Source organism: Panicum virgatum, chromosome 6N (assembly GCF_016808335.1).
Source record: "Panicum virgatum strain AP13 chromosome 6N, P.virgatum_v5, whole genome shotgun sequence".
Classification (NCBI taxonomy): Eukaryota; Viridiplantae; Streptophyta; class Magnoliopsida; order Poales; family Poaceae; genus Panicum; species Panicum virgatum.
The window spans coordinates 42,495,392-42,564,571 of record NC_053150.1 but is presented as its reverse complement, the minus strand read 5'-3'; the positions used below and the strand labels follow the sequence as shown (position 1 = coordinate 42,564,571).

Genomic DNA, 69,180 nt, shown 5'->3' with positions numbered 1-69,180 from the left:
GATCCACAAGATGATTCAACTTTGACAATGCCTCCAGGGAGGAAATCGGCATCTGCGGATGTCGACACTACCATTGATTGAGACACCAAACAAAGCTTTCGCCGCTGTCTCTTGCACCCCATCCTTCACGCTACTAGGCATCTACCTTGTGCAGATCCGAAACACAACCACCAGATGACGGCGGGTATACCACAGCAAAGAAGCAGATAAAGCAGGCACTGAAGAAAAGGAAGGCACTTGCCTCACCACGGCGACACCGACGACGATGAATATGATAGACACTCAGGCCATCTATGACAGAAGCGACTTCGGTCACCATCTCCGGTGGCGGCGGTACCCGACGCCGTACAAGCGCAGAGATGTAGTGCGCCAGATCCAGTGGGTGCATCAGAGGGTAGGGGCGACGACGCCTTGAGGAGTGGCAGACACCCAAAGCCCAGGGCCTCGCGGCGGTGCAGCTTGTGGCGGCCACGGTACCGATGAGGCGCGAGCCCAAGAAGCGGCCGCAACACCGCCCGTAGGCCGCAACAACTGCCGACGTTGCTCCCCACCGGCCCGCCACTGCGGCTGCGGATCCGGACGAAGGGGCAGCGGATCTAGCGACCCGCCGAGCGTCGAGCGGAGCTGCTACCGCCCCACCCCGCGACCGCCTTCCCAAGCGCAGCCACCCTCCGTGGCCTCCTCGGCGGCCTTCTCCCCGACCACTCACAACGTCACCATCTCCGCAAGCTGCCACCGTCGTGCCGTCGGTGCGCCTAGGTTTGAACGAGATTCCCTGCGAGCTGGTAAATGGAGCATAGCTGAAATCATCTAGGCCTCATGTGGTTGTTTTGATAATTAATGACAATGCTTTGTGGACTAACAATTTCATTGGAGTATATAAGAATAGGTTAATCCCGAAGTTGGAGATTAAATGTTGAGATAACCTTGGTGATGAACTTGATGGAATGCTTGGAACAAAAGAAAAATTGATAGGATTTGAAGATATTGATTCAAGGTGTGTTGGAAAGCTCAAGGCAAAGGTATTTGATAGGGTTTTATTTTTGCCGGTCAAAAGGAGCTTAGTAGATGATAATTGAACGGATTAATAGGCTAGATAGCCGTACTATCAAGAGGGTCAATTTTGTTTGCTTAATGAGTCTATAGTACCACCTTGCTCAAACATTTGCTATGCATGCATATAGAATGATCGTGTTTGAAAAAGTAGAAAAGATGGCCTTAAAAATGAGTTTTGAAAGAGCTAACTGCGAGTGCACCACAGACTGTCCGGCCCTGAGTGGCGGACAATTAATTTGTTTTGGACAGAACTTGCGGAGTTTTGTTAGCTGCGCTAATCTGAACGGCGAACTGTCAGGCCGAAGGGCGCAGACTGTCCACCCCTATCTTTGACTTTTTAGACAGAACTTACAAAGTTCTTTGTGTTGAGCGAAAATGAACGACGGACAGTCCGGCCCTTGGTCGCGGACTGTCCGCCACTGACTTCATTTTTTAGCAGAGCCTGTCCTAGCTCTTTGTGCGCCATTGTTCTGAACGGCGGACTATCAGTCCCCTAGGGGTGGACGGTTCGCCGGTCAGTTTTCTGACCGGGACAGGGGATCAACCATTCTGTGTAAATTAGAAGTTGAACGGCGGACAGTCCAACCTTTATGAGGCGGACAGTCGGCGAATTTGAAAATGGTCATCTTTTACACGCATTGATGTGATATATAGCCATTAGGTTTGAATGGCTGACTGTCCGACCCCATAAGGGCGGACTATCCGCGAAAATGCTGTGAGCACGGGTTTTGAATATAATGGTTGGTTTTTGGAGCCCTCTCTGTAAATGGCCAACCCACAGTCGTTAGTCTTGAGGTACGTCCTTGATGAGTATGGTTGAACAGAGGTTTAGGAAGTGTTGTAGATGTGCATTAGCATGCTCGTGTAGAAGTCCACAGAAAGGACTTGCTTGCACCATGTTGATGAGGCTGGTCTTGAGCTCAAATCCCACATTTCCAATATTTTCTTGTGGTCCAAGGATAACATTGTCTGGTGGGAACAGAGTATTCACGAAGAGACTTCTCAGCCATCTGAATGGGTGCTTTGGAGACTGTTTCTTTCCCTTTTGATGGAACGGGAGCTGAAGGAAGTACGGCTTTGAAAGCACGAGTTTTCCTTAAAAGCCTTTCAGGATCTTCGTCGAACTTTTCCGGCAGAGAGAAACCAATCATACACTATCTGTTTCTTTACCAATAATAGGAAAGAAAACACGAGTGACGTTAGCCTATTGCACAGAGTAGTTGACTCACTCCTTGGATAATTGTGTATATGCATCTAGTGACATAGCCCTTTAATCGTGTTCCTCGGCAACAATGCCAGAAATGCTTGTTGACACTTCTTAACATTACTACTAAGTTATTTTCTGGCCCTCAAGACTTAGAAAGCAATACTAAGAAGCAATCATGGTATGATATAACTTGCTAAGATATTATTATATAACAACGCCTAAAATATTTTATCCGCAAGCGCACAGATACACAATTGTAGCATTTCAACCGGGAGTAAACCAGGTTATCGTTATTTATTTTATACCATGGGAACAAGTAAAAGACATGAAACTTTCATCTACATAACAAATTATCCAATTCATAGGTCATAGTCAACGCTCTCTGTGCAATAATAATAATAAGTTATCACGAGATAGTCATGGCTAACAAATATAAGATAATTAATTCAATAAATCGAGACACAGATCCGAATTATCACCTCATAAAAGAATAAACTAAAGCCTAAGATTGTCACTGGAGCAAGTCTAGAATGTCTTTAGAACTTATCAATTTAGTAAAGGTCAAATCAATCATATGGTTAAACTAGAGTTTAAAGCCTACTATAAAGGGAGAATACCCAATCCAACTCCATGGCCCAAGTATTATCAAAAGTCCTACTCCAAAGTCTAGCAGGGAGGATTGCGCAAAACTTATAAATAAGCCGAATGAACAAGTCTGTCACAACTTGTCGTCTACCTCACAGATCTAGTAGATATTGGATATATCTGAAGGAATTCTTGTATCCAGGCACCACACCTGCATACCGAAAAATTGTTCTAATCCCACCGGTGACTCCCACCCTTCTGATGGTCAATCAAAGGACTAGAATCAAGCATAAAGCACTCTAGAGCATTATAATAGCATAGATGGCTAATCTAAGCATAGAGCAGATAGGACTCATGTAAACATAAGATATGAAGAAAGATACTATAAATATAGCACAAACTTCATATAACGTCTCTGAGGAATTGATAAAGATTTGACAAAAAGGATACAAAGCCATTACTCAAGATCAATGATGATCTTGAAGAACAACTTGATCAAGTTGATGAACTAGACATGGCTCCTCTAATTCTAGAGCTAAAGTACAATGAGAGCTAGAGAGGTTTTTCTGGGTGTATCTGTCTCAACTGGAATGAATCAATTATTGGAATAGGGGTGGGGGGGGGGGTACCCACGCTTATGTAGGCCTCCAAGGTCGGTTCGGGGGTTCTAAATATGGTAGCTAGCTTAACCGACCTAAGGAACCGCCATACAACCACCTCAAGAAAACTTGGCGCCTACGGTGCTTCTGGGGGCTGGTAGGTCCGTGGGCCCGGTCGGCCCATGGTCGCCACCTCTCATCCACTGCCTTTGCGTGATGGGCTTGGGTGCAGGCCCATGTACTTCTACATTTATGATCACTTCTGTTGTTCTTGTTTCGCGGGCCTTTCATACACTTTGGGGCATTCCCTGGATGGAATATTCTTTATTCTTTTTCCTTCTCTTTTGCTCAATTATCACTCTGAGCTCCTGAAATCTTACAAAGACGAAATATAAGTGGAACCAAGTCATACTAAACAAATTATGATAGTAAATTAGTATTTTCCTTGAGATGTTGATGAGAATATTTAGCACTTAAGGACAGTCAACAAACTCCCCCAAGCTATCCTTTGCTCATCCCGAAGCAAAGTTAACTTTTCGGGTTGTTGATCAGGAGTTGCTATAATGCTGCACTTCCAACTTATACTCTACGGACAACAAAGTACTCATACCTTTGTCTTCATAAGCCAGAAGTGATATTCTCTTTTACCTTTTTCTATGGGGCTTATAACTTCCCTTGTCCTCGCGGTTGAGAGTCAGAACAGCTTTCAAGCACTTTCACTTCCCTTTGATTCACTCTCAATCCAGAGGGTTTTGCAAGTTTTTAAAGAAAAATCAAGGTTCCTCTTATGATCTCTCGGATAACTCAAATGTGTATAATTCCTCACTACAGACTTTTGCCTAACTCTAATAAGCTGATATATGGAGTTTTGGGTATGTGTATTGGCATACTTATACCTCATATATTGCTAAGTCAAAGATTGGATCCAAAGATAAACACAAGTTGTACTCTTTTGATCAAGTAGTGCATGTGTGTGGGAGAACTCTTTTCTCCTAGACTAACTCCTCTTCTTTCTCTTTTGATATGGGCTATGTTTTTCCTCACACTTATTCTTTTCCTTTTTTATATTCATGCTTGTGCATGTGGCATGCCTTCATTGGGTCGATGCATCTTTTCTCCATGCCTTCTTTGGATCATGGATCTTTTCTCTCATGGCACACCTTTTTGGTGCACATCTTTTATTCTATCTATTTTTGTATAGCCCATATTTCTTGAGATTTTGGAGAGAGTAACTTTCGGATACATAGAGTGGATGGTGGATATGTGTACGTGTACTTGATCATCGAAGCATAATAAGTATCTCACTAAGGGTCACAAAATTTGACAAAACTCAATGAGATAATAAGTAGCATATGTAGAAGGTTATCCTACACATGACTCTACTAGGAATTTGGCAAATCACTTGAGGAACCTCATGATTTGAGTTTTGAAAATAAAATTACTTCGGATATCAAGCATCACGCAGGAGAAGATTATAGTAGCTCTTATACCGAAACTTAACTCCCAACAGCTTAGACTTGGTAATGTTTTCCGCTACCCACTAGTTTCAGGTTGAAGATTGATCAAAACTTAGCGAATTCAAACTAGATAGAGTACTAAGATGTATCTAAGTATATAAAGGATGTTAACAGAGCAACTATTCATCATCTCAACAAAGAAAAGATACCATCCCTACTATGCATAAGAGAAAGCAACTAAATATTTTTGGTCTTTTTGGTTTTTATGACACATACACTAAAAATCAATTAAATATTTGTCTTGTTTTTGGTTTAGTGTTTTTTTTGGATTTTCAACTATGAGAGCGGTATAGATACATGTTACCTGACTAAGGGGGTCCTCCCCCAAGCTAGCTCCTCGAAAAGTGATGCCATCGGAGACCTCATGAAGAGTGTAGATAAATTGGATGGTGAGGGGGTGTGAAACCAACTCATACACTGACACAAATTTATTCCAACCAAGAGTATGCCAAATAGTGTTGAATTCGGAATCCATACCTATTTTCTCCAACAGGTCGGGGTCGATGTGCCATGTGTGTTGGACCACGCGGTTCTTGAGCAAGGCGTAGGCTTGGACTTCCCAATCATCACGGAGGTCGAGGTACGACGCATTTTGTGCATCAATCTCCATGTCTTCGACTTGTGGTTGTGGTGGTTGCTCTTCGTAATCCTTGTCGAAGTCCATTTCAATGGGCGTTGGTGGAGCATTGGGAGAGTGTTCGACAGAGTGGTAAGAGCCAGAGCTACCCCATGAACGGGATGAGCTTGCACCCGTCACCCTCCGGAAAGCTCTTCCTATCCCCTTCATGGCGAACAAAAACACGAGGAACACAAACGGGTTACGTGAGCAAAATGAATGGAAGTTCTTACCCGAAACTTGTTCCTCCAAGTGGTCGCTTTTCTTGCAGCAAACTTTTGGGAATGAGGGACCTATTAACACTGCAAAACATGCACAAATGCAAGGGAAAACCGAGGGTGAAAGGTTGGAGAGGAGAGGGATGAAAATGAGAGTGAGATGGTGCTCTCCTCCCCCCTCTCGGCTTCTATTTATAGGCAATGGTGAGCACTACGGGTGGCAACGGCCGGTGGACCACGACAGCTAGCCGTTGGCGAAAGTGGGTCCAAGGAGCCCGTTACCGAAGCTCCGGTCGGGCTGAGGGGCCCGATTGAGCCCAGGCGGGGCCCGCTAGCAAGCGGCTTTTAGCCGTTGGGCTCCCCAACGGCTAGAAGCCCCTATGTCGTGCGCAGTGGCCGTTGGTGCTGAGATTAGGTGGCCCAAAATATTTTTGTTTTTATTTATTTTATTATTTTTATGGGTTTTTGAATTTACACATTTTTTCTAACATGTGAATGGTGATCTAAATATTGAAATATGAAGTGGAAAAATAGGAAAGATAGGATACATACCGATTTACCTTCGGGAAGGGCTCACCTTTTATGAAATCCGACGAGCAGGACTTCCTTCGTTGAAATTGATCATGTAGACGGAGTTTCTGAGTCAATAGACTCAGCTGTCTTGATCTTCCATACCTGAGGAGCTTTCTTGATACGTCGTGGCTTTTTCTAATACCTTGATGAGTCGTTGTTTAGTGCTTCGTGCTGTACGAACTTTTTCATGAAGGTAATTAGACTATCTTGGTGTAGAGGATCCTTCCTTGGCATGTCAGCTGTGCAAGCCTTGACTATAGAGGGTTGCTCCTTCTTTGGTTGAAATGGGAATTTTTCCTCCTTGCCATTTATATTGAAACGGATTTCTCCTGCTTCAACGTCTACAGTAGCTCCAGTGGTACTTAGGAAAGGGCACCCAAGGATGAGTGGTGTTTCCTTGGTTATTTCCATATCAAGTACCACAAAATCTACAGGGATGAAGTAATCTCGAACTTTCACCGGTACATCCTCTGCAATCCCTTCAGGATAACAAACTGAGGAGTCTGCTAGTTGAAGGTGCATTGGAGTCGGTGTAAGTTGAGTAAAGTTCAACTTGTCAAAGTTGATCTTGGGCATGACACTAACACTTGCACCGAGATCACATATGGCATGGTTGAACTATTGCGTTCCAATCGAGCAGTTGATTGTGGGGCATCCTGGATCTTGCTTCTTTTTAGGAAGACGGTTGAGTATTGTTGCACTGCATTCTTCTGTAAGCTTGACTATTTCCACAATAGGTAGATGTCGCTTCTTGTTGATGATATCCTTGATATACTTGGCATATGATGGAATGTACAACACATCCAACAAAGGGACGTTTACATGCACTTTCTGGATCATCTCAACAAATCGGGCGAACTGCTCATCCGTAGTTATCTTCTGTGTTCGAGGTTGAAAGGGCAGAAAGCCTGGCTCAAAATCTTGAGGAGTTGTTTCCTTCTCAAGTATATTGGAATCCTTTTGAGCCACAGGTTCTTCTTCTTCTTGTACTACTATTGCCTCCCCTACATGGTTAGGATATGGTGGATCACGAGTAGACTTACCTCCCATCGTGATCACTGCATTTACATTTTCAGGTTGGCTAGGTATTTTGCCAGACTCATATGCAGGAATGTCAGTGACAAGTTGAGCTAATTGAGTTTCTATCATTTTATTAATGCTCTGCTGATTTTCCATGAAAGAAGAAAAATCTTCTAACTTAAAATTGATTCTTTCTAAAGTTTTATCATTAGAAACCAATTTCTTAGAAAGAGCATCAATAGCCTTGCCTTGGGTGCACTATTCAGGACTGTTTGGCTTGGGCATTTCAATTTTTGCATATCTGTCGTAAGTTAGGCAAGGAGATTGTTTTATTAAAGCTTGACTTTGAGAAAGATTTTGATAAGGTTGAGATGTTGGTGATATGCCCAAGAGCCCATCATCACAATACGGTTTAAAGGCCCAAGAGGATATTGATCCAAGAGGGATTAGGGTTATTAATGGGCCTATGAGATAGAAGCCCATTAGTACGCCCTATATATACGAGGGAGGGGTTAGGGGGCGACAGACCCCTGTGAGCCGCGCCACCTCCCTAGCCGCCGCCTCCTCCCCCCCTCTCTCTTGGCCGCCGCCCTTGCCGTGCGTGCGGTGCTAGCACACCGACGCCTGGCGTTTCATCCCGTACGTGTGGACTCCGTGGAGGTGCTGCTGCGACTGCTGCGCTGATCGGCTGCTGGGATCAAGTACGAGGAGCTCGGTTCGTGGGACGTGATCGACTACTTCCTCTACATCGACGCGCGACTTCTTCCGCTGCGCTGTGCGTCTAGTGGTAACGATCTATGATCTTCTACTCGCAAGTATCTTGGGTATATTCGTTAGTGATGCTAGCGTAGCCTACCCGTTTCCCTACAGTGGTACCAGAGCCATCTTGCATAGTTTTTGGTCTGGATCATTAGCATATAGGTGATATGTTGTTGTAGTAGATTGGATCTATTACTTTTGCACGGTTTGATTAGATCAATTGGTCATAAGGGGTTAAAACTGGAGCGAGTTGATTGCGCGGCATGTGACAAAAGATTAGTTTGTGTTCTTTCTCTGTTATGCATACGACATGTCCCTACCGGCTGGAATCACCATCAGGGACTAACTGTGTGCATAAGTCAGCAGATTGAACCAACAGATCGAGGTCATGTGTAGATACAGTCTTCTCAAGTGCAAAGTTTGCACGGTCAATGTGATTGACCTAGTGAAAATTGAGGCATTATGAATGTCTCGGATTTGAGGTGATGCGATCACTCTGATGAGATTTCATAGGGATTCCATAGATGCGATCTGTGTAATTGCGGGACTGCCGTTGTTTTCTTGCTATAGCGGCTTCCTAAGCGCTACTTTGGTAGAACACGTCGTACGCCTAACTTGTTTTTGCAGGGTGTGATGTGAATGGTATGGCCTCAATGTCATGTGATGATTTGTGCGGCTTGCGTGTCGCAAGTTAACACAACCGGGTTGAGGTTGCACCATTATTATATAACGACCTGCGTGTCGACTTGTGATGTTTGTATCCTCATGTAATTATTTCACTAGCTATTAGATGTAGTAGCTTAGTATCTTTTCATGGAGGCTTCAATCATGATGGCGATGATGATCACTACAAGACAGGATGGATGGCAATGGAGGTCACCTTGGAGCCATGGCGATGGAGCCCATTGTGATGCAAGAGGCTATACTATTCACAATATAATATGATTATATGCCTGTGATGTTTATTTTCCTGTCGTACTATTCTTTCATGCTTTTACATATGGTGGATGTTTTAATCATGATAGAATAGCTTCCCTCAGAAAAGGTTGAGTTTTTTATACCTTTTACCAATAGCTGCACCTATAAATTTTGATCGTTGGTGGTAGGTTTACCAAAGTAGAGTACCCTCAGCTATCACTTTTGTATAGGGTGGATGTCGGACATTCACAAGCATAGTATTGGTTTACTCAACAAAGCTATCAAAACAGTTTTGGGCTTTAAGGCATAGGGTTGGGGCCGGGGCATTGGATGCCATCCAACAAACAAGAGTCGCATAGAGATGTGATTAGTAATTTGTTGCTTACCTGTATCACTACTTTTCTAGCCGTGATGCTAAAGCTCACTAGGATTTTAGTGATTATGGATCTTGAACCAATATATGTCATTAGAGGGAAGATGACTTTGATATAGTAGGTTGTCTTTTGTTAAATCAGTTAATGAAAGTCTTTACATAAACTTAGTGCTGAAATCTTGCTTTACTTTAATGTTTTAGATCATGTCTGCCAATAACAATTTCGCTTTCAATTTGCGTTCTGTTCTTGAGAAAGAAAAGTTGAATGGAACAAACTTTATTGATTGGTACCGCAACCTGAGAATTGTTCTCAGACAAGAGAAAAATGAGTATGTTCTTGAGCAGCCATATCCTGATGATCTCCTTGACAATGCAACTGCTGCTGATCGTAGAGCTTATGAGAAGCACTGCAATGACTCACTTGATGTCAGCTGTCTGATGCTCGCCACCATGTCCCCTGGTCTGCAGAAGCAGTATGAGCATGCGGATGCTCACACCATGATCGAGGGGCTGCGTGGGATGTTTCAGAACCAAGCCAGAACTGAGAGGTTCAATATCTCAAAGTCCTTGTTTGCATGCAACCTGCCAGAAGGTAGCCCAGTCAGTCCTCATGTGATCAAAATGATTGGTTACATTGAGACTTTGGACAGACTTGGTTCTGAACTTCACCAAGACTTGGCTACTGATGTTATTCTCCAGTCGCTCCCGGCGAGCTATGAGCCTTTTATCATGAACTTTCAGATGAATGGCTTGGATAAAACATTGAGTGAGTTGCATGGGATGCTAAAGATAGCAGAGGAGAACATTAAGAAGAATCCCAATCACGTGATGATGATTCAGAAGGGGAACAAAAAGAGGAAGCGTTGGACGCCTCCTAATCCCAAAGGTAAAGGCAAGGAAAAGAGTTCCAGTGGTGAGTCCTCGGGCTCTAAGCTAAAGCCAGCTACCTAAGGCCAAATCTGGCCCTACTTCTGAGGATGAATGCTTCCACTGTCATGAAAAGGGACATTGGTCTAGGAACTGCAAGAAGTACTTGGAAGAAAAGAAGAAGAAGAAGGGAAGTGAGACTTCCACTTCAGGTATAAATGTTATAGAAATTAATATTGCATTATTTTCCAGTGAATCATGGGTATTTGATACTAGATCGATGATTTACACTTGCAAATCGTTGCAGGGTCTAAGTGAGACTAGAAGATTTACAAGAGGCGAGTTGGACGTTCGTGTCGGCAATGGCGCAAAGGTTGCGGTGTTGGCGGTCGGCACCTACCACTTGTCTCTACCCTCCGGATTAGTTTTGGAATTAAATAATTGTTATTGCATTCCTGCTTTGAGCAAGAACATTATTTCTTCTTCATGTTTGGAAGAAGTTGATGATTTTAAGATTGTAATAGAGAACAAACGTTGTTCTATTTTTTGCAATGGTATTTTTTATGCTCATTGTCCATTGGTGAATGGATTATATGTTCTTGATCTTGAGGATAAATCTGTCTGTAACATTAATACTAAGAGGCTTAGACCAAATGATTTGAATCCCACCTTTATTTGGCATTGTCGCTTTGGTCATATAAATGAGAAGCGCATTGAACAACTCCATAAAGATGGATTGTTAAGCTCATTTGATTTTAAATCATTTGACACATGTGAGTCTTGTTTGCTTGGAAAGATGACCAAAGCGCCTTTCACTGGTCATAGTGAGAGGGTGAGTGACTTATTGGGACTTGTACATACCGATGTATGTGGACCAATGAGCTCAATAGCCAGAGGTGGTTTTCAGTACTTCATTACTTTCACTGATGACTTTAGTAGATATGGCTATATCTACTTAATGAGGCACAAGTCTGAATCGTTTCAAAAGTTCAAAGAATTTCAGAATGAAGTACAAAATCAATTAGGCAAGACAATTCAATTTCTGCGATCTGATCGTGGAGGAGAATATTTGAGCCTTGAATTTGGTGATCATTTGAAGTAATGTGGAATTATTCCGCAGCTAACTCCGCCCGGAACGCCTCAATGGAATGGGGTATCCGAACGGAGGAACCGAACCTTGTTGGACATGGTTAGGTCAATGATGAACCAAGCTGATCTTCCATTGTCATTTTGGGGTTATGCTCTTGAAACTGCTGCGTTCACACTAAATAGGGTTCCAAGTAAGTATGTTGAGAAGACACCATATGAGATATGGACTGGGAAGCGTCCCGGATTATCTTTTCTCAAAGTTTGGAGATGTGAGGCTTATGTCAAACGTTTGATGTCAGATAAGCTCACTCCAAAGTCAAACAAATGCTTCTTTGTGGGGTATCCTAGGGAAACCAAAGGATATTATTTTTACAATAAGGCGGAAGGCAAAGTGTTTGTCGCTCACAATGGTGTTTTCTTAGAAAAGGAGTTTCTCTCAAAAGGATTTAGTGGGAGCAAGGTGCAACTTGAAGAAATTCAGGAAACACCCGAAACTGTTTCAGCACCCACTGAAGATCCACGGGATGTGCAAGATGTTGCACAACCCGTAGTTGAGGCATCCAGCCCCACGAAGGTCTATAAGGGCACGTCGCGCTACTGACAAGCTCAACCTCCTTATTACGGAGGAGCGCCACGTATTATTGATGGAAAATGATGAGCCCTTGACCTACAAAGAAGCAATGATGGGACCCGACTCCGACAAATGGCTTGAAGCCATGGAATCCGAGTTAAAATCCATGCATGATAATCAAGTTTGGAACTTGGTCGATCAAATTGACAGTGTAAGACCTGTTGACTGTAAGTGGATTTTTAAGAAAAAATTAGACATGGATGGAAATGTTCACATCTATAAGGCACGATTGGTGGCGAAAGGTTTCCGACAAATTCAAGGTGTTGACTATGAGGAAACCTTTTCGCCCGTCGCAATGCTAAAGTTTGTTCGGATTCTCCTAGCAATTGCCGCATATTATGACTATGAGATATGGCAAATGGATGTCAAAACCGCTTTCCTTAATGGACATCTAAGTGAGGATGTGTATATGACACAGCCTGAAGGTTTTGTCGATCCTAAAAATGCTGGGAAAATATGTAAGCTTCAGAGGTCCATCTATGGATTGAAGCAAGCATCTCAGAGTTGGAATATTCGTTTTGATGAAGTAGTCAAAGGGTTTGGCTTCATCAAAAATGAAGATGAGCCTTGTGTTTACAAAAATGCTAGTGGGAGCGCACTTGTGTTTCTGGTCCTATATGTGGATGACATATTACTGATCGGAAATAATATTCCAATGCTTGAAGCCGTTAAAACCTCATTGAAAAAGAGTTTTTTGATGAAGGATTTAGGAGAGGCGGCTTACATTCTGGATATTAGGATCTATAGAGATAGATCAAAAAGGCTAATTGGATTAAGCCAAGACACGTACATTGACAAGATATTGAATCGGTTCAATATGCAAGATTCCAAGAAAGTTTTCTTGCCAATGTCACATGGCATTACTCTAAGCAAGAGTCAGTGTGCTACGACACCTGATGAGCAAAAGAAGATGAGTACGATTCCTTATGCTTCAGCCATAGGGTCGATCATGTATGCTATGCTTTGCATGCGCCCAGATGTTTCCTTTGCTCTAAGTGTTACGAGCAGGTATCAGTCAAATTTCGGTGAAGCTCACTGGACAATTGTAAAGAGTATCCTTAAGTACTTTAGAAGAACTAAGGATATGTTCCTACTATTTGGAGGCGAAGATGAGCTCCTTGTAAAGGGTTACACCGATGCTAGTTTTCAAACAGACAAAGATGACTCCAAATCGCAATCCGGTTTTGTTTTCTGCCTCAATGGTGGGGCAGTGAGCTGGAAGAGTTCCAAGCAAGATACGGTGGCTGATTCGACGACAGAGGCCGAGTATATTGCAGCTTCCGAAGCTGCAAAAGAAGCTGTTTGGATCAGAAAGTTTGTTTCTGACTTGGGTGTTGTTCCTAGTGTGTCCAGTCCAGTGGACCTCTATTGTGATAATAGTGGTGTCGTTGCACTAGCAAAGGAGCCTAGAACAACTAAGAAGTCCAGACATATACTGCGGAAGTATCACCTCATCCGTAACTTTGTTGAGAGAGGTGATGTGAAGGTTTGCAAGGTGCACACAGATTCAAACGTTGCTGATCCGTTGACGAAGCCTCTCCCACAACCAAAGCATGAGGCGCACATGAGATCTATGGGTATTAGATACTTACATCAGTAATTCTAGTGTGCATGGGAGATTTTTGTGTCATGAGTATGTTTATGTAATGATGAATAATTATTATTTGTTCCATGGATGATTATTTTACATTGATTATCAAGTACGTGACTTGTTCGTGAAACTCTTTGTTGACAATGATATGATTCTAAATTATCCCTAGTTTATGTCGTTATGTGGGACAACAACGACGTTGAGACTAGCACATGCATTAATTGATGATCATGTTTCATGGATCATGGATATGGAGATATCAGATTAATGATGTGGACACATGTTGGTGAACATGGTGTTGGATTGACCCACTCCAAGACAATGTTGGGATTGTTATTTTGTATGTGCCATCAGTTGTTCTCTTAGTGTTATACCTACTGGATCCTTAGACCTAAGATCGCCATTGTTTTTCACTGTGTGTAGTGGTGCATCTTGGGGCTGCTAAACGCTACTCCATAACTGGGTAGTTACAAAAGTAGCTTACAGGTGTGTCATGAAACATGGAATGGGATGTGAGCGGATTAAGATGGAATTTGCCTCTCCTAGATAACGGGAGAGATATCTCTGGGCCCCTCGAGATAGTTGGATTTGAAAGTGCATGGCCATGCCAAAGTGATTAAAGAGTTAATCATTATGACTAAAGGTTAGTTATTAATAGAATCCACTATTAGATCGAGAGAATGGTCGAGCTATCACAAAGGTGGCACGCATCTCGCCTTGAGCTTGACTGGTATCGTGTGGCAAAGGGATCGGTGTATGAGTATATCTAAGGTTCGGCCGATATGATCTTTATGTGTATTTGTGAGTCACTATGCCCTGCTAGGTGCCGCTATTGACTTGTGATTCGGAAATGATTTCCGATCACGACCACCTACACATGAACCTAACGGGTCACACACTTAAGGGTTTGGAATGTTGGAAAGCTTGCCTGTATGATTGTCTCTAGTGCAAGTGGGAGATTGTTGGTGATATGCCCAAGAGCCCATCATCACAATACGGTTTAAAGGCCCAAGAGGATATTGATCCAAGAGGGATTAGGGTTACTAATGGGCATATGAGATAGAAGCCCATTAGTACGCCCTATATATACGAGGGAGGGGTTAGGGGGCGACAGACCCCTGTGAGCCGCGCCACCTCCCTAGCCGCCGCCCCCTCCCCCCTCTCTCTCGGCCGCCGCCCTTGCCGTGCGTGCGGTGCTAGCACACCGACGCCCGACATTTCATCCCCGTACGTGTGGACTCCGTGGAGGCGCTGCTGCGACTGCTGCGCTGATCGGCTGCTGGGATCAAGTACGAGGAGCTCGGTTCGTGGGACGTGATCGACTACTTCCTCTACATCGATGCGCGACTTCTTCCGCTGCGCTGCGCGTCTAGTGGTAACGATCTATGATCTTCTACTCGCAAGTATCTTGGGTATATGCGGTAGTGATGTTAGCGTAGCCTACCCGTTTCCCTACATGAGCATCATGTCATCATAGAAATGTTGAAAGCTAAAGGTTTCTCTGAAACATGGGTGAAGTGGATTGAGTCTATTCTATGTTCTGGTTCATCTTTAGTAATTCTCAATGGTGTTCCTGGCACTCCATTCAAATGTAAAAGGGGAGTTAGACAAGGAGATCCTCTTTCTCCTCTATTATTTGTCTTAGCTGCTGATTTACTGCAATCCATGATTAATCATGCTTGTAAAAATGGTTCCTTAAGTCATCCTCTAGGTCATGAGTTTGGAGGTGATTTTCCCATTATTCAGTATGCTGATGATACCCTGATAGTAATGCCAGCTGAAGAATCACAGTTGATTGAATTGCAGCATCTTCTTGGGGAATTTGCAGACTCAACTGGTCTTAAAGTTAATTTTAGTAAATCTCTGATGTTACCTATTAATGTGGATGACTCTAAGACTCAGCTTCTGGCAACAACAATTGGTTGTAAAGTTGGTAGTATGCCCTTTACTTATTTGGGACTACCTGTTGGTACTACAAGGCCTGCTGTTCAAGAATTCCTGCCAATGTTAAATAGGATTGAGAGGCAGCTCATGGGAATTAATTCAATGTTGACATATGCTGGTAGATTGATTATTGTCAACTCAGTTTTGAGTGTCCTTCCCACCTTTTACATGTGTACTCTTAAAGTGCCGATTTCAGTCATTGAGCAGGTGGACAAGTATAGAATTCATTTCCTTTGGGACAATGGAGATATTAACAGAAAAGGGGGTTGTTTAGTTGCTTGGGATAAGGCATGTCTACCAAAGAATCAGGGTGGTCTGGGTATTATTGACTTAAGGGCACAAAACACAGCTCTCCTTCTCAAGTATTTGCATAAGTTCTATAATAAAATGGACTTACCTTGGGTCAGCCTTACATGGAGATGTATGTATTCTCGATCAACTGTGGCTCACGTTCGTTCTGGGGTTGGCAGCTTCTGGTGGAGAGATGTTATGACGCTGTCTGATTCTTTTAGGCACCTGTCTTCATGCAAAATTAATGTGGGGGATACAGTGTTATTTTGGAATGACAAATGGGATTTGGGGGTCCTTAGTTTGTGGTTTCCACAACTCTATTCTTTTGTAAGGAATGGGAACATTTTGGTCCAGAAATTTCTAAGTCAAACTGCTCATCAGAACTTCCACACTCCTCTTTCAGAGATCGCCTCTCAGCAGCTTCAAGACCTGGCTGAGCTAGTGATGGCAGTAGCTGTTGATTCACAATCTTTTGATCAGTGGTCATATGTTTGGCCTACTTATGTTGTCAAGAAAGCTTATGATGTGCTCAAGGGTTCAATTCCTACCTCGCCTATTTTCAAATGGATTTGGGAATCTTCTGTATGTGGTAAGCAGAAATTCTTCTTCTGGCTGCTTCTAAGAGATCGTTTAAATATAAGAAATCTTCTTCATCGAAAGAATCGGCACCTTGATGAATACACTTGTGTCCTCTGTCACCAAGATGTTGAAGAAACGTTGCATCACCTGTTCTTTACCTGCACTTTTAGTTCTAGATGTTGGCAGGAGGTCGGTGTGTTTTGGGACACTTCTCTGGCGCTGTCTGAAATGATTATGCAAGCTCGGAATCAATTTGGTCTCTGCATCTTCAGAGAAGTTACTATCATGGCTGCTTGGTGTATTTGGAAGCATCGAAACTCGATCATTTTTGATGGGGCTGCTTTGTCTTTGGATAGATGGAGGCAGTGCTTTAAGGAGGAGGTTAGGATGTTGTTACATCGTGCTAAGCCTACCTCAAAGCTGGTGTTAGAGTCTTGGCCAGAGTAGAACCTTTTAATTTGATGATTAGTTAGGATCTCTTTTGGGCTTTGAGCCTTGTACTTTGTACATAAACTCCTTTTATTAATATAAAAAATACAGTGGGGAACTCCCCTGCTGTTTCGGTCAAAAAATAGCCTTGCCTTGATTAAGGACAAGGTCTCTGTTGACGGTCCTTAAGTACTAAATATGCCCGTCAACATCTCAAGGAAAATACTACTTTACTATCATATTTTGTTTCGTATGACCTGGTTCCACTTGTATTTTGTCTTTGCATGATTTCAGGGACTTATAGTGATAATGAGGAGAAAAGAATAAAGAATATCCCATCCTGGAAAGGCTCAAATTGGTGAAAAGGTTCGCGATACAAGTACAACAGAAGCTATCATCAACATATAAGTACATGGGCCTGCACCAAAGCCCATCACGCAAAGGCAGTGGACGAGAGGCGGTGGCCATGTGCCGATCAGGCCCGTGGGCTGACCGGTCCACTAGAAGCTTCGTAGGCGCCAAGTTTTCTTGAGGTGGTTGTATGTCGGTTCCTTAGGTCGGTTATGCTAGCTACTATATTTAGAACCCTCGAACCGACCTTGGAGGTCGATATAAGCGTGGGTACCCCCCTATTCCATTCATTTCGACGGATTCAGATAGAGTTCCAGTAGAATCAAGTTTAGTTACTGTTGGGATCAACACACCACCACAATTAGAGCCTCTCATAATCTGTCATTGTATCTCTAATTCATAGGATTAGAGGAGCCAATTCTAGTTCTTCATTGTGATCAAGAACAACTCTAGATTGGAGTTCATCTTTGATCTTGGGTATGATTTTGTATCTTATCAGTCAGATCTTTGTCAAGTATTTAGAGTTGTTATATGGAGTTTATGCTATATTTATAGTATCTTTCTTCATATATTGTGCTATTATGAGTAATAGAAGTTGTGTGAATAGATTGATTATCTATGCAAGTATTAAGTTTTGGGGTGCTTTATGCTTGTTTCTAGACTTTTGCTTGTCTATCCGAAGGGTTGGAGTCCTGGGAGGCTAGAACAGTTTTCATGTATGCAAGTATGGTGCTCGGGTATTATGGATTCCCTTGGATATATCCAATATCTACTAGATCTCTGAGGTACGCAACAAGTTGTGACAGACTTGTTCGTCCGACTTATTTATAACTCTTGTGTAATCCTCCCTGCTAGACTTTGGAGTAGGAGTTTATTAGATACTTGGGCCATGGAGTTGGACTGAGTATTCTCCACTTAAATATTGGACTTTATATTAATCTTGACATATAACTGATATGACTTTTGCTAACTTGGTAAATATTAAGGACATTTATTCTAGACTGCTCCAATATTCTTTAAGTCTTAGTTTATCTTCTATGAGATGGCTTAATTGTGTGTGTGTGGGGGGGGGGGGGGGTTTATTTATGGTTAAGTCGTGCATAATTCGTGACATATATATTTATCATGACTTATCCGTGTCTCTTTACTTTCCAATGAGTTGAATTTCATGTAAGAAATGCTATGCTCAGTAGTAATATCTTCTAAGTTGTCCCATGAGAATAATACGATAACCTGAGTACTTCCGGTTGAAATGCTATAATGGTATATATTTGTGCGCTTGTGGATCCTTATCTAAATAGATTTTTTGATGTATACCAATAGGTTGTCAACTTCGTTACTAGGATTTTACTTGTACAAGCGGCGTTGTAAGGGGTAACTAGTAATGATAGTTAAGAACACCTGTGTTTATTAACTTCATTATTAGGCTACCATGGAAGCGCCAGCTATGAGTATCTTAGTAATCATATTAATAAATACCTCATAAACATTTTTGGTATCATTGCCAGGGAAACCTAGTAGTGGTGCTAAGAAACGCCAACAAACATCTCTGGCGCCGTTGCCGGGGACACCATTGTTAGGAAATTACCTGAGCATAAGCATGAACATGACTCAAGGAGTGAGTAAAGACAGGCTAATCTTGCTATGGTTTTCTCTTTTCTCTTTTGATTTGAGGATAACAGGTACTATTGGTTCAGATTCGCCGCATAATTATATTGCAGATCCACTCCGGCATTTGATCCCGTCTTCATCATCAATTGAGATTATGGCTGAAAAGGTGATTTCATCCTCTTCACAAAAAGACTCCATCAATAACAAGGATGTGAAATTCCCAATCAATTCAGGCCTGAAAAAGATGGTGCAGAGCAAGCCTTTTGCACTGAATGATGATGCTGTTCTACACTTGTGGGAATTCAATCTTCTCTGCAACACTACTATCATCAAGGGAGTAAGTCCTGATGCCCTTCGTCTAAAGCTATTTCCATATTCTCTTAAGGGCAAGGCAAGGAATTGGTTCTACTCCCACCACAAGGAATTCACCACATGGGAAGAGTGTGCTACAACATTTACTCACAGATACATTCCAAGGGAGAAAGCAGTCACCATTCAGATAAAAATCATAACTTTTCATCAGTCAGCTTCAGAAACAATTGCAGAAGCATGTGAAAGATATCAGGGACATCTATGGACTTGTCCAAATCATGGGATGAAAGAGGATTTTCTCCTTCATAACTTCTATGATAGTCTGAGGAAGGCCACCAAGAAACAACTCAACATACCTACAAGAGAAGTTTTTCTTTCACTTTCTATTAAAGAAGTTGCAGCCGTGATTGAGAAGATTGTCAACAATGATCTACATGGCATTCAGAAGGATGAGCCACGTAAGGTTGAGCCCCCAATGACTGACGAAGCCAAGAAATCCTTAGATTCCCTCCATACCAAGTTAAGAGATCTCACCGAAGAAACGAAGAGTCAGTCATGGAGATTCGCTCCTAAGCCCAAGTCCATCCTTAGACAATTAAATTTAAAGGTGAGCTCGCTCCTAAGTGTTCCTATTAATAGTTTTGAGAATGGTTTGCTACCTATTGTTTATAATGTGATTAGGAATCAAGAAGAAGACCAAGAAACACATGGAGGAAGGCTTGGAGGCGTGGAGGACCAGAGAGGCTCGGCCAAGCTACGTGGAGGCCCATTACAACTTGACTTCGAGTAAAATGAACGCCCAGGCCACATACGAAGTCCGATTTCGACGATCCACATATGGTTGGAAAGAAAATTTCATAGAGCTTCAAATGGCACCAGTTTGAGTCCCAAATTCATCCTGAGTCGTCAGGAATCATCTGAGAAAGGTGGCATCCAGAATCTGTCCCGGTGCATTAGGGGTGCATCCAGGGGGTCTACCATGACCCTAGACCCTATTTTACAGTAGCTGCCGCCCCACTTTAGGGTTTGGGGTTTTGCTTAGATTAATCTGTCAAGAACAGTTTTGCCGTTCATCGGTTTGTGAGACCCCAACTCGTGAGATTAATCATACATCTGCAATTGTGTTGCATTCTTCCTTGTTCTTGCTTATATTCTTCGATTCGCAGGCAAGGATTAGCCTTCTTGGCGAGGTCGACCATGCATCTGCCGGTCGATAACCTAAGGAGACGTGGTGCTGCGATTGCGGGGTTTTGAACGTGTTTTTCGGAAGCCGGATCGACGTGTGTCGCGACTCCACCAAATCGTCGCTTACCTGAACCTTTCAGAAGATCGGGAACCCTAGCTTCCATCAGTATCTTCCCATGAATTTCTTCTCCGGTGCCTTGGCTTTCCTGCATGGTTAGTTGATGGCATATGCGACGGGTTTCGCCATCTAACAGTAATTGCACTAACATTTTCAGGCTGGCTTGGTATTTTTCCAGATTCATATGCAGGAACAGCAACAACAAGTTGAGCTAATTGAGTTCTATCATTTTATTAAAGCTCTGTTGATTTTTCATGGAAGAAGAAAAACCTTCTAATTTAAGGTTGATGCTTTCCAAAGTTTTATCATTAGAAACCAATTTCTTAGAAAAAGCATCAATGGCCTTACCTTGATTAAGGACAAGATCTCTAGGAGGAGGTTGATTGAAATTAGAATTGAAATTGTTACCTCCCTGATATTGGGGCCATGATTGATTTCAATTGGGTTGCTGAGGACGATACCCGCCAAAGTTGTTGTTGTTCATGAAAGCCACATTTTCGTGAGTTTCTGGGCAATCATTCCCCAAATGCCCATTGTTGCCACAAACTTCACATGCAAAGTGTGAGCCAATAGCGTGGACGGCTTGGAGAATTCTTGCCTTCTCTTGATCATCAATACGCTTCATGAGCGCATCCAGCTTAGCAGCTGACATATCCGTCTCCTTGACGGTGTGCATACCCTTGCTTTGACCTTGAGTTTGAGTGCGTTCATCACTCCATCCTTGATTGGAAACCATCTTCTCGATCAATTGATTAGCGGTTGTGATTGTGAGGTCAAGGAAGGCTCCTCCAACAGCAGCATCGAGATGACCCCTTGAAGATGTCAGGAGTCCATTGTAGAAGCATTGTAGGACAAGCCAGTTGTCCATTCCATTATGAGGACAGGCCGCGATATATTCTTGGAGCCTCTCCCAAGCTTTAGGAATTGTCTCTAATCTTTTTTTGACCGAAGCAGCAGGGGAATCCCCCACTGAAATTTTATAAATTTTGTAAAGGTTATATACAAGTTACAAGGCCCTAGGCCCAAAGAAGATCCTAAGTAAGCATATAAAGATTAAAGTATGTTACAAAACCAAGAATCCAACTCCTACTTTAAGGCTGGTTTAGCTCGATGCAAAATCAAACCAAACTCAGACTTGAAAGCTTGTCTCCATCTATCAAAAGACAGAGAGGCACCATCAAAGATTATAGAGTTCCTATGCGTCCAAATGCACCATGCAGCCACAATCGCTACTTCCCTAAAAATAGACAAGCCAAACTGATTCCTTGCTTGCATAATCATTTCTGTAAGAGCTAAAGAGGGATCCCAAGAAATGCCCAGAGCTTGCCAACACTGAATACTAAACGGACATGAAATGAAGAGGTGCTCCAGAGTTTCTTCCAATCCTTGCTGACAAAGTACACAATTGTAGTCATCCAATATTCTATTCTTCCTCCTCAAAATATTACGTGTATTAAGTCTGTCCTTGAGGAATAACCAAAAAAAGAATTTATGTTTCCCAGCCACACATGAAGCCCACAACCACTTAAAAACAGGTGAAACATGCAAAGATCCTTTGAGACTCACATATGCTTTTTTGACTGAAAAAGTTGGGGCATTCCAAACATATGTCCATTGGTCATACCCAGAGTCAGAGACCTCTAAATTCTAAATCAGATCAGCCAACTCTTGCAGTTGTTCAGATGCTTCTATGGATAGAGGAACCTGAAAATTCTGTTCAGCCGTTTGAGTTAAAAACCTGCCTACAGATATGTTCTCTTTTCACACAAAGGAGAAAAGTTGAGGGAACTGCAACTGCAATACACCAAGATTCCACTTATCCTTCCAAAACAAGACTGTATCACCCATGTTAACAGCACACACTGCTAGACTTCTGAAAGAGTCTGAAAGGGACATTATATCTCTCCACCAAAATGAACCAACCATAGACCTGACATGTGGCACAGTAGATCTTCTATACATACATCTCCAAGTGAGAGATACCCAAGGCAAATCTAACTTGTTGTAGAACTTGTGAAGATATTTCAGGAGTAAAGCTGAATTTTGGGTTCTCAAGTCAATTATACCAAGTCCACCCTGATCCTTAGGCAAGCATGCCTTCTTCCATGCCACCAGACAACCCCCTTTACGATTGTCATCACCATTGTCCCATAAGAAATGCATTCTATATTTGTCAATCTGCTCAATTATCGAAATAGGCACCTTAAAAGAACACATGTAGAACGTTGGCAGAGCACTGAGTACAGAATTGACCATAATCAATCTTCCAGCATAAGTCAGTAAAGAGCTAGTTCCCATAATCCTTTTTTCAATTCTATTTAACATTGGCATGTACTCCTGTACTGAGGGTCTAGTGGTTCCAACTGGCAATCCGAGATAAGTAAAAGGCATGGAGCCAACCTTACAACCTATGGTCTCTGCCAAAAGTGTTGCCTTTTCATCATCAACATTAATGAGTAGAAGTGAAGATTTACTAAAATTAACCTTCAAGCCTGTGGAAGTAGCAAAAGTTTCCAGCAAATTTTGGAGATGCAGCAATTGATCAGCCTCTGCCGGCATGATAATAAGAGTGTCATCCGCATACTGAACAATAGGATAATCACCACCAAATTCAGAACCTAGTGGATGCAGGAGAAGGCCCCTGGTACAATCATCATTGACTATGGTCTGGAGTAAATCTGCGGCAAGTACAAACAAGAGAGGGGAGAGAGGATCCCCTTGTCTAACTCCCCTTTTACACTTAAATGAGGCACCAGGAACACCATTAAGCATAACTGCAGATGAGCTAGTGGTCAAGACAGCCTTAATCCAAGAAACCCATTTATCCGAAAAACCTTTATGGTGAAGCATGTCCAAAATCACAGGATGCTCCACCTTATCAAATGCTTTTTCAAAATCAAGCTTTAGTAGAACAATCTCCCTTCTTGATGTATGACAGATATACAAAAACTGAAAAGCCTAGGCAATACAATCTTGAATGGTACGCCCCTTTATAAAACCATATTGATTTTCGTGCACAATTTGAGGAATGACTGACTGGAGGCAATTGGCTAGCAGTTTTGTGAGGAGCTTCAAAGAATAGTTTAGCAAAGAGATTGGTCTAAAATCATTCACAGTCATTGGATTTTCCTTCTTTGGAACCAGAGTGATGAAGGAGTTGTTGATGCATTCCAAATCCACAGAACCATCACAAAACTGAGAGCACAGCCTATAGAAATCCTCTGATATGATGGGCCAACATTTCTTCATGAACAGGCCATTAAATCCATCAGGGCACGGGGCATGATTAGAGGGCATATCCCTAACAGCAAGGTCTATTTCTTCTTTAGTGAAATTCACATCAAGACCTGGCAAATCAACAGACTGAATAAGGTCTGACAGATCAAATGCCATGTGTGTGTGCTCAGTAACCCCAAGTCTTTCTTTGAAAGCACTCCACAACAGCCCAGCTTTAAGGTTATGATCAGTAACTATGGTGCCATCAGCCAGCTGTAATTGAGAAATATAATTCCTCCTGTGAGCAATTGTTGCCATCAGGTGAAAGAATGCTGAATTTTCATCACCGAATTTTGCCCACCTAATGATTGCACGTTGTTTCCAATATTTCCTTTTAGCCTCAAGGAGCTGCCACAGATGCTCCTTGACAGCACTCCTAAAGGCCTGTTCAGACTAATCTTGTTTGCTGAAAACTAGAAATTTTACCTCTCAAGGCATTAGTCTTACCTAGAGGGAAAAATTTGACGAGGAATGCAGAGGTGCATTTCGGCCATGTGTCGACAGCTTCTCCTACCTTGTAGAACCATTGTTCTGCCTTCCCCAATAGAGAGAAAGGAAACAGACGGAGACGAATTGTATCTTGAGGTACGTCCTTGATGACTATTGTTGAACAGAGGTTGAGGAAGCGGTGTAAATGTTCATTAGCACTCTCATGTTGAGGCAGTCCACAAAAAGGACTTGCTTGCACCATGTTGATGAGGCTGGTCTTGAGCTCAAATCCCACATTTCCAATATTTCCTTGTGGTCCAAGGACAATTGTTGGTGTTTCTAACTCTTACAGAATAATTCGCAAGTGCACGGAAATACCGCTGTAGCACTTCACCCGTGAGTATTCAGGGTATCGTATTTTCCACAGGGAACAGAGGTATAAATGTCTTCTAACTAGAATACCTTGATCAAGGGAAGAGATTTGTATAGGGGTGTGTTTCAATCTAAAGATAAGATCTAAGATAAGTTCACCTTTGTGTGTGTAATTGTTTACATGTGAGACTGGCTCAACCCAAATACTTAGGATTATCAGGCAATTTGAACTCTACTCTTGTTGCTCGAACAGGGGGGTATACGCAACACTACGTCTAAAAGATGTCCCGGACCACAGATTGTCACCTTCCTGCGGCCTACCCCTCTACTGTGTTGAACACAAGGCAAACAATGGTAATCTAAGGCCTCTAAAAGATGTTTCCGGTAAATGTTGACGGTTAAATATGGTAGTTAAGGACCATCAACAAATGCCCTCACACTTATTCCTTTGCTCGTCCCGAGTGAAGGTGAAGGACTAAAGCGGACCAATTCCTCAAATGGTGTTATACCTGCATACAAGTTACTCCAAACCTCACCTTTTACTTATGAACTTTTGAAGTGTCTACCTTGTCATCTTGGGAAGTTGAGGAGTGGAACGGTTAGTGTCAAATCTTCCTTACTCCTCCTGCTCAAACACTTGGGATTTTTTTAAGAAATCTTTGAAAATAAAACATAGACTTGCTCCTCAAATGATTCTCTTAGATCACTCAATGTGTATGGTTCCTCACCAAAGGTTTTTGCCTTCCTACCTCTAAAAGGCTTGTATGTGGAGCTGTAGGTACAGATAAAATCTAAGGCATACTTGTTTCTCATATGTTGCTAAGTCAAAGATCGGATCCAAAGATAAACAAAAGTAATACCCTTTTGATCAAGTAGTGCATATGTGTGTGGGAGAACTCTTTTCTCCTAGACTAACTCTTCTTCTTCTTTCTCTTTTGATATAGGCTATATTTTTCCTCACACTTTTTTTATATTCATTGTTGCGCATGTGGCATGCCTTCATTGGGTCCATGCATCTTTCTGCCATGCCTTCTTTGGGTCATAGATCTTTTCTCTCATGGCACACCTTTTTGGTGTACATCTTTTATTCTATTTGTGTATAGCCCATATTTATTGAGATTTTGGAGAGAGTAGCTTTCGGATACATAGAGTGGATGGTGAATACGTGTACATGTACTTGATCATCGGACTATAACAAGTATCTCATTAAGGGTCAGAAAATTTGACAAAGCTCAAAGAGATAACAAGCAGCATATGTAGAAAGCTGTAAACTATCCTATATATGGCTCTGGTAGGAAATTGACATATCATTGACGAGTAAAGCTATTGATTTTTTTAGTTTTTTTTATATATAGAAAATAAAATTCCCAAGTACTTTCGCAAAAGAGAACAAGGCTTTGTATCATCATACCATATCGCACTCGCCAACTACTTAGAAAACATGGGACCCTATTATTAGATGTTCACAAGTAGCAGTAATATTGGCAAGGAACAACTAGTATGCAAGTCAACCATGAGAAAGGTCAAGATTATCATGAAGCAAGTTGTATCTAATTTTTGTGATTACCATGGGAAACTCAAGAAATATAAAGAGGGGTGTGTTGCTCAAACCATCGTTGAAGAGGAAGTAGGGGAAATCTGAATCGTCCGATGAAATTGCACATGATGAGCTTTTGAGAGATCTCTGTTGACGGCTCTTAAGTATCAAATCTAGGCCGTCAACTCCTGCATAAATGCATAAAATGTGAGCATCAACATAGTGGTAGGGGTTTATTACTGACCATTTCCACGAGTGTTGGTAAATAGTTGTATGTAGGTGAAATAAGGGTGAAAACACACTTCATGAGCAGGGAAACACACTCCACAGACGAAGGCAAAATGAGCAACCAATCAGAGAACACGAGTCAGGCTCAATGGATCAAAACAAGCCCATGCACCCAAGCAAACTAGCTTAGGACAGGTCAAGACCCATGGGGTTAGGACAAGGAGGCCCAGGACAGCCTGCTGGACGAAGCTGGGGGCGGTTGGAGCCTCGGGCAGGCCGACCGACCTACAGGTCAGCCGACCTGGCCCATGGGCCCCACTGCCTCATCCAAGCCACATGTCGCCTCCTCACAGGTCCCCTATGTCGGTTCTTGGAGGATTAGCTGCCGAAACCGACCCTACTGCCCGTGGCTCCCTCCTATATATATGAGGGGAGGGGCTTCATTTCAAGACACACCACCAAGTTGGAGTTCACATCCACTTCAAGCTTTCTCTTTGGTTTAGAGTTGTCTAAGAGTAGGGAGAGGGTAGAGGTACTTAGGAGGGGCGCCGGTCTTCGGCGCTCTTTTCCATTTTTGTACCTCTACGAGAGTGAGGGAGTAGTTCGGGAGAAGTGACGGGGTGTCGGCATTCTACCACAGCTAGTAGTGCTTGTAGTTGAGTGAGATCAGTTCTCTTACTTGCGGGTTCATTGCTCTGTATTCATACAGAGTGCTGTAGTTTGCTACGGGATATCATACGTAGTTAGACTATAGTAGTAATCAGTAGCGTATGCGTGGTGTCTAGGCTAAGGGTTATCCTTCGTTTGCCTTATATCCCACGGTTTAGTAGAGGTAGGCCTTAGGTGGTGACAGCCCTATTGGTCCTTCGTAATCCTCCATGTTCGGATATAGCGTAGAGCTGTTGGCCGGAGTCGACTGGCAGACCAGTTGTAAGCCGTTACCCAAAGCGAGTATTGTGCCCGAGAGATCGACCTTTAACTCAGCAGTAGCACTATCTTAGGAACCCTCTCTACCCTTCTACCTATCTTGGTATGTCCTTGGACCGATTAGAATAGAAGAGAGTGCACACACGTTCCCTGTGGATTCGATAACCTTTGGAATACTCTGAGGTGAAGCTACAACGGTATCCATGTGCTTGCGGATTTATTCGTGACGCTAAAATACCCAACAAGCTCTCTGGCGCCGTTGCTTGGGAACGGTTGTTGTATCTTTCTTCGAACCTAGTCGTCCTCGTATCCTTTGCTTTTCTTTTATTATACCTTGACCCCTGCTACCCATAGAGGAGCTATCCTTTAAAAGCTTCTCTACCCTATGGGATTTATCCCGTATCATCTTTAATTTTCTTCCTGCTACCCTTACCCCCGCTATCATGGAGTAACCTTTTATTCAAGACCTTTCTGCTCCTACGGGCGAGTTCCTTGAGCCACCACCATCTGAATACCCAATTCTTTAATCCGGCTATGAACTCTGTCCCGATCTTATCGCTATGGTTCGGGAATTTTCCTTCTCTGGGTTAGATGGCAAGAACGCGTACCATCATCTGCAAGAGTTTGAGCAAATGTGTTCATGCTACGCCTTCGCGGGCATGACACATGATACCTTTAGGTGGAAGTTGTTCCCCTTTTCTCTTACAGAGGAGGCGAGACAATGGTACACAAAGAGCATGCAGAGTGTGAATGGGAGCTGGAGTAAACTCAGAGGCAAGTTCTGCCTTAGATTTTTCCCCGAGTCCCGTATCGTCGCTCTACGAAAGGATATCCTCTGCTTTTAGCAGAATGAGGAGGAAACAATAGGCGTAGCTTGGACCAGATTTACGCTCTTAGTGAATTCCGGTCCCATCCTGTCGATACCCAATCATGTGTTACTCCAACACTTTTACTCGGAACTCGACACAGAATCTGCCCACTGTCTTGATGCAGCCGCTGGAGGATCTTTTTCCCACAACACTTCGAATGAAGGCATGGAAATCCTAGATCGTATCACTGAAAACAATTCCTTCGCTTCCAAGTCTAAACCCTCCTGAGAAGAGCGTACATCAAGTCGTAGGGATAATCTAGTAGCCGAATCCGATCTTCCACTCCCTTCAACCTCAGATTCAGCTCTAGAATCCTCTCTCGAATCTGGAATTCCGGAGAAAGAAGAAATTCAATCTCTAGAACTCCCTTTCAAATTCAAGGATGATCTTTTTGAAGATTGTTGGCGTTTCTTATGCCCGATTAGAATAGATATTCTGCAAGCGCACAGAATAACCACTGTAGCACTTCACTTTGGAGTATTCCAGGGTATCGTATTTTATCCTCAGGGAAGCACTATGGTAAAGAGTATCGTAAATCGATTGATAACCGTACTAGCTTTATCGACCGGCTGACTAGACGGGGGTAAGCCAGATAAGTAGGTAGGATAATGGCCAGGCAATGACCGAGTGACACACGGAGATTATAAACCTTACAGTGGCAGAGCTGGGAGGACAACGAGTGAGATAAGACACCTGATACACTTCTGAACTATCGAGCTAGCCTCTCTAGATCAAACTAAGCACCTAACTGGTTCTTGGGAAAGCAGAGCTTACTTCGGCGGCTGGAAGAGGAAGGACTTCAGAAAGGGATGAGAGGGGAGTCCAACGGCAACCTGCACTACTGCTATGAAAAACACCCGAACATGGTGGACTACAAAGGACGGATAGGGCTGTCACCACCTACTGACTACCACAACGGTTCCGTGGGGTGGAACACACTTTCTAGCTAACACTAAGGTCAGACACCACGTCTGCACTCGGTGTTAGGATTTCTCTCGAGGCCTTAGAGAGAAACCCCCCTCAACCTAGAGCACTAACTTGAGATACACTAGTCCGGGCGAGAAAACCCGTAAGATAAGTTCCCGATCACTAAGAGAGATAACTTAGCCTAAACTAAAGGAAAACTTTCGTGCTCAAGCTGAACCTCAGACTTGAGTAAATAAAAGACTATGGAAAGTAAAGCTGAACTCGAAAAAGTAAAGAAGATAACTTATATTAATAAAGTCAAAAGAAAGATACAAGAGCTATACCAGACTTCCGACGACTCCGGAGTCCCTAGCAAGCTCGACTCGACTCTAACTCCCAAGCTACTAACCTACTCTAGAAAGTACAAGTGGAAGAGAAGAGCTCCAAATGGTGTGTGTTGAAGTGATGGATGGTGCCTCCTTTTATAGCCTCTTGAGGTCGGTAACTGGCAGTTATTTCCCGTAGCGTCAGTTGAAAGCAGGTAAGGTCGGCGTGCTTAACTTCCACGCGAAGCCGGGGCTTGAGACACTGCAAAGTGGGGCCGGCCACCCCCCTAGGCCGGCCGGCCTGGGGATGTCGCCGCGTGGCACCGACCTTCGGACAGTGGCTCTGATTGCTTCCCTGGAGGCGGTTGCCAGTTGGTTTTCGGTTGGAGTGGCAGTTGCTAGGCCGGCCGGCTTGGGGGAGGCCAGGCTAGGGGTGGTAAAGGGCCCAACATTTTGAACTAGAAAATCTAAGGATCGGGCCCTAAAAGGGCCGGGCTCTAAACATATGTATTTTTGAACTAAAAATTTTAAGGGCTTTATTGGGCTGTGAAGAGGCCATTAGGGCCATGGCCCATTACCACCCCTGGCCAGCCGGCCTCCCTCTAGCCCGTCTCGGCCTCAAACTTGGCCGAGGCCTTGCTCTGCTTGTGTGCTTTCTCCAGGGAAGTGGGTTCTTGGAGTTCTTGCTGTCCCGGGCTGTCTTGTGGACTTTTGGATGAGTCTTGAGGCCTTCCGGTGTATCTTATTGAATCAAGGCTTAACCCTTGGTGTAGGGCCTCTTATTTGTGCCACATTGCCACTGGTTCGAATCCGGGGGCATGTATTTGGAGGTGCCAGGCCGGCCAGCCTAGGAGAGGCCGGTCGGCCTAGGTTTTCTGCCCAAACTTGTCCATTTTTGGTACATTTATTCCTGAAAGCAAAACTCATCCAAAACTCATGAAACTCATTAGAATTAAATAAAATATGAATGGAACATAGTGCAAAGCTCATTTATTTCTGAGAAGTTGATGGCTTAGAATGTGAATTTATGGCCGTCAACACCCCCCCAAGCTTAAACTTTTGCTCGTCCTCGAGCAAAGCTTAGACTGAGGCTCGGTGGATAAGGAGTTGCATCAATGTCTACCCCCTTGCAGGTACCTTGTGCACAGCATATTACTCTTCCCGTATGTACTTATGAAAAGTTGGCACATATCAAAGGTCTTGGAAGATGGGGCGTATTCGTTTTTCATCCCTCGGTCTTGAGCGGTTGTTGGACTGAACAACCTTCACCGGAATGTTCCCTATTACCTGTTCAGGTTCCCAACTCGGATTTTTGCAAGATTTTTCAAAAGAGGTTCAGGTTTCCCAATGGTACTCTAGAGTCGCTCAAAGTGTATGATCCTCACATATGGTCGAGAAATATGACCATCTTCTTCCTATCTCTAAAGCTGATATGTGGAGTTCTGGGTAGGAAGATGTATGCATACCTTGGTTACCTGTATTGCTGAGCCGAAGAGTGATCCAAGCCGGGGTCGGTACTTAGCCAAATCCAGGTCTCATGAGTTTTTGGAGGGTATGGAATGGATGATATGAATGGCTTCCCAATTATTTGAACTCCATGATTTGCAACTTTGAAATGGAGAGTGGACTTCTCTTTTCTTTTCTTCTTTTCTTTCTTTTTTTAAGAAGATAACTCCACTCTCCTTTGCTGGAATATCTTGAATTTCTTTGGAGTTTTGAATGGGGAACCTTTTGTGGGATGAACTTGTGGTATATGAGATGGTGGTTGCGGGGATACATAACTGGCAAGAATGGATGTCAATACTCTGAGTGAGTAACTGATAGACCAGTTATGTTTGGGCTAGCAAATGGTGGATGTCTGTGGGATGAAGACCTGTAGGTGGCAAGTACCATTCCCGAAGTGGATGCACCATTCGACAAAGCTCAAAGTAACTTCAGATAGCTCAAAATGGTTTATGCAATTTAAGGCTCTGGATGGGTCATTTTTACCAAGGGAAACCTTCACCAAAATTTCCGTTTTAAAGAATTCCGAGGGGTTCCCTACTAGAGCAGCAGTTTAAATTCTGGTTTGGGCTATCTCGAATCCCACAACAACTTAGACTTTCAGAAATTAAACTCATGCCTCCACTCAACCAAATTTTCAGTGGAACTACTATGTGCCAACTAGTTCAGGTACTAGGAGAGTAAAAAGCTATAAATGAGGAACATACAGAGTTTAAACAGAGCAACTATTCATCATTTCCAAAGGGAGAGCTTACACAGATTTCCACCCATATACTTTATTCTAAGCATGGAAATATTTTTTTGGGGTTTTTGGTTAAGAGATTATTTATTTATTACTACTATTATTATTTTTGTGTTTTTTTTGGCATGGCTTGCTGAATGAAAAGAGCGAGTGAGACGACTTACCTGGTGGTGTGACTCCCCCCCCAAGCTTCGATGAAGCTCAGTCCTCCTCATCGGAGTCCTGCTCTTCCTCGTCGGGGTCCTCATCATCGTCATCCTTGTCCTCCTCATCGTTGTTGTTGTTCTCCAACTCGTCGTCGTTGTTCTCCTACTGGTAAGGCTGGTACGGCTGGGACTGCTGATAGTCCAACCCAAGGTGGATGAAGACGTTCGAGACGTTGTACTGCAAGGCAGAGGTCAACCCCCAGCTCTCCTGAGTGAGCTGGGTGTTGTGTGCCATCGTGTCCTGCATCTCCTGCTGCTGCGTCCCAAGCATGCTGATGCGGTTCGAGAGATCCGCAATGCTCTGAAGGATCAGGTCCTCATAGTTGAAGCGTGCTGATGATGAGGGACCCACCTATGGACCATAAGACGAATGCATACCTACAGGGTAGTACGGTCCTTGTCCACCGGCGAATCCACTACTGCCGGCCTGGTACGGATTGTAGGAGTAGTGCTCGTATGCCTCCTCGAAGCTCATGTTCTCCGTGGACGGCCCCGGCTGGGCTGAGGCGTGACGTGAAGGACCTGCTTCGGCTTGTCCATGCCATGTCCTGCTCCTCGTTTGTGGACCTACAACACTCCGTCGTGCGGGTTCTCTTTTTCTCCATCTGCAATGTCAGGCTTTTCACCGCGTAGAGAGAGAGTCTTAGGCATGGAAGCTCGATCTCCCTGTCGTACCCGGGGTAACACATAAAGATAGAATTTCCTGGTCCCTCTTGCATCATGTGCCCCTGCACAAAATGCTCAAGACCGACCTCGTATCTGTACGCCTCCGTCTCAGGCAAGAAGGTGACTTCGGCGCCCTCCATCGCTTTGACATACCTCGCTACACAGGTGGCCAGTGGGGTTATGTCGATGGGTGACATACCTCTTCTGCCAATGAGCAAGCATGCTCCGGACTGGCGAGAAGCGAATCTTGTATGCCATAGCATACAGACATTGCAACTCAACTGAGTTGCAGAGGCGAAGGTCTGTGTGGGAGTGCACAACCATGGCGAGCCACTTTGCAAGAAACCTTAGAGTAGGATTATGAATTGAAACTATGCTATTTTTACTACTCACGGGTTCATTAGAAATTTCACTCCACCATGAGCTGCGATCATACTGATAGCGCTCAACTAGTGTGTTGGGGTCTAGGATGCATCTTTTACTAAAGCCCAAAGCAACACTAAATTGTTGGAGAGTCATTTCAAATGGTTCCTTGAAGAATCGGAAATAAACTTTAGTTTCAGTGCTGATTTCTTCAACGGTAAGAGACATAAGAAATTCCATGGTCAAGAGGTGCAAACCTGGCTCGACGATGTTGGCAAAGTTCTCCCATCCGACGGTGGTGAAGGCTTGGTTCATGTCTTGCAGAAGCCCCGTCGAGATGAGGAAGCGGGTCTCGAACCTCTTGGCATGGGCATAGGTCTGCTTCTTTAGTAGCTCGAGTGCTTGCCGTTCGTAGTCGTTCTTGTAGACTATCTGCTCGACCATCATCAAGATCCTGATGCAAAAACGGCTGCGTGGGGCTGTGGGAATTTCTTCTTCTTCCCGGGATGCATGCGAGCGGTGACCGGAGTCGACCGACATGTTGTCCCGAGAAGAAGAGGAACTCCGCGAGCTTCTTGACCGTCTCGAAAATGCCTTCTTGACCTTCTCTTTTGCTCGGGTGATCATGGTGCCTGCAAAAGGTTAGCACGAGCAATACCTGAAGGAAACAAGAAGTTAAGAGGAGGGTTAGCGTTAGTCGTTAGTCGTCCATCCGGGCGTTAAACCACCACAAACGTTCAACGTTCAGCGTGCCATGACTTTATGAAGAGGGGAAATATTTTTGTGTTTTCTGGTTTATGAACTTCACTAATTACTACTTAAATTTTTGTTTTTAGGCGAGCTAGCACTTGGGTTCTTCTCCTAATCAACTCAAAAGAGCTCAATTAGGCAAGAAACTCAAGGAAGGGAGAGGAGATTAAGAAGCTCGGGCTGGATCACGAGTACTTGAGCTTCTGGTGCACTAAGGAGCGTCGGGCTCGGTGGCTTTTATAGCCAGGCGCCAGGGCCAGGCCGGCCGGCCTGGGGCAGGCCGGGCGGCTCCTGCGCGGCCTCCGTTGCTCTACGTCCTTGGTCTATGCCCCTAGATGCTGGTGATAATGCGCTCCGTCGGTGGTGATGGGATTCGGGTGGAGGGCAGAGGCCGGCCAGCCCTAATAAGGCCGCTCGGCATGCCTCTGCACATTCCCATGCTCCCCCTTTGTCCTTTGCTTCATTGTTAATCAAAGCACCCACTCCCTGCTGGTTTCTGGTAAACAAAAGGAAGGTGGGGCCGGCCGGCCTAGAGCTCGGCAAAAAAAATTTAGAAATTTTTTTGTGAAGTTCTCTGATGCAAAACTTTCAAATTTTAAATGTGGGTTTGTTAAAAATCAAAAGATGATTATGCGAGTTGAAAAGAAAATCATGCAAAGAGAAAATTAAACTATCCTATATGAAATGCAAAAGATGGATATGTGCCATGTACCTCATGGCGAGGGCTCGGGTTTTGAGTCCGGAGCCGGACTCTCCATTCCTTCAGTTCGTTTGTTGTCGCCGGATGGAGCCTTGGGCGATGTAACACCCGGTTTACAAAAGGACATAAACCGAGCAATCATATACGTGCCAGGATCAAGTCACACGTATATACAACAGAATGAACAGTATATCACAAAACATATCACGTAAAGAGATATAATAAAATGAGTACGAATGTTATTTATTACATAAATGACAAATGTCTGATACAGAGTATGCGGAAGCGTAAAACAAGCACGAAACTCGGAAGCTGGGCGCCACAGGGATGTCGAGTGGGAGACGACAGCCTAGAAGTCTTCGTGCTCCTGGTAGCTCCGGGTGAACTCCTCCGCATCGCCGGGAACTGAGCAGCAGTAGGGTGTCCACAAAGAGAACAAGAGGAAAAGAGTAGAGTAGGCAAGAGTGAGTACACAACTTGTACTCAACAAGTATAACACAAACTATGAGGCTCTAAGGTTGGCTGACTCAACTGCATTAGCTTTTAATCTTGGCAAAATTTTATTAAAGCTAATTACTACAAGTAGATGAATTACCATAAACCCAATTACATAGAAATTAATCAAAATTAATTATGAACTACTGAGAACCAAACCAAACCACCCGGGGAACCCCCCTAATCAAAGGAAGATAACCCCACTAATCAAAAGGAGGATCTGGGCCGCTCATAACCGTGAGCACGACTAGTATACCAGTTTTACACTCTGCAGAGGTTGCACATCTTTACCCACAAGTCGTGAGCTACGCTAGTTGTTCATCACACTTCCGTAGGTGAGATGACTAGCAAACTCACTACGAGGCCGTTATAAAAAATCTCGTTGGTAAGAAGTAACCGCGAGGGTTGGATCGGCGACTATTGAGCAGGTCTAGTGGGCGTCAAGACACAAAGCATAGACGAGGCCACTCAGTACGAGGGCCATAGAAGCTTACCACCCTTGCCCCATAGGTAAGTTACTCCAAACCAAAAAGACCTAATTAGTAAGCCAAGACCGTCCCATTCCGGTCTTGTGGTAGCACTATTGTCCTAGGTTGTCGCTCTATGAACCGGTTCTTAGGGAGAGTGGCCAACCAAGCACTAAGCACCGTGCTGGCCCCCTAAACCATGTTTCTAGAAAAACCCAATTTTAACGAGACGTGAGCCACTCAAGCACAGAACATAGAGGACCACTCTCAGAATTAAGTTGCATATACCATTAATCAAATTAATTAAAAAGGACCAAGTGTGTTATAGCGCAGCACCTAGCACAACTAACCAAAATGCAACCCAAGGGATATATAAAGGATATAAAGTGGCTAGGAAAGTCCTTATAGGCATACAATATTAAAATGTAGTATGAAAATGTATTTAAAAGTGATAGGAATGTTCATGTTATACTTGCCTTCCTCGAAGTGCTCCTGCTGCTCAAAGTGTCCCGCGGAGGATGGCTCCTGGTACTCCTCCGACTGCTCAACGTCTACTCACGATCGCAACGCCAAAACAAAGTCCAGCACATACACATACATGCAAACAAGACAAAAACTAAGAAACAGTACAACATTACATAAAAACAGCAAACAAAACAGAGCTAGAACTATTCTACACATTGTAACGATCACGTGGACATAAAGAACACCTAAAACGGAGCTAGAACGTGAAAACTAGGCTTAAAATAAGATCTAGGGGCTAAACTGCAAGAAAAACAGAGTTTCTAGTGGTTTCTGCGCAAAAACCAGGGACCTATACATAAAAACTAAAAAGATTTGGGGGTCGGCGCGCAAAACTGCAGGGGCTGGACTGCGGGTTCCATTTCTATAAAGCTCAGGGGCCTAAGCGTTAAAAATAGGACCTATTTAGAAATACTTTTGAACTAACGTGGACCGCGGGTTGATTCGGGAAAAACCCAAGGGCTCTTTAGCAAAAAGACCGGCGAAGCATTACGCTGGGTCTAATCTGGCGCGTCCGTTACTGATCGGACGTATCAGATGCGGCACGGGCGCGGGAGGGCGGCGCTGGTCGCCGGAACTGGAGCTTCCGCAGCGGCGCTCGACTCAGGCTCGCCGGAGCTCGCCTAATTGGCGTTCCCAGGGTTGATTTGGCTAGGTCTAGGCTCAGGCGTCAATAGCGTGATATGGGTAACCCACTGGGAGTGCCTGCGTGGGTCTGCGGCGGCTCTAGAAAGGTGCGCAATGGCAGGGCGGCTCAGGGCAGCGAGTCTCGCCGGCACACACGCGTTCAGGCGTCGCCGGGGCCGATCCTGGACACTAACTGGGCGGGGAGCTCGCGGGGAACACTGGGAAACTACTAAGCTCTGCACAGGGCTTCGGCGTAGGGAAAAGGTGGGGGCACACCACGGCGTGCCGGCTCGGCAGCGGCCCGGCGAGGCATCTCGCGCGGACAGCGGGTGCCGCGGCCTAACTTCGGCCTAGGGCTAAAACATGAGCGCGAGGAGGGCACGGGCAGGCTCACCAGAGGCTCGGAGTGGCGGAAACGCGGCGCAGAGAGATCGGCAGTGGGGTCTGGCGGCGTGGTGTCGATCGGCGTTCGTGGTCTGGGCGTTGCGGAGCTCCTCCGGGATTCAAGGCTCCACGGATCAACTCACGGCGATCTTGCGGAGGTGCCATGGGGGTTAGGGAGATCCGGTGCTCTACGACGGTGAGCAATTGCTCGGGAAACAACCTACCTGCAGCGGCGGACTGCGAGCAAAATCCGGCGCGGGCGAGGACCGAGAGTGGGGATAGCGGGCCCAGGGAGCTTCCCGGCGTCAAGGTGAAGCAACTGCGGGGTCTGGCGGGGCTGTGGTGCAGCGGAGCAGTGTGGCCGCGGCGGCGCAGGGGTGCTCTGCACGGCGGAGCAAGGCGGCGGGGTAGCCGGGGTGTGGTGGCGGCGATGGCGTGGAGAGGTGGGTGCGCAGGGGCAGCGAGGGGTGTCAAATAAAGGAGGCGGCCGGGGTTTTTGGGCGTGCGTGCCACGAATAGAAGGCCGGCGAGGATTGCTGGCGTGACGAGCGTAACGCGGAGGAAGTGGATCATGGAACGGCTCGGCGTGATCCCGGGCTCTGGGCGAAGCTTCTAGAGGGCCGGGCGAGGCTGACCGGTGGGTCACGGGGGGTCGGGGAGGTCCACGGGACAGCGGGGGTCGGGCAAGGCGGAGTAGAGGCGCGGCCGGGGAACTTGGGTGGAGGAGGACGACGGGGATGACAGGTAGGGTCTAGGAGCAGTGAGACGGGGGCGAGCGCACGGCGACCGGATGGAGTGGCTAACTCGCGGGGCCCGCACGTCAGAGCGAAAGGGGGTGCACGCACGCAGGATGAACGGGGCGCTGGCGAGCTGGGCTGAGGAGCGCTGCTGGAGAGGAACGCGGGCGAGCGGGCATGACGCGGTACTGGGCTGCTGTGCGTGAGGGGGCTGCGGAGGAGAAACGGGCTGCTAGGCTGGGCTGACGAGTTGGTCTCCGCGGTTGCTGGGCCGCGGGCCGGGGAAGAAAAAGGAGGGGGAGAGAGGTGGGTTGAGCTGGGCTGGGTTGTTTTCTGGGCTGGGTTTCAGGTTTGGGGTTTTCCCTAGTTTCTCTTTCCTTTTTCTTTTTCAAACTCACTCAAATCTAATTGAATTCAAATCAAATCTGAATTCAACTCCTATGCACTCAACCAAATAAAACTTATGCACCAGCATGAATGCACAAACATATTGAACCTATATTAAATTTTAATTACTTGTGAAAGAAATTAATTTAAATACAAGGCTAAGCATATAAAACCTTAGAAAATTAAATAAAGCCAATTAAATTTATTATTAAATGCTAAAATTTAGATTAGGGTGTTACAGGCGATGACACCTTCTTTCGCCACACCTTCTTGGGTGTGGGTTGCGCTTCGACCTTTACTTCCTGTGATGCCAGAAATTTCTTACGCTGGATTCGATGTTTGGCATTCTTCTGATTATGAAGCTTGATTTGCTTCGCTTCCTCTTGAAGTCGTAGCTCCTCCTGAATCCGTAGATTCTCCACGAACGCAATGAGGGCTTCAATATTTGGAAGCAATGGTTTCTTTGTCTCTTTCTCGGATTTCTTCTTCCTTCGGACCTCTTTGACTTGGTTGCATTGTTCGACCTTCTGTTTGAAGGCGAACTTCTCCTGCTGGCCATTGATGTTGAGCTGGATCTCTCCTGCTCCGACATCAATGTGGGCGTTTGCTGTGCTCAAGAACGGCCTGCCCAAGATGAGCGGCGTCTTGGTGTCGACTTCCACGTCGAGCACGACAAAGTCGACGGGAATAAAGAAATTCCGGATTTTCACCGGGATGTTCTCTGCTATTCCCGCGGGGTAGCGGACCGTTTGATCCGCTAGTTGCAAACACATGGCAGTTGGGGCAAGTGCATGATGGTTGAGTTTGTCGTAAACTACCTTTGGCATGACACTGATGCTTGCTCCCAAGTCGCAGAGGGCGTTGGAGAAATGTTGAGCCCTGATCGAGCAAGTAATGGTGGGGCATCCTGGGTCTTTCTTCTTCACCAGGAGAGGATCGAGTATAGCAGCGCTACACTCTTCCGTTAACTACACGACCTCAGTGGTGGGCAGCGTCTGCTTGTTTCCAAGAATATCTTTGATATACTTGGTGTACGTGGGTACCTGCATAGCGTCAAGAAGTGGTATATTAACATATAACTTCTTGATTACCTCGACGAACTTGCCGAATTGTTCGTCGGCCACTGGCTTCCTTATCCGCTCCGGAAATGGTAAGGCAGTTGTGTCGTGATAGTCCCGTCAAGTTCTCGGGGGTTCCTCGGGGTCTTCTTGTGTAGCAGGTCTGTTGGAGTCGACGGCCTCCTCCTTCTCTTCGTCTTCAACTTCGGTACTGCTAGCGGTTACGGTCTTCCGCTACTTTCCTGCATCCTTAGAGAAAGGTGGCTCTTGCGTGGACTTACCACCACGCGTGGTCACCGCACTAACATTTTCCTAGGCAGTTTCCCCGCATTAGTGTTAGGGCATAAGGATGCAAGCTGAGCTACTTGAGTTTCTATCATCTTGTTAAAGCTCAGTTGATTCTTGATAACAGAATTAAATCCCTCTAGTTGTGCAGCCATAGATTCTAAGATCTTATCATTAGCAAGGAATTTCCTACTAATGTTATCGTTAATTGTTTTTGGTCGTACACTAGGTCTTTTAATGTGGGCTGAAAACTGTTATTGAAATTCGTACCTTGTTGTTGACTGAAGGGGAGGTTGGGCTTGGAGTTCCAACCCTGCTGAGGACGGAATCCCGAGTTGGGATTGTTGTTTCTCCCAATGATGTTTGTGTCCTCTTGAGTTAGTGGGCACGAAGTGCCTGAGTGCCCAGTATCGCCACATGTTTCGCAAGTCATACGAGACTCCAAAACTTGGTTAACCTCCTGATGCGGAGATTCCAGCTTCTTCATCAGAAGTTCCAATTTGGCAGCTAACATGTCGACTGTGTCGATCTGATGTACCTCTACGAGAGTGAGGGAGTAGTTCAGGAGAAGTGCCGGGGTGTCGGCATTCTACCCCAGCTTGTACATCTACGGATGCTGCTACATTCTTCGGGTTTTAGTAAGTATTCGTGGTTCATATCTCTAGTATTTTACTTGGTATAGTAGAGGCTAGTAGTGCTTGTAGTTGAGTGAGATCAGTTCTCTTACTCGCGGGTTTGTCACTCTGTATTCATGCAGAGTGTTGTAGTTTGCTACGGGATATCATACGTAGTTAGACTACAGTAGTAATCAGTAGCATAGGCGTGGTGTTTAGGCTAAGGGTTATTCTTCGTTTGCCTTATATCCCACGGTTTAGTAGAGGTAGGCCGTAGGTGGTGACAGCCCTATTGCTCCTTCGTAATCCTCCACGTTCGGATATAGCGTAGAGCAGTTGGCCGGAGTCGACTGGCAGACCAGTTGTAAGCCAGTGCCTGAAGCGAGTATTATGCCTGAGAGATCGACCTTTAACTCAGCAGTAGCACTATCTTAGGAACCCTCTCTACCCTTCTACCTATCTTGGTATGTCCTTGGACCGATTAGAATAGAAGAGAGTGCACACACGTTCCCTGTGGATTCGATAACCCTGAGAATACTCTGAGGTGAAAGCTACAACGGTATCCGTGCACTTGCAGATTTATTCGTGATGCTAAAATACCCAACAATATCCCCCATACTTATTTTTTGTACTTGCATTGTTATTCAAGACAGACAAAAAGGCATACAAAATTCTACCAGTTTGAAAATTTGGAAAGTGCAAACTTTCACTTAGCAGGGGAGCCTTTCTTAACTCTATGCTTCTTAGGATGACACAAGGTGGGGTAATCTACTAAGTTAATAACATCTAACTCTTCATGTGAATTGAAAGGTTCAAGGAAAAACTTACCATTGCCTTAAAAATCTTACCATTGTTAGTTCGAAGTGTGATTGCTCCATTTGAAAATGTGTCGACGACGGTATATGGTCCTATCCATTTACTGTGTAGCTTCCCTGCCTGAAGAGTTTGACCCTGGAGTTGAATAACAACACCTTGTCACCAACCTTGAGTTCCTTTGGCTTGATCCTTTCATTGTGCCATCTTTGTGTCCTTTCTTTATATATCTTGACACTATGGTAGGCTTTTTTTTCCACTCCTCCAATTCGTCCGACTGAATTTTTCTATTCTGGCTAGATGGATCTAGGTCCATGTTCCACTTCCGAATGGACCAGTTGTCTTTCTGCTCCAACTCGACTAGCAAGTGACATGTCTTACCATAGACTAGTTGGTAAGGCGTCATACCGATGGGAGTTTTATATGTTGTCCTGTAAGCCCATAGTGCATCAGGTAGCTTATTCTTCCAACCTTTTCCCATCTCATTGACCGTCTTCTGCAGAATGTTCTTGGTCTGCTTGCTTGATGTTTCTTCTTGCCTACTAGTCTGGTGGTTGTACGAAGTTGTGATATTGTGCCTTGCGCCAAGCTCTCGAAGAATGTTTTGCAAAGTCTTATGAGATCCTCCATCACTTATGACCATCCTTGGTATTCTGAAACAAGGAAAAATAATCTCGTGGAACATCTTGAGGGCATGATTGACATCTGCAACTCTGCATGGCAACGCTTTTACCCACTTGGAGACGTAATCCACAACAACGAGGATGTACTCGCAGTCATATGATCTTGGGAATGGCCCCATGAAGTCAATACCCCATACATCAAATATATTGACTGGGAAGTTGTAGGCAAGGGGCATCTTATTGCGAGATGTAATGTCGCCCTGCATTTGGCACTTTCGACACCTCCGAATGAATTCCTTGGCATCTTCATACATGGTTGGCCAGAAGAATCCACTCTGCCAAATTTTTGCCTGAGTGGAGAATACTCCAACGTCGCCTCCATATGCAGTCGTGTGACAATGTTTTATGATTTGCAATCCTTCTGCTGCTGGCACGCATCTCCTTAGTAGTCCATCAGAACATACCCTATACAGGTTTGGATTGTCCCATAGGTGACATCGGCTATCATGGATGAGCTTCCTTTTATCCGCTCGGGGTGGTATATAACCTGAAACCATGAAATTCACAATGTCTGCATACCATGGGGTTGAGTCTATTACCTTGAGCAGCATGTCGTCGCGTAGGAAATCATTGATGGGGGGTTCCTGCATGTTAGTGATTTTCATACGCAACAGATGATCTGCAACAGTATTCTCTACTCCCTTTTTATCTATTATTTCTAGGTCTATTCTTTGAGTAAAAGAATCCATCGCAACAAGCGAGGTTTAGCATCTTTCTTGTTGAGCAAGTATTTCAATGCCTCATGATCAGTATAAACAATAACCTTTGCTCCGACCAAGTAAGATCTAAATTTATCTATAGCAAAGACAACAGCTAGGAGCTCTTTTTCAGTGGTTGCATAATTCAAATGAGCTCCTGTTAATGACTTGCTAGCATAAGCAATGCCATAATGCTTTTTTATCTTTGGTTTGGCCTAGGACCGCACCAACAGAAAAATCACTAGCATCACACATAATTTCAAAAGGCAGGTTCCAATCAGGGGGTTGAATGATTGGAGCCGAGATAAGTGTTTTTTAAGGATGTTAAAAGCATTTAAGCACTCATCGGCGAACTCAAAGGGTGCCTCCTTAGCTAGAAGGTTTGCGAGGGGTCTAGCAATTAGAGAGAAGTCCTTAACGAAGCGCATGTGAAACCCTGCATGGCCTAAGAAGCTTCGGACACCCTTAATGTTCAGGTTAGCTATTCTATGACTTCGATATTGGCTCTATCCACCTCTATTCCTCTCTCGGACACAAGATGTCCAAGAGTGATGCCTTCTCGGACCATGAAGTGACACTTTTCCCAATTTAACACCAGGTCCTTCTCTTGGCACCTTTGCAAGACCTTGTCTAAATTCTCAAGACACTGATTGAATGTATTCCCATAGATGGCAAAGTCATCCATGAAAATTTCCATTGTTTCCTCGATCATGTTTGAGAAGATAGACATCATGCACCTTTGGAAGGATGCAGGAGCGTTGCACAACCCGAAAGGCATTCTACCATAGGCATAGGTTCTATATGGGCATGTGAACATGGTCTTGCTTTGATCATCGGGGTGGATGGGAATTTGATGAGAGCCGAAATACCCATCAAGGAAACAAAAAAAGGAGTGCTTCGCCAACCGTTCCAACATTTCATCAATGAAGGGCAGTGGGAAGTTGTCCTTTCTTGTTGCTGAGTTAAGTTTCCGGTAGTCAATACACATTCTCCACCCAGTGACGATTCATTGTGGGATGAGATCATTTTTCGTGTTCTTAGCGACCGTCGTTCCTCCCTTCTTCAGCACAACTTGGATAGGGCTTACCCACTCAGTATGGGGTACAGGATAAATAATTCCGGCGTGTAAGAGCTTCAAGGCCTCTTTCTTGACGACCTCTCTCATCTCATGGTTAAGCCTACACTGAGGCTCCCTGGAAGGTGTGCTAGATGGTTCTATAGGGATGCGATGAGTGCAGAGGTTTGGGCTAATTCCTTTAAGGTCTTGGAGTGATTAGCCAAAGACAGATCTATGCTTCTCTAAAATGGTGATCAGTTTGGTTGTCTCCTCATCAGATAGTTTGTCGCTAATGATGACGGGGGACTCTGGATCATCATTCAAGAAGGCATATCAAAGGCCAGAAGGTAGAGGTTTCAGCTTGATGGGTGTATGTGTTGGCTTTTCATGAATGGGTGGTGTTAGAGTATCTTCTGAGTCGGCCTCTTCCTGGACGAAAAGTTTATCATCTATTTCTAAGGACGTCTCAGAGGGCTCAAAAGGAAAAATAGCAAACACTTCCTCGATCAGCTCTTCTTGGGGTACTTTTCAGCCTTTGAATTCATTGGTATGGAATAGGCTTTTCCCCCAAGGGTTATGTCAAGTGTTCCTAGAGTAAGTACATCTAAGAACATCTTCTCGATGGGTTGCCCAATTAAAATGTCGAAGTCATGGACTTCAAAGATATGAAAGTTTAGGGCAACTCCAACATCATTATGCCATACCAGCACATTTTGCACAACCCCGAACCCTTCAATGATAGATCGTGGCCCGTTTCTTAGGGTTCTAGTGGTTGGGGCAAACGGTTCACCTTCTAGATTGGTAAGTGCAAAAGAGGTGGACATGATATTTGTCCCGACCGTGGGGTTGTATAAAGCTGAGACCAAAGTCCGTTGAATAGAGCATTGTATGGACGAAGAGAGGGCCCCAATCTGAATTGCTTCAGAAGAAAGTTCCCCTTCTTGTAACCATTCGTTGCTCATGATTGAGGTTATTCCTCGAACAGTCTCTTTAAGGAAATCCTTATCGAGAGGTTCGAAAGGTTGGACTAAAGGTCTCTTGCGCTGGTGGTACTACGAGGTGTTTCCAAAATCTTGAACTATATTATCCTCGAAGTCAGAGGAGGACTCTAGATGTTGAATTTCTTCTTCCTCATGAGTCAATGGTTTGGGGGAAGACTCGGAAGTTGTGTCTAGTTGATCTATCAACAGTGGTGCGGACTCAACCTGCGGGACTTCCTCTATGACTGATGAATCATCTACTAGAAGGCCTCTTGTGAAGAAGGTGTTCTCTAAGATACGATCTAAGAGGGCTTCTCCTTCGGATGTGGTTTTGTGCATAAAAGAACCTCCAACAGTGGTGTCCAAAAACAGGGCAGTTTCCTTGTTAAGCCCCAACCAGAAGTGTTGTAACAACGCGTGGTTGGGTATAGACAAGTCAGGTCCAGTTCGTGCTAGACGTAAAAATCTGTCCCATGCTGCACCTATGGCCTCCTTCTCTAGGTGTTGAAAATTGAGAATTTCTGCTCGTAGGGAGGCAATATGAGAAATAGGGAAGAATGCAACGCAGAATCTCTCCCGCAATTGTTCCCAATCTCCATTTACCGTCCCTCTCTTGTGGGTGTAGCATTGCTCCGCTCTCTCCCTAAGGGAGAAAGGGAACAATTTCCACCTCAAGGTTTCATATGCCATGCCAGCAAGTACTAGGCATGAACACAACTTCTCAAATTCTCGCAGGTGATGGGTAAGGGTTTTTGTCATCAAAACTAGAGAAGGGTTGTTCCCGAACCATGGCAATGAAGCCAGGCCGGAGCTCAAAGCTAGAAGCTGTGATGGGCTTGGATGATTGTGGCGGCTCTAAGAGCTCGGCCTTAGGAGCTGAGAATTTTCTAATGGAATCAGGCTCCATGGTGACTAAAGGTAGCGGGGGTGAAGGTAGAATAAAATTGAAAAGATAATGAAAGGTGTGTACAAGGATAACCTTTCGGGGTAGCAGGGGTAAAGGTAGAAGAAAAAGGTAAGAAGATACATAGGCAAACTATGTTCGAAGATAATTATAGCAACCATTCCCCGACAACGGCGCCAGAAATGCTTGTTGGTGTTTCTTAACTCTTATAGAATAATTCGCAAGCGCACAGAAATACCGTTGTAGCACTTCACCCGTGAGTATTCAGGGTATCGTATTTTCCACAGGGAACGGAGGTATAAATGTCTTCTAACTAGAATACCTTGATCAAGGGAAGAGATTTGTATAGGGAGTGTGTTTCAATCTAAAGATAAGATCTAAGATAAGTTCACCTTTGTGTGTGTAAGATAGATCTTCTTCTAATCTCTAATCTCTCTCTAATTGTCTTATAATCCTCTTCTAACCTCTCTTCTGATCACACTCCCTAATCTAATTCTATGAAACCCTCTACATCCCTTCTCCCCTTGCCAGGTGTATCTGAGTTGATCCAAAGCTAAATGATCTGAAGGAGGGGGGTCTGGGTCGCTTATATAGGCCTCCAAGGTCGGTTCCAGGCGTTTATTTATTGCATTGCGCACACAACCGCCTTTGGGAACCGACTAACAACCGCCTCGTAAAGTCGGTGCCCGATTGGGCTCAGTGGTGGGCCGGCCAGCCCAAGGGATTGGTCGGTCCCCTACTGGGGCCTTTCTGGCCCATCTTCGGCGGGTGGACTCCTTTTGGGGGTTCTTGGCTCGGATATTGCTGTGACGCGCCAAGTTATGTCGGTTTTCCTTTGGTTTGCGGGCCTTTAGCTATCGTCTGGTTTTCTGCGGATTCCTGGAGAGGTATTTCTTGGGATCTTGAATGGGCATTCTCTCCATTTGTAGGTGTGGTCTCCTGAAATCAACAATTCACCAAAACTTGTGGAAATAATTAGTCATAAGCTCCTATCACTAAGTTTGGTGGTTGTTTCCGGTAAATGTTTACGGTTAATATGGTAGTTAAGGACCGTTAACAACAACATTGTCAGTGGTGGGAACGGTGTATTCACGAAGAGACTTCTCAGGCATAGCCATTTGGATCGGTGCTTTGGAAACTGTTTCTTCTTCTTCTTGTGGAACGGGAGCTGAAGGAATTACGGCTTTGCAAGCACGAGTTTTCCTTAAAAGCCTTTCAGGATCTATGTTGAAGTTTTCCAGCAGAGAGAAACCAGTCATACACTATCTATTTTTTCACCAAAAATATGAAAGAAAACACAAGAGTGACGTTAGCCTATTGCACAGAGTAGTTGACTCACTCCTTGGATAATTTCGTATATGCATCTAGTGTTATAGCCTTTTAAACATGTTCCCCAGCAACGGTGCCATAAGTGCTTGTTGACACTTCTTAACACCATCTCTAAATTACTCATGGGCACCATCAGGCATAAGACTTAGAAATAATACTAAGAAGCAATCATGGTATGATATAACTTGCTAAAAATATAACGGCGACAAAAATATTTATCCGCAAGCGCATAGATACACCATTGTAGCATTACAACCGGGAGTAAACCAGGTTATCGTTATTTATTTTGTCCCATGGGAACAAGTAAAAACTTTAAGTCCTTCATCTACATAACTAATTATCCAACTCATAGATCATAGTCAACTCTACTTTGTGCAATAATAATGATAATAAGTTGTCACAAGATAATCATGGCTAACAAAGATAAGATAATTGATCAAGACTCGAATTAGAATAATCGCCTCATAAAATAATAAAGTAAAGCCTAAGATTGTCATTGGAGTAAGTGTAAAATGTCCTTACAACTAATCAAATAAGAAAAAGGTCAAGTCAATCATATGGTTAAACCATAGTTTAAAGCCTACTATAAAGGGAGAATACCCAGTCCAACTCCAAGGCCCCAAGTATTATCAAAACTTCTACTCCAAAGTCTAGCAGGGAGGATTGTGCAAAACTTATAAATAAGCCGAACGAACAAGTCTGTCACAACTTGTCGTCTACCTCGCAGATCTAGTAGATATTGGATATATCTGAAGGAAATCTTATATCCAGGCACCACGCCTGCATACCGGAAAACTATTCTAATCCCACCGGTGACTCCCACCCTACGGATGGTCAAGCTAAGGACTAGAATTAAGCATGAAGCACTCCAGAACATTATAATAGCATAGATGGCTAATCTAAGCATAGAGCAAATATGACTCATGAAATCATAAAGTATGAAGAAAGATACTATAAATATAGCACAAACTTCATATAACATCTCTGAGGAATTGATAAAGATCTGACAAAAATGATACAAAGCCATTACCCAAGATCATTGATGATCTTGAAGCACAACTTGATCAAGTTGATGAACAAGACTTGGCTCCTCTAATCTAGAACTAGAGTACAATGAGAGCTAGAGAGGTGGATCTGTCTGGGATGAATCAATAATCAATAATGATTTGGAACAGGGGTGTACCCATGCTTATATAGGCCTACTAGGTTAGTTCGGGGGTTCTAAATATGGTAGCTAGCATAACCGACCTAAGGAACCACCATACAACCGCCTTGAGAAAATTTGGCGCCTACGGTGCTCCTTGGGAGCCGGTCAGTCCATGGGCCCGATTGGCCCATGGGTGCCGCCTCTCGTCCACCACCTTTGCGTGGTGGGCTTAGGTGCAGGCCCATGTACTTCTATGTTGACGATCTCTTCTGTTGGTCTTATTTTGCAGGCCTTTCATCAACCTTGGGGCATTCCCTGAATGGAATATTCTTTATTCTTTTCCTTCTCCTTTTTCTCAATTATCACTCTGAGCTCCGTTATATCTTATAAAGACAAAATACAAGTGGAACCAAGTCATACTAAACAGATTATGATAGTAAAGTAGTATTTTTCTTGAGATGTTGACGGAAATATTTGGTACTTAAGGACTGTCAACAGTGGGCTATTGATGAAGACAAGAGTCCATTGTAGAAGCATTGTAGGACGAGCCAGTCGTCCATTCCATGATGAGGATAGGCTGAAATATATTGTTGGAGCCTCTCCGAAGCTTCAGGAATCGTCTTCCATCCTGTCTGCTAGAAACTAGAAATTTTACCTCTAAGGGCGTTAGTCTTACCCAGAGGGAAGTATTTGGCGAAGAATGCAGAGGCACATTTTGGCCATGTGTCAACAGCTTCTCGTCCCTTGTAGAACCATTGTTGCACCTTTCCCAGAAGAGAGAAAAGAAACAGACGGAGACAAATAGTATCTTGGGGTACGTTCTTGATGACTATGGTTGCATAAAGGTTGAGAAAACACTATAGATGTGCGTTGGCATCCTCATGTGGCAGTCCGCGGAAAGGACTTGCCTGCACCATATTAATAAGGCTGGTCTTTAGCTCGAATCCCACATTTCCAATATTTTCTTGTGGTCCAAGGATCACATTTTTAGTGGTGGGAACAGAATATTCACGAAGAGACTTCTCAGCCATTAAAATAGGTACTTTAGAGACCGGTTCTTCTTCCGGTGGAACGGGAGTTGAAGGAAATACGGTCTTGAGAGCACGAGCTTTCCTTAAAAGCCTTTCAGGATCTGCGCCAAAGTTTTCTGGCAGAGAGAAACCAGTCATGCACTACCCTGTTTTTCACCAAAAATAAGAGAAAAACATAAAGAGTAACATTAGCCTTTTATAATGAACAGTTGACTCACTCCTTGGATAATTTCGTAAATCAATCTAGTAATATAATTTTTTAAGTGTTCCCCGGCAACGGCGCCAGAAATTCTTGTTGATATTTCTTAGCATCGCCACTAAGTTACTCATGGGCGCACACAATACTTAGAAAATGACACTAGGAAGCAATCATGGTATGATAAAGCTTGCTAAGAATATTATTATGGCGACAAATATTTATCCGCAAGCGCACAGATATACCATTGTAGCATTTCAACCGGGAGTAAACCAGGTTATCGTTACTAATTTTTATCCCATGGGAACACTGCATAAATCATAAGACTTTCATCTACAAAACTAATTATCCAACTCATAGGTCATAGTCAACTGCTCATAATAATAGGGGTGAGTTGTCACAAGATAAAGATAAAGATAATGATAATCATAAGGTAGTGATAAAAGATAAACAAAAACAAAGCCACCTCATAAAAGCATAAACTAGAACTAAGATTGTCATCGGAGCAAGTCTAAAAGAATGTCCTTAGAACTTATCAAATTAGGAAGGGTCAAGTCAATCATACAGTTAAACCAAAGTTTAAAAGCCTATCATAAAGGGAGAATACTCAGTCCAACTCCATGGCCCAAGTATCTATAAAACTCCTACTCCAAAGTCTAGTAGGGAGGATTGCACAAAACTTATAAATAAGCCGGACAAACAAGTCTGTCACACCTATGTCTACCCCACAAATCTGGTAGAAATCGGATATATCTGAAGGAATTCTTATATCTAGGCACCACACCTGCATACCGAAAAACTGTTCTAATCCCACCGGTGACTCCCACCCTACGGATGGACAAGCTAAGGACTAGAATCAAGCATAAAGCACTCTAGAGCATTATAATAGCACAGATAGCTGATCTAGGCATAGAGTAGAAATAACTCATGAAAGCATAAGATATGAAGAAAGATACTATAAATATAGCACAAACTTCATATAGCATCTCTGAAGAATTGATGAAGATCTGACAAAAAGGATACAAAGTTATTACCCAAGATCAATGATGATCTTGAAGAACAACTTGATCAAGTTGATGAACTAGACTTGGCTCCTCTAATCCTAAAACTGGAGCTAATGAAAACTAGAAAGGTTTCTGGCTTGTCTGTTTTCTGATCCCAACTAGAATGAATGGAATAGGGGGGTCTGCCTCTGTTTATATAGGCCTCCAAGGTCGGTTCGAGGGGCCTCAAATATGGTAGTTAGCACCACCGACCTAAGGAACCGCCATACAACCGCCTTTGCATGGTGGGCTTTGGTGCAGGCCCATTTACTTTTATGCTGACGGTAGCTTCTGTTAGTCTTGTATTGCGTGCCTTTCTACCAACTTGGGCATTTCCAGGACAAAATATTCTTTATTTTTTTATGCACTTTTCTCTCAATTATCACCCTGAGTTTCTGAAATCATGCAAAGATAAAATACAAGTGGAATCAAGTCATACTAAACAAATTGTGATAGTAAAGTAGTATTTCCTTGAGATGTTGACGGGAATATTTAGCACTTAAGGACTGTCAACACGCTGTGAGCACGGGTTTTGAACATAACAGTTGGTTTTTGGAGCCTTCTCTATAAATAGCCAACCCACAACCGTGGAAGAGCTCTCTTGGCCATTTGACTCAGTTGAGAAACACTTTAGAGCTTCCCACACATTCTCTCTCACTGACTTTTCTTAGGGATTGCATTCTTTGTGAGAAAGAGAGAAACCTAGCACATTGCATCCATTGTTTATGCTTTGTGGCACTAGGGATTCTTCAAACAAGTGTCATTGACTTGTTACTTTTGGAGGTTTTCGCCTCCTAGATGGCTTGGAGGAGGGAAACCGTTGAGGCCTTCAAAGGTGATTGTGAAGGAGCCCCGGTTGTTGTTGTTGTGAGAAGTTCTTGTGCTTGCCTCGCCGGAGTGGTGAAAATCAACTCTAGTGGAAAGGGAGGTTTGGAGTGGTTCATTGATTCCATGTTGGCTTATACACCAAGTGGACTCTTGGTAGAGAAGCAATTGAAAGCTTTGAATCCACCTCAACATAGATTAGGGGTGACCGGCAAGTCATCGACACCACGGGAAAAATTCGTCTCTTATCTTCGGTTATTTTTATTGCTCATTTACTTTTAAGAAATTTACTTTGAGCAATTTCTTTACTAGAGATTGAATCATATCTTGTCACCCTAGGATTGCAAACCCATACATAGAGTAGAAATACTAAAAGTATGAGCTCTCTTGTGTTACTAATTAAATTTATTTAGTGTTATGTTTTTAGTTGAAACCGCTATTCACCTCCCCCCCTTTGGTCGGTATCCTCGATCGTACACTCGCCGCCACCCTCCCCGCCCTCATGCGGGCTTCCGGTGAAGTGCTCAGGCGGCGGCAAGGCGTGGTGCTAGAGATTATGGCGGCAGCGGCTAGGGTTTGGGAGTGCCGCCCCCTGGTGAGAGTGATGCGGGGGCTGGTTTGCTGGGACCTCGTCGCACAGGAATGCAGATGGCAAGGAAGCATGATAAACGTATAGATCCCTTTTCATTAGTGTTGAGCAATTGGACAGTGTTACCCAGACACTCACGTGCTACTCTCTAGATTACATGTTGATTATGCCAATTCCATAATGCGACTGTAAGGAAAATGACCCTAGGTCATTGTTTGTGATTTTGGTGATCGATTGACAACATAGCCATTGGGACTAATGATCTTGTCTAGATGAATATTTGAAGGTATTCTAGGTCCCAAGGATGTTTTGGAAGCCATCCAAATGCTCAACAAATCCAAATGATCAATATCCAAATGATAGTCAACGTCCAAATGATGGTCATCCAAATAGAAGCCATCCAAATTACACCAACAAGTGGAGTTAGTCATATTTTAGGGTGTCCAAAAGATGGCAATGGAGATAGAAGAAAAGACCCACGAAGAAGCAAAGAAGATTACAAGAAACGCAGAGGCACCGACTATTTCGTTGCTCTGTATAAATGTGGCAGAACCGCCCAAATTAAACCGGCTTAAGTGCGCTAATTATCATTTTAAGTATTAACCAAGCCACCGCGCACTTAAAACGGTGTAATCCGGTAGCCTGTTGGGTTAAGGATCGAAAACACTGGAAGTCTCGCACGAAGACGAGCACAGATGATTACGAACAGACTAAAGTTCTCAAAATTAAGTTTACCAAGCAAAGTATTACAATTAAGTTTAAAAAAAAGTTATCAGAGTTAAAGGTGCAACGGAAATTTAGAAAGGAAGTTCAGTTGGAAAAACCACGAGACCTACGAAGTCGGGAGGATGTCACATCGAGCCCACCGACGTGAATCTTGGTTAGCAACAACCAGCAGTAGTTACCTGAAAACAGGGTGACAACAAACCCTGAGTATACTAATACTCAGCAAGGCTTACCCGACTATGGTATATACTTAGCCGACTCCTAGGCATGCAGGCTTTTGGCTCTGGGTTTGTTTTGCTGAAAAGCTACTAATAGTGGATCCTTACTTTCAATATTTAGCTCAAAATTTATCATACAAATACCAACTAGGTTTGTCTGAATATCTAGAGCACGCATGGTTGATCACATTATCTTTTTAGAGTACCACAGTCATAACTCATAATCTCAACTTTCCAATCTCATTTCAACCTTTTACTACGATGTGACGCAGTGACCAAGGTTCTCTTAACCGAGAGAGACGGTGAATCGATCCGATTTAACCTTGCAAGGTGGACCTAACTCACACGACACATGCAAACCACGCCGGGCCACACGCGTCAACTGTTCCCATCATTACCCCGACGTCTGAATCACGCCTGCCAAAACCCGGGTGAAGGGCCCCTCACAGCAAACTCCCAGAGAACCCGGAGGCAACATACACTCCAACACCCGCCATCATCCCACTCCCAGAGTAGCAGGTCGCGATTCAAAGTATCGTTGCAAATCAGGAAATTAGCTTACCGGTTTCGACTACCTCCTACTTCTGGCATGTGGTTAGTACTGTTCAAACTCGGTCAGCAGGGCCAACAACGGTACGGTCCTCAATCGACACAGGCAGAGGCTTACTTTCCCTCCATTCCATATCCAAAACCAAAATCATCTCCGCCCGGTCTCTATTTCTCTTTCCTCATTGATTCATTCTCAAGCCACATTGCCATAAGTAACAGAAACCTATAGCTCGCGAGTGACAGCAATCACTCAACTTCTACCGGATCCTAGTTAAGCATGGCAATACTAACGACACCTGTATACTAGTATAGACTCATAGGTACCTAGGGAGAAACATGCATACTAGGGTTCCATACAACTCCTAAAAACGTAAATGCACAAATACTTAAATAAACATTGAATACTCAAATTAGGGGTTATGCTCCGGGGCTTGCCTGGGCAGTAACACTAAGCTAGTGTTAGTATTAACAAGGCCTTGGGCCCTTCCGACCTTGAGTCGGATCTTCGATTGCTCCAGTGGGTCCTTCACTCTTCAGGACGCGTCCACCCAACAAAGTCTTGTGGTTCGGTTCCGTCAGCACGTGCTCCACGTCCACACATTGTACATCTAGCGTACCTAAATGATATGCAACAAGGCGAGTGCATAAACATAAAGAAAACAACACATGCTGCATTAGTGCTCATGATGTGATGCAATTACAAGAAGGACCTGACTGGGCAATCATTTATCGAGTAAACACGACAGACAAGCTCAATAGGCAAAAACGGCTTGGTGCTACAACATGAGAGTTCAATCAATTTATTTTAGCCTGAAGTGTTTCCTTCAAAACAACAACTACTAACTTGCTTAGGGTAGCACGGATTAAGACAAGAACTTGTTTTGTTGAGGTTACACACGCATAAAAATAATTTACTAACAACAGTTATAAAAGAAAAGAGCATAGATAGGGGCAAATTAAAAGCAAAAACCTAACTTGCATACCTGATCTAGCAAAAAAAATTACCGGCTTAACGGGATAACAATAAAGCATGCCACAGAAAATTTCCAACATTTATTGCTGCTAACAAAGCATTAAAACAACCCTAGCAAGGTAAACAGAACTTAAATAGATCTACACAAAAGTGCACAAAACCAGCACCTGAAATTTTTACAGTGGATTACAAATGCAAGGAGTAAGCTACTTTGAATTTTTCATAAATTTTAGGGCAACGGAACAATCGGCAATAATTAAACTATCTTAAACACAAATTGAATTTTCATCAAGGCAAAAGTGACAATTCATAGGTACAAGTATTTTTCCTCTGAAGATCTCAATTTTAGAAACCTAACCAAATTTAGTTTGCATTTTTAGGATTTTTCTGTATTTTTCTACAAATTATCAAACTTTCAGCCGAAATCAACAAAAAGAAAACAACTCCACCCTTAATCCCTGACCTGTGGGCCCCACATGGCATTGGAACAGAGAGAGCAAAGGGAAGGGGTGCTCCCCAGCTTCGCCTGCTCTGCCCGGCCGCGCATGGCGGCGCGCCGGCGCGAGCGCGGCGGCGATGGACCGGCCGGCCGGCGCGATGGCACGAGCGGCCCATGCGCAGGGGCCCGCACGCCCGCGGCCCGCGCAGGGGGGCGCGTCAGTGGCGCGTGGGGCGGCGGCGGCGGCTTGCGAGGATAGGGCAGCGGCGGCATGCGGCTTTGGCGGTGGCCGGCCGTTCCGGCCGCGGCGGAGCGAGGCGGTTGCGGGGCTCGGCGGCGCAGCGTTAGGGAGGGCACGCGGCCTCGGGGCACGCGGCGATGGCGAGCAAGCTTGCACAGGGGTGGCACGCGGCGTGCGGCGGCGGCGCACGGAGTGCCCGCGGCAGCATGGCGTCAAACCGGCGGCGGCAAGGCCGGAACCGAAGGGGGAAAAGCTCAGAGAGCTTGAGTGGGTCGCAAGGAAGCTCACCGCGCAATCAATTTGGACGGAGGACGGCCGGAGAGAGAAGTTTGACGAGAGGGCGGAGCTCCGGCGCGGAGCAGCAATGGCACCCGACGGTCGAGAGGCCGATTCGGCCAGGGAGCGGGTCAAACGGGCATGGGATGGGTAGGAGGAGGTGGAGGGAGAGGTTGTGCGGCAATGGGCGCAGCGAAATCGAGCGGAGCGGCGAGGAACGGACGGGGCGGTCGCCGGCGACGGCAGCTCGGTGCTCGGCTCAGCTCGATCGCGAGGACGAAGGAGAGGGGGTGGGGAAACTAGAGTTGGCCACTGGAACGTCGTAGAAGCCTTAGGTGGGGGCGCGGACGTCGGAACGGCGACGCGTGGAGGTTCCGACGTCGAGGCCAGCGATGCACTGACAGAACCGTGGCGGCACAGTGACCATTTCAAAGAATTTAAGCTGCTTTTGACCATCCAAAACTAGGAATTTCATATGAGAACATGAAATTTGGCCAAAATAATAGTTGTAGAGGAAAACAAGATCTACAACTTTCGTTTTGGGCGCAAATTGATTTGAAGCTCAGATCATTGAGAAAAAAATGGGGTCGAACTTGGCTAAACGATATTTACCGGGAGAACTCGATTAACGCTAACATGAGCTTAAGTCCATAATTAGCAGTTTAAGCACACGATTAGTGTCGCGATTAACACTGGGGTATTACAATCCTACCGCCTTAAAAGAATCTCGTCCCGAGATTCAGAACGAAAGACTTCTAAGGAGAGAGGAGCAGAATTACTACCAAAGGCGGATGAAAACCGTCACCCTAGAAAAGGTCGATGTTGATGATAGGAGCCGTTGCAGATAGAAATTGAGAACTTAGAGAAAGTTTAAGAAGTAAGACATAAGAAACACGATATATCCCACAATTTTATGCCTTTTTAGTCCAACAGTGATGGCATCTATTGCTTGATCATCGTGGTAAGGTTCTTTGTCTACCACCTCTTGCATTCTTCTAACATTTTCGTCCATTAGCAGTTCTTTCAAAGATCATCCCCTTGGTAATTTCAGAAGAACGACTCACTAGATTCAGGTCCGATATATAGATCTTCAGAAAGAACAACGAACGCTAGAGGCGGGGAAGGCCCACGAGGAGATAACATACCGACGAAGTTGCATAAATGACCCTAATTAATACTTTCTATCCCAAGGCGTGCTGAGCATTACAACCATGTGTCGATCATCAACTGGAGACCCTCGGTTTCATTGCGGTGCCGCCAGGCATACTTCCAACGAGCAATCCCATGTAGCACAGATAGATCGTGCATGGATAAACTTTACGAGACGGAGGGATAGCAAGGAGGTATTACAAACACGGAAGTATAACATGAGAGCAACAAAAATTAGCTACCACAGACTGCAGGAAATAAAACTCTTGCTTAAGCTTCACAAACAGCTTGCGTCCATCGACGAGATTACTTGATTAACGAGTAACATGAGATTCTGTCCGATGGAGCACCAACATGAGATTAAGACCGATAAACATTTAAAGATCTGTGGGAATTAGAGATGAAACAAGCAGGGTAAAAACAAAACTGATATACCACTCAGAGACCTAGCTGATAAAGTAATGACATGATTTACGAGAGAAAGTTTCTAAGGCCAAGACATAAAAAGAGATTAATCTTGCACCTGATCCTCTTTAGAATAAGCGATAGAGAGGTTGAACTATGATTGTTTGGTAGAATTTGACCAGCAGTCACACGAGTCTACTACAGATATAGACGAGTATTTGAGAAAACTTGACTAGGTTGGCGAGTCAACAAAAGGTCTACACGATGCATAGATACTGGATTTTTGCAGCACAATAACCATAACTAGCATTGCATAAAGGATTTTCTAGCTCCAAACCTCAATCAAGGTCATTTAGGGAACTCAAACGATTACAAACGCATTCCAGATCTAGAATTTTGCCATTAAGGCGAAAGAAACTTCCTCCTTGCATGCAGCCAGGGATGGTTCTTGCTGACGACGATGCTTTTAAGAAACACCGAACTCGATTCGTACACGGCCCTTCCACTAGGCAGGATAACTAAGTCACTCATCCGAAAGAAAAGTTAGACCGAACAAGAAATAATAATGAGACAAGTGATCAGTTCTCACAATGCTGAGATCACCACATAAAGAAAATAGATGTCGGTGAGATTCAGCAGAATGCTTGGGAGAACAAGTGAGGATAGTACGGAAGATGGGTTTAAATGGAAATTTCGGGACATCCTTGCTCAGAATTATATTATTTGAATGATTTGCACAATGCTAGCTGTAAAACATGCTTCTTTATACCAATGCAATCAAGGGATAGTGGCAAAATATTCCAACTTAGAGTGCAAATGCGCGATAGCCATGATAACGATGCACCCATGAAATGTATGATTGCAATGATGGTGCAACACAAGGATGGAGTGTTCCATGCACGAGCGAAATGATGCATATGACACACTGCAATTGCCACGATGCTGGCCCAATGATGCATACACCATGATGCAAGGATGACAATGCTCTCGATGTATGCATTTATGAGATGCATAAGCATGATGCCCACATGCATGAGTTGATGATGCACATGATTCATACCCTGTAACCGTTCTCTCATGACTAATACCTTGTTAGCTCTATACCCTCGAGGAAGGATCAACAGATAGGACACTAGTAAGATTGCATAAAAAGGAATCGCAGTGAGTTACGTCACACATACCTAGACACCAGCGCGTTCCCAGTGGCTCAATCATGTGGCTGCAGCACACATGAGGCCCTAGGTTCCGTCGCGGCATCAGGGTTATGTGATTAAACACCACCACAAGAAATCAAGAGTAGCAATCCAATAGTATCAACAGCGATAAGATAGGTTATGGAAACCAAGGACTACCCGAAACTGTACTCGGACGCACACCCGTTGGTCCGTCTATGGATTCCCGACGATGCAACAATATGCAGTGACCAATGATGTGAAAGGATGTGATGCATGACTGTTGCAACGACCGCAATTAAAAGATTATTTTATCATGAATCTTTTTAATTTATCCAAAACTAAATGAGCAAGAATGAAGGTACAAGATTCAGGTATTAGAGTCAAAATAGCCAATAAGATCAGGCATATCACCAAAAGAAATAGAATAGTTATTGAACGAGGGGGTTTTGTTAACAAACGTCATGGCTTAGCCAGAGAACCATGAGGAAAAAGGAACAATAGTTTTGTTGGATCAGATTCACGGTGTTGATCAAGGGTTAGGTTTGAATGATAAACTAAGAGGAAACGTAAGGTTCACATAAGATTCAAGACCACTGAAGAAGATCTTCTCAACCAAGGTTAGCCTTGCAGATTGCATCGATCACACTACTACAACAGAAAACCTAGGGAAACAATTAGGTACAAGCAACGCATTTTAGTAAAACGACCCAACAATCATGACAATCATCCAAACCAAGACGACAGGATGCATGCACGTTCTATTCGTTCCTCACCCAAACAAATGCCAATAACTAGGCATACGGGGACAATTGGTGGCACATATACGTACTCTCCCTATATATACTAGTCGTTCTTACGTCAAAGCTTACGTAACGTGGTTAGCATACCTGCAGACAAACACAAGATATAAAGAGACATAAATATCCATTTCTGGACCATTCGTGCCAGCACACACGAACGGCCCCCATGTGTCCTACGCCACACGGGTAACGCATATGCAGTTTCCCACATATTCACACATACATTACCATCCACTATAGAGATGGCACCCAAACGTTTGACGCTGAATGGGCAGCGCTTCATATGTTACCGGGGCAATGTATTCACTTCCCGTACAAATCGCCTTACGGGACACCCAAGGGTACACGTGTCCCAAGGTACACGGTTATGTCTAACCACATAACAGGTCTTCACCTCGTAACATTGCCTTACGAGATGGCCGTGATTACAATCACACGGTGGGAAATCCGCACTCCATATCAGGCGGTAGATAGCGACAGGCTCGTTTGAATTGAACCTTATCACCTCCTCGTATGCTCATCATACGGGACCCGCACACGTATGAAACACGTGAGCTATTCTAAAGGACTACCAAGACTGCTTACCTTGCTCACCTGAGCGTAGGTGCGTCGTTACAGAATAACAGTTGTGCACAAAAGTAAGGTTTAACAGAAAGTAAAGAGCTGGAAGTACTGGAATAAAATAGATACATAGATGCCACCACAACTAATAAAACCTAGATAGGGCATACGAGCTAGATATCTTATTCCTTAGCGCAACTAGCGTCAAACTTTCGAAACCGAACATTTTGTAAACCAAAAAGTTAGTTTTAAACTTAATTAAGCATACAAGCAATCATCCCCATTGCGTTTCGGCTCTGATACCAGCTGTGGCAGAACCACCCAAATTAAACCAGCTTAAGTGCGCTAATTATCATTTTAAGTATTAACCAAGCCACCGCGCACTTAAAACGGTGTAATCCGGCAGCCTGTTGGGTTAAGGATCGAAAACACTGGAAGTCTCACACGAAGACGAGCACAGATGATTACGAGCAGACTAAAGTTCTCAAAATTAAGTTTACAAAGCAAAGTATTACAATTAAGTTTAAATAAAAGTTATCAGAGTTAAAGGTGCAACGGAAATTTAGAAAGAAAGTTCAGTTGGAAAAACCACGAGACCTACGAAGTCGGGAGGATGTCACATCGAGCCCACCGACGTGAATCCTGGTTAGCTCCAACCAGCAGTAGTTACCTGAAAACAGGGTGACAACAAATCCTGAGTATACTAATACTCAGCAAGGCTTACCCGACTATGGTATATACTTAGCCGACTCCTAGGCATACAGGCTTTTGGCTCTGGGTTTGTTTTGCTGAAAAGCTACTAATAGTGGATCCTTACTTTCAATATTTTAGCTCAAAATTTATCATACAAATACCAACTAGGTTTGTCTGAATATCTAGAGCACGCATGGTTGATCACATTATCTTTTTAGAGTACCACAGTCATAACTCATAATCTCAACTTTCCAATCTCATTTCAATCTTTTACTACGATGTGACGCAGTGACCAAGGTTCTCTTAACCGAGAGAGATGGCGAATCGATCCGATTTAACCTTGCAAGGTGGACCTAACTCACACGACACATGCAAACCACGCCGGGCCACACGCGTCAACTGTTCCCATCATTACCCCGACGTCTGAATCACGCCTGCCAAAACCCGGGTGAAGGGCCCCTCACAGCGAACTCCCAGAGAACCCGGAGGCGACATACACTCCAACACCTGCCATCATCCCACTCCCAGAGTAGCAGGTCGCGATTCAAAGTATCGTTGCAAATCAGGTAATTAGCTTACCGGTTTCGACTACCTCCTACTTCTGGCATGTGGTTAGTACTGTTCAAACTCGGTCAGCAGGGCCAACAACAGTACGGTCCTCAATCGACACAGGCGGAGGCTTACTTTCCCTCCATTCCATATCCAAAACCAAAATCATCTCTGCCTGGTCTCCATTTCTCTTTCCTCATTGATTCATTCTCAAGCCATGTTGCCATAAGTAACAGAAACCTATAGCTCACGAGTGACAGCAATCACTCAACTTCTACTGGATCCTAGTTAAGCATGGCAATACTAACGACACCTGTATACTAGTATAGACTCATAGGTACCTAGGTTGAAACATGCATACTAGGGTTCCATACAACTCCTAAAAACGTAAATGCACAAATACTTAAATAAACATTGAATACTCAAATTAGGGGTTATGCTCCGGGGCTTGCCTGGGAGTAACACTAAGCTAGTGTTAGTATTAACAAGGCCTTGGGCCCTTCCGACCTTGAGTCAGATCTTCGATTGCTCCAGTGGGTCCTTCACTCTTCAGGACGCGTCCACCCAACACCGTTTTGTGGTTCGGTTCCGTCAGCACGTGCTCCACGTCCACACGTTGTACATCTAGCGTACCTAAATGATATGCAACAAGGCGAGTGCATAAACATAAAGAAAACAACACATGCCGCATTAGTGCTCATGATGTGATGCAATTACAAGAAGGACCTGACTGGGCAATCATTTATCGAGTAAACACGACAGACAAGCTCAACAGGCAAAAACGGTTTGGTGCTACAACATGAGAGTTCAATCAATTTATTTTAGCCTGAAGTGTTTCCTTCAAAACAACAACTACTAACTTGCTTAGGATAGCATGGATTAAGACAAAAACTTGTTTTGTTGAGGTTACACACGCATAAAAATAATTAACTAACAACAGTTATAAAAGAAAAGAGCATAGATAGGGGCAAATTAAAAGAAAAAAACCTAACTTGCATACCTGATCTAGCAACAAAAATTACCAGCTTAACGGGATAACGATAAAGCATGCCACAAAAAATTTCCAACATTTATTGCTGCTAACAAAGCATTAAAACAACCCTAGCAAGGTAAACGGAACTTAAATAGATCTACACAAAAGTGCACAAAACCAGCAACTGAAATTTTTACAGTGGATTACACATGCAATGAGTAAGCTACTGCGAATTTTTCATAAATTTTAAGGCAACGGAACAACCGGCAATAATTAAAGTAGCTTAAACACAAATTGAATTTTCATTAGGGAAAAATTGACAATTCACAGGCACAAGTATTTTTCCTCTCAAGATCTCAATTTTAGAAACCTAACCAAATTTATTTTGCATTTTTAGGATTTTTCTGTATTTTTCTACAAATTATCAAACTTTCAGCCGAAATCCACAAAAAGAAAACAACTCCACCCTTAATCCCTGACCCGTGGGCCCCACATGGCATTGGAACAGAGAGAGCAAAGGGAAGGGGTGCTCCCCTGCTTCGCTTGCTCTGCCCGGCGGGGTGGCGCGAGCAGCCCACGCGCAGGGGCCCGCACGCCCGCGACCCGCGCAGGGGGGCGCGTCAGTGGCGCGCGGGGCGGCGGCGGCGGCTTGCGAGGCTAGGGCAGCGGCGGCTTGCGGCGTCGGCGGTGGCCGGCCATTCCGGCCGCGGCGGAGCGAGGCGGTCGCGGGGCTCGGCGGCGCAGCGTTCAGGGAGGGCACGCGGCCTCGGGGCGCGCGGCGATGGCAAGCAAGCTTGCGCAGGGGCGGCACGCGGCGTGCGGCGGCGGCGCACGGAGCGCCCGCGGCGGCGTGGCGTCAAACCGGCGGCAGCAAGGCCGGAACCAAAGGGGGAAAAGCTCGGAGAGCTTGAGTGGGTCGCAAGGAAGCTCACCGCCCAATCAATTTGGACGGAGGACGGCCGGAGAGTCAAGCTCGACGAGAGGGCGGAGCTCCGGCGCGGAGCAGCAATGGTGCCCGACGGTCGAGAGGCCGATTCAGCCAGGGAGCGGGTCAAATGGGCACGGGATGGGTAGGAGGAGGTGGAGGGACAGGTTGTGCGGCTCTGGGCGTGGCGAAATCGAGCGGAGCGGCGAGGAACGGCCGGGGCGGTCGCCGGCGGCGGCAGCTCGGTGCTCGGCTCAGCTCGATTGCGAGGACGAAGGAGAGGGGGTGGGGAAACCAGAGTTGGCCACTGGAACGTCGTAGAAGCCTTAGGTGGGGGCGCGGACGTCGGCACGGCGACGCGTGGAGGCTCCGACGTCGAGGCCAGCGATGCACTGACAGAACCGTGGCGGCACAGTGACCATTTCAAAGAATTTAAGCTGCTTTTGACCATCCCAAACTAGAAATTTCATATGAGAACATGAAAACAAGATCTACAACTTTCGTTTTGGGCGCAAATTGATTTGAAGCTCAGATCATTGAGAAAAAAAATGGGGTCGAACTTGGCTAAACGATATTTACCGGGAGAACTCGATTATCGCTAACATGAGCTTAAGTCCATAATTAGCGGTTTAAGCACATGATTAGCGTCACGATTAACACTGGGGTGTTACAATAAAGGCCACCGAATCAATCGGTGTTGAAGAGGAAGTGAAGTGCTCTCTGTGTAGTAGCATCGATCAATTCGGTGCTTGCTCATGGAGACCACCGAATCAATCGGTGGTGGCCAGAAGATGGCGGGAAGATGAAGACAGGACCACCGACTAATTCGGTGGTGCCAAAAGTTGGCACCGAATTAGTCGGTGATGGCATCCAGAGTGCAGTTTGGTACTGTATGGATTTGGACGGCCATCGACTGGTTCGATGGTGACCAAGAGATGGCACCGAATCAGTCGGTGCTCAAGGCGAAGATTGAAGACCTCTCTGTGTGGTGACCATCGACTAATTCGATGGTACCAGGGAGAAGGCACCGAATCAGTCAGTGCAGTAGGGCCCAGGCATCAGAGACTCAACGGCTAGCTGAGGTGGCACCACCGACTAATTCGGTGGTACCTCTTCTGTGTGCACCGATTTAGTCGGTGGTACGCAGAAAGTTGCAACGGCTATGCAACGGTTAGTTTCTTCGGTTGGGGCTTTAAATACCCCATCCCACGGCCATTTCAAGAGTGCTTGAGCTGGGAGAAGCTATAGGCAAGTGTTCCACACATTTTCAAGAGCTCAATCCACCAAAGTGCTAATTAGAAGATCTAGGTGATTAGCAAAGTGCTAGTCTAGATCCTTTAGCGCATCTCTTAGGTATTTAGCCTAGAGTTTAGCGAGGTTAACAAACCTCTTGCTCTATCCGGTGCTTGCGCGCACCAAGTGTTGTAATCCGGGGCTTGTAGTCTTGCGAGACCCTCCAACCGTGTTTGTGGAGTGGCCGCCGGTGAATGTGAGAGGGAGGAGAGGCCCTCGGCTAGTTGGCCGAAGCTCTACCAAGTGAAGGCGGCAAGGAGCTTCCGGGGAGGGGCGAGCGTATACCCACTTGCGTGTGGGGAAGTCCCGTGGCCACCCACGGAGTTACTTGACCGGGGAGTTTATGCCCTTGTGCGGGCATTCCCTTGAGAGGGGCTCCAACAACGAGGACTAGTGGAAAGCTTGCGAGCTTTCCGATACCTCGGTAAAAATCTCGATGCCGGGAGTTTGCTCTTCTCTACCCTTTTACCTTCTGCATTTCTTATTGCATGTACTTTGCGCATTTACCTTTCCTAGACTTGCCATGCTAGTATAGGATTGGACCTAGGGTGCAAAACTTTGAAGCGGTAGAGATAGCAACACAGAGAGAAAACCTAGAGCACACTTAGATAGAAATTGAGATAGGTTTTTATATGTGTTTTTGGATCCTTAGTTTTTAGAACACCTAATTCACCCCCCCCCCTCTTAGGGTGTCACGGTCCCTTCAGCGACCATGCATATAAGTTAGGAGTTATATACTACATCTGTACCAAAACAAACAGCTATTATTTATATCTCCGTGTTCCATCATCTCTATTGCATTTCTTCGTCAGGCTCTGATGCCGAGATAGATGAGGTCTATGACTATGCACAGATGACGCAACAACCACTAAGCGTCAAAACCCAGTAATAACTCATTGTTGAAGACATTTTTATTTTGGTATTGCTAGCGCTCAAATGTCCGATGGAGACGTCTCTTATCGAACGGTCCTTGCAACATAAAAACCAGAGCTGCTGAAACATCGAGAAAACATTTTTGCAACATAAAAAATCAATGTTTGCGATATCAAAAAACATGTACTGGAACACATCGAACATCAGATGCGGCGGTAAAATTTCCGTGGCAACATCGGAGCTCTATTTCATGCAACATCCATCAAATTCTTGAAACATCAAAACAAAGATACGGTAACATCACGATTATTGCAACATCGTAAATCGCAACTGCAACATACACGGGAGCATTTACCGCATGGAGTTCTTCCTCGTCGAATCGGGCATCCTCCATCGATCCTCCATGGCTGACGCCAAGAGCTCCTCCTCCGCAACCGCCTAGTCTTCCCCCGCCATAAACGATGCCCAGAGCTCCGCCTCCGTGACCGCCCACCAGGAGGTCACGCTGCCAGCCCATGGCTGGAGCTTGCCACTGGGGAGCCATGTTCCATGGGAGCGGGAGGAGCGTGTGGGGGTGAAAGGAGGCGTGGAGCAGGAGAAGGCGCAGCTCGCTGCCGGGAGCCATCGGCCACGGGAGCAGGAGCCCGTGGGGAGAGGAGGCGGGGAGCCATCCTTCCAATCCGTGCGTATGTCCGGACGCACGGACTGTAACGGTATTGTTACCATTTGTCAGATAGATCAGCTAGCTTACAGATCTGACGAGTCACGATCTTGTCAGCCAACTGTTAGTTTTGTACCCTTAGGGAAGTTTCAGCGTTGTACATAAAGCAAACCATGAGCTAAAGAAACGAACCATGTATGTTGTGAGTACCGATGTTTAGGTGTCAGAGCAGCAAATCCAACTTCAAACTCGGTTTGGCTCTTGCTCAATAAAAAAAATTGTCCAGTGCGTGCAAGCTGTTATGAAACAAATAATTAGTGATCAATTAGATACTAGAATATTGCCTATATGTAATAGGTAGATTCTTCCCCAAGGGACCATCCTTTGCGGAAAGGGTGCCTCCAAGGGCCAACCTGTCCTTTGGGCATGTATATATTGTACAGAACCCCCATCAATGAGAACATCCCATTCCATTTTCTCATTTCATTTTCTCTGTTCACTTTTCACTTCACAATACATTATCAGTCATGCATCGCTCTCCGCTGAGATTGAGAGAAGAAGAACAGAGGGTGCATCCATGAACGGCAACATCGGTGATCTGCAACATCCACCACGGAACCAGGCCCCTCATCGAGTACATGCAGGACATCACAGACTGCATTCACAAAGACTTTCAGATGCTGTTGTCCTCAATCACGACAAGACTAACGACACGGTACTAATCAGCACTAAACACATGAATCTGTGGCAAACGCAGAGGAGAATAACTAGAAAGAAAATGGCTAGTTGACATAATTGGTAAGCAACTATGGTTCTTAATCCATCTGTAATTCTGTACCAAGAACTCCATCAATTAGTGCCTCGTCCGAGCACACAGGAACAGAGATGTCACTGTACATCGATGGCATCAAGTCATCCCCGACGTGCATGCCTCCGGCGTCTCGCAGGACGTTGCCGCCGAGGCCGCCATGGTCGCCGCTTACGTGGTGTTTGTGGCTGCACGTTCCTGCACCATGGCCGCTTTCCGAGCGCGTCATTTTTTTTCTAAACCGAGGAAGCCTCAGCTCAGGCGTCTTCAACAGCGGAGAGGGCAGCCGCACCTCCGGCAGCCACGAGGCTCACGACCCAGATGGCATCCACCTCACTGGCCCGAAACTTCGGGGATGGGGCGGAAATGGACCGCCGGCCAGGCATCTGCCGCGGCACTTGGAGCCCCGCCACGATGGGGGCTCTCCTGTCTCCTCCGACCAATGAAGCACGTATCATGGCCATCTGTCCGGGCCACGCTCGTCCGCAGGCCGAGCCGAGCCAATCAGGCCAATTGTTGGACCACACCCGACAAAAAGCCACCAGGCTTCTATATATAATTACATATTTCACACGTCTATTGTTCTTAATAATGCTATTTAGTTCTCTGACTATTCTATAATTGCATATTTGTTGTACATAGCTATCTTAGACCCTCAGGTTTACTGAACGCAGAAGAGTAAGCATGCCAAAATCATTGCTAGATATAAAATTACTGAAGTACACTAGATTGCCAAGCGAGTTATAAAAGTAAAGAATGATATCAATCACAAAAATTATTCTAGAGGGAAGTCCTAGAAACCAGTATAGTTCATAATGTTGCATGGTAATTTGTACTGAAGGTACACATGTCGGAATTTTGCAAAGCAATTATAAATGACATATTTAACAGCGCAAACATAAATTTTTTCCTTTCAACATATGCAAGCTGATTCATCACTAGATTGTATGGAACAAAAATTAGCCAATAGATAGGGTATATGGTGCATTACAAATCTACTAGGTTGAAAAATACTATATGTGCCTAATTGAAATAGAAGGCAAGAATTCAAGTCATTGATCAGAAAACAAAAGCTAAAAACAAGGTACGCTCGACTAATGCCTAAGACTATTTCATAAGATATATTGTGCATAAAAAGATGAGATATAATGGACTCAAAAAGTAACTTAGGGCAAGTGAGAAAATAAAATACATCAAATTCCATGAGAATGCTATCATGAGAACACAAAAAATGCTAAAATCGAAAGAGCAAAATTGCTAAACTATTATACATAAATTACTTGTCGATTTTGCCTACTGGTTAAACAACATGGTTAAGGAGGCCAAACTAGGTGTTAGAACCAGGCTGCAGTGTCCACTGTCCAGGTTTGTCTCCCTCTATAATCTTTAACCATTGGAGCAGAAAATTCCTCTGAACATGGTCATGCAAATACGGAAAAATGCTAGAGTAGAACACAAATATGCTAATATAAGATGGATAATTTGTCTTTTGAATTAATATAAGTTGCATACAGATAAAAGTACTTTGCCTAACCAACAGAAGTAATGTACCTAAACCAAAGTAAACAAAAAGCAGTCATAGCTTTTAAAATATTGTCACGGCTTGACAAGGGTAAAATCAGTGACAAGCCGTTTCAAGTGATATACTGCTTTTTGCGACACATGCTCTGCTCAGTGCTCACATTTCCTGCTGCATGTTAATCTGACAATACTAGGTGTGTATCAATTTGTTGTGCATCATGGCTAGATCTTATGGCCAAACTAATGCAATGCATGCGATTTATTGATAGACCAAGAATATTAGTCAAAAGAACATGATATTTTGGATAAATTTACATTGAGATTATTGCAAAAGAACCTGATCTCCTGAATAAGATCAAATCTATGTGCATTAAGAATCCCCTATCTGAAAATATGGATGAAATGTAATACCCGAATTGAACCACAACATCCAAATTTCTTATGTCACAAACTCACCCCGTTAGTCACCTTCCCATGTAGCAAAGCAAACATATGGTCTTCCCTAAATGAAATCTCCATGCATGAAAATCCCACCCTTTGATTATCAGCTCCTAGTACACAATTCAAAATAAAAAAGGAAGAGAGACAAAATCGAAGAAAAAAGACAGAGAGATGCAGGGCTGGCCAAATTACCCGAACCCAAAAAAACCCAAGCCCGAAAAACCCAAACACTTCGGGTAGCACGGTACCCAAAATTATTGTAGGGAAATTAATTGTTCAGGTTACATTTGCACCTTTTTGTTTGATATATCAATGCTCATGACAGTTTCCTGAAATGATAATTTCCCAATCTAGTTTTACCAAATCTTGCAACATATAACTGAGCTGTCAATTCTTATAGATTTTTATGGACAAATCATAACTAGTTTACTATGTAAACAACTTCTACCTCTATCAGCTGAGCATTAATCTGATAGATGATAAGATTAGCAAATGATCTGACACAAATATCAATCACCACCAAATGATGGTCAGCAGTAGATAAGAAAATACAGCACATGGCAAGGAGATTAGAAGCTGCTTAGATAGTAGAAAGGTATGCAGCAGCAAGCCAAATATCCCAGTCAACCTCTGAACACAAGATGCGTATCAGCTCATACCAATTCCTCCTAGAGCATGCTCAGCCTAGTAATTTCCAGAACAGTTTGCCCCAAAATCCACAAGCTCCGAGCTCTAAACTACCGACGCTGTCGGCAAATCTTGTAAAGGAAAGCAGCTCACCTCGAAGCTGAAGATATGAAGCATCCCCGCTGCACCACCGAGTCTGCAGCCTTCATCCCCGCACCATGCCAGCCGAGGATGGCCCCATGATGAATAAACAGAACATTTTGCTCAACTATATATTTGGATGATACTTTACTCATACAACAATAAGCATTCTTGATAGAAGTTGTAGGCATATTATAATGAACTTAGGAGCAACTTAACACAAATGGCAGGCAAAAAATAATTATTCAATGAAGTTGCCTAATGTAATACATGAATTTGCCTTCTACTATAAGAATTATGCCTAATTCAGAAACCACATAATAGAATGATAGTTGATAGGGTAAATGCTTTAGATGTAAAAAAATGTTCATTAATGTTGCCTAATCAAATGCATGAATTTGCCTCTGCCAAGAAGTATTATTGCCTAACGATATACATGAAATTGCCTTCTCCTAAAAAAACCAACATGAAAATGCATGAACATATTGGGGATGATAGGGGGAACATATTTGGTTTTCAGTACATACTGCATTGGATGATGCTAGCCGAGCCAGCCGTGCTAGAAGGATCACAACCTGATGACTCTCCAACACCTCATCCTCCCGGTCGTCGCTGTCATAAAAAAAATCACCAAATGCAGCCTCTTCACTGCAACAATGACCAACCAAAAACAGATAGCAACGTCAACAACAATGCTTCCTCGTTCGTCTCGACACAGACTGAATCTACCAAACAAAGTGGCGCACCATTGATGCAGGTAGTCCGAGCTGCTGCTCCCAACGATATGGAGGGTGCGCTTCCCCCCACGCTCTTCCTGCACGCACGCAGACACCCAAACACCATGGAGCAAATCCATCAAAATTACCAAATAACTCCCCAAAACTTATCTCTATACGCGTGCGTACGAACCAACAAGTAGGAGCACGAAGCAACACAGCATAAACTCCTGATTGTAGGGGAATAAAGACAGTAGTGGTGACAGCAAGTTCTTTCATCACAATGTTGATCACCATGACTTTGATAAAAAGCAATTACCCTACCAGTATCAACAAC

The 69,180-nt window shown here is 44.5% G+C and overlaps 1 protein-coding gene and 1 non-coding gene across 2 annotated transcripts; both read left to right on the top strand.

Moving 5' to 3' along the window:
* The first annotated feature begins 18,294 nt into the window (after nucleotides 1–18,294).
* LOC120678181 lies at nucleotides 18,295–19,926 on the top strand. Its single transcript, XM_039959333.1, has 2 exons — nucleotides 18,295–18,831; nucleotides 18,935–19,926. The coding sequence occupies exon 2, from the start codon at nucleotides 18,979–18,981 to the stop codon at nucleotides 19,924–19,926; it is 948 nt and encodes a 315-aa protein (XP_039815267.1). The 5' UTR covers nucleotides 18,295–18,831; nucleotides 18,935–18,978.
* Nucleotides 19,927–47,984: 28,058 nt separating this feature from the next.
* On the top strand, nucleotides 47,985–48,091 carry LOC120680378. The gene has a single exon (XR_005677644.1). It is a non-coding gene; the product is annotated as a small nucleolar RNA R71 (small nucleolar RNA).
* Nucleotides 48,092–69,180: the final 21,089 nt, after the last annotated feature.

Coding starts and splice junctions, on each gene's coding strand:
- LOC120678181 (XM_039959333.1), top strand. CDS start 18,979: ATGGCTGAAAAGGTGATTTCATCCTCTTCACAAAAAGACTCCATCAAT.